Source organism: Salvia splendens, chromosome 2 (genome assembly GCF_004379255.2).
Source record: "Salvia splendens isolate huo1 chromosome 2, SspV2, whole genome shotgun sequence".
NCBI lineage: Eukaryota > Viridiplantae > Streptophyta > Magnoliopsida > Lamiales > Lamiaceae > Salvia > Salvia splendens.
This window is the reverse complement of record NC_056033.1, coordinates 8,964,399-9,034,513: the sequence shown is the minus strand read 5'-3', so window position 1 is coordinate 9,034,513 and position 70,115 is coordinate 8,964,399. Positions and strand designations below refer to the sequence as shown.

The 70,115-nt window shown below is 36.9% G+C and overlaps 9 protein-coding genes and 1 pseudogene across 14 annotated transcripts; 9 read left to right on the top strand and 1 right to left on the bottom strand.

Moving 5' to 3' along the window:
* The first annotated feature begins 1,596 nt into the window (after positions 1-1,596).
* Positions 1,597-3,740, top strand: LOC121760674 (60S ribosomal protein L10a). The gene is made up of 6 exons (XM_042156311.1): positions 1,597-1,721; positions 1,854-1,889; positions 2,322-2,541; positions 2,940-3,105; positions 3,213-3,418; positions 3,523-3,740. Exons 2-6 carry the CDS (start codon positions 1,885-1,887, stop codon positions 3,574-3,576), a joined length of 651 nt encoding a protein of 216 aa, XP_042012245.1. The 5' UTR covers positions 1,597-1,721; positions 1,854-1,884; the 3' UTR covers positions 3,577-3,740.
* Positions 3,741-16,793: 13,053 nt separating this feature from the next.
* On the top strand, positions 16,794-19,035 carry LOC121787205 (glucan endo-1,3-beta-glucosidase 14-like). 2 transcript variants are annotated; one of them, XR_006047297.1, is made up of 4 exons: positions 16,794-16,953; positions 17,044-18,074; positions 18,154-18,278; positions 18,758-19,035. XR_006047297.1 is itself a non-coding variant. In XM_042185888.1 (3 exons), the coding sequence occupies exons 1-3, from the start codon at positions 16,908-16,910 to the stop codon at positions 18,211-18,213; spliced, it is 1,137 nt and encodes a 378-aa protein (XP_042041822.1). In that variant the 5' UTR covers positions 16,794-16,907; the 3' UTR covers positions 18,214-18,790. The 2 variants fall into 2 exon arrangements, 1 of the variants encoding a protein (XP_042041822.1); XM_042185888.1 differs by having other exon boundaries at positions 18,154-18,790.
* A 1,580-nt stretch (positions 19,036-20,615) lies between these two features.
* On the top strand, positions 20,616-21,847 carry LOC121772760. The gene is made up of 2 exons (XM_042169979.1): positions 20,616-21,729; positions 21,825-21,847. Exons 1-2 carry the CDS (start codon positions 20,616-20,618, stop codon positions 21,845-21,847), a joined length of 1,137 nt encoding a protein of 378 aa, XP_042025913.1.
* Positions 21,848-22,767: 920 nt separating this feature from the next.
* Positions 22,768-25,095, top strand: LOC121787185 (uncharacterized protein At2g27730, mitochondrial-like). Of its 5 annotated transcripts, none has more exons than XR_006047295.1 (4): positions 22,768-24,051; positions 24,167-24,225; positions 24,593-24,631; positions 24,719-24,804. XR_006047295.1 is itself a non-coding variant. In XM_042185863.1 (4 exons), exons 2-4 carry the CDS (start codon positions 23,950-23,952, stop codon positions 24,923-24,925), a joined length of 348 nt encoding a protein of 115 aa, XP_042041797.1. In that variant the 5' UTR covers positions 22,769-22,865; positions 23,933-23,949; the 3' UTR covers positions 24,926-25,095. The 5 variants fall into 5 exon arrangements, 3 of the variants coding, with proteins under 3 accessions (XP_042041797.1, XP_042041789.1, XP_042041782.1); XR_006047294.1 differs by having other exon boundaries at positions 22,769-24,051; positions 24,185-24,225; XM_042185863.1 differs by lacking the exon at positions 24,167-24,225 and having other exon boundaries at positions 22,769-22,865; positions 23,933-24,051; positions 24,719-25,095.
* A 2,873-nt stretch (positions 25,096-27,968) lies between these two features.
* LOC121772753 lies at positions 27,969-28,676 on the top strand. The gene has a single exon (XM_042169966.1). The coding sequence runs from the start codon at positions 27,969-27,971 to the stop codon at positions 28,674-28,676; it is 708 nt and encodes a 235-aa protein (XP_042025900.1).
* A 4,963-nt stretch (positions 28,677-33,639) lies between these two features.
* Positions 33,640-39,464, top strand: LOC121787176 (mitochondrial fission protein ELM1-like). Its single transcript, XM_042185838.1, has 10 exons — positions 33,640-34,302; positions 35,366-35,604; positions 36,330-36,426; positions 37,032-37,181; positions 37,272-37,398; positions 37,996-38,108; positions 38,222-38,285; positions 38,371-38,464; positions 38,545-38,653; positions 39,088-39,464. The coding sequence occupies exons 1-10, from the start codon at positions 34,111-34,113 to the stop codon at positions 39,187-39,189; spliced, it is 1,287 nt and encodes a 428-aa protein (XP_042041772.1). The 5' UTR covers positions 33,640-34,110; the 3' UTR covers positions 39,190-39,464.
* Positions 39,465-39,930: 466 nt separating this feature from the next.
* Positions 39,931-40,773, top strand: LOC121771153 (casparian strip membrane protein 3-like). The gene is made up of 3 exons (XM_042167943.1): positions 39,931-40,179; positions 40,257-40,380; positions 40,461-40,773. The coding sequence occupies exons 1-3, from the start codon at positions 40,097-40,099 to the stop codon at positions 40,602-40,604; spliced, it is 351 nt and encodes a 116-aa protein (XP_042023877.1). The 5' UTR covers positions 39,931-40,096; the 3' UTR covers positions 40,605-40,773.
* A 6,832-nt stretch (positions 40,774-47,605) lies between these two features.
* Positions 47,606-51,682, bottom strand: LOC121772732. The gene is made up of 3 exons (XM_042169945.1): positions 51,530-51,682; positions 50,837-51,302; positions 47,606-50,732 (listed from the first exon to the last, which is right to left on the bottom strand). The coding sequence occupies exons 1-3, from the start codon at positions 51,680-51,682 to the stop codon at positions 50,284-50,286; spliced, it is 1,068 nt and encodes a 355-aa protein (XP_042025879.1). The 3' UTR covers positions 47,606-50,283.
* Positions 51,683-51,968: 286 nt separating this feature from the next.
* On the top strand, positions 51,969-52,962 carry LOC121787168 (annotated as a pseudogene).
* Positions 52,963-57,299: 4,337 nt separating this feature from the next.
* LOC121787158 (methyl-CpG-binding domain-containing protein 5-like) lies at positions 57,300-63,005 on the top strand. Its single transcript, XM_042185817.1, has 3 exons — positions 57,300-57,673; positions 62,262-62,375; positions 62,468-63,005. Exons 1-3 carry the CDS (start codon positions 57,356-57,358, stop codon positions 62,609-62,611), a joined length of 576 nt encoding a protein of 191 aa, XP_042041751.1. The 5' UTR covers positions 57,300-57,355; the 3' UTR covers positions 62,612-63,005.
* The last annotated feature ends 7,110 nt before the right edge of the window (positions 63,006-70,115 follow it).

Genomic DNA, 70,115 nt, shown 5'->3' with positions numbered 1-70,115 from the left:
CCCGATCCCGAGCCCGATCCCGATCTCGATCTCGATCTTGATCTTGGACTTGGACTTGGACTTGGACTTGGACTTGGACTTGGATCTTGGCAATTGGTCTTTGGGTGGTCTTTGGGCTTGGTGCTTGGCCCAAACTATTCTTTTTGGACCACCGCCGAGTCAGCAATCCAAGTGGCTTGACACGTCGTCAAGCGAGGCACAGTCACGGTTGCCACGTGAGAAATCCACACGCTCCACACACGGATGGCACACTCCTGCCACACGTCTGTAACCGACGTCGGTTACGAATTGCCATGATGACAGCCATCATGGCTGTTGACCCCCTGCAGTGGACTGAGCCTATAAATAGGCCAGCCATTCCATGCATCACTACACAATTCAAAAAGCATTCTGCATCATAAGCTCTCTCCCTCTCCCTGCATAGTTTTTTCTGTCGAAGCTCTGCCCTCTCCTCCATCCAGTTCGCCGGAGCTCTGTTGATTGCGGTGCTGCATCAATAGAGACGTAGCCGTTTTACCTTTGGGGACGACACGCCAAACCGAAGAGCACTACCGGGGCGTATCTCGTCTTGCGGGAAGAGGCCTCCTCGACTCGGCTAATCACACTGGTTTAGTAGTTTCGATTATACGTTGTATTTTTAAGTTCAGTTCTTCCTTTCCTTTCTTTTGGGTTGTATTACGCCCGGTAGTTATCTTTGTAATCCCAGAAACCAACATTAAACACACTTATTTTCCAAAGTATATTTAATACTAGGAGTTGTGATCTATGTCGAAATAATTTTAAATCGAACTAGAGACCAAATTATGGCCATTAGGTCTAGTCTTTTGATGAGATGCGCAATTATTTCGGTCTTCATTATAAGCTCATTTTACTTCATTGTAGTAAGTTTATTACCTCATTCCGGTACATAATACCTTGAGTATGTTTTTAGTTACTTCCAGTAGGTTTTGAAATGATTCAATACATTCTTCATTCGAATTCATTGAACTGAATTTTTACTTTATTCACTTAAAAAAATACAATTCATCCAGTAACTTTATTAATTCATTCAAAAACGTTATTACTTCATTGGACAAGGTATTTACTTCATTCCAGTAGGACTTCAAATGTTTCTACACATACTTCTGTCAAATAGCTTATTAGATCATTCAATGTACTTATTACACCATTCAATTAGGCTATCACTTCATTTTGTTGTCATAACTGGAATTTCGGGACTATCACAGCGTCGACGGGATGGTCTTGACGTCTCCATCCGCGATATAGTCTGTATGTACTTGAATGAAGTAATAATCATATTGGAATGAAGTAAAAAAGTAATATATTCTGAAATGAAGTTAAATCCTCGTAATATTTTATTACTTATTTGCCCTGAGCTGAAGTAAAATAGGCTCGTGATGAAGGTGGAAATAATTTATACATTTGCGCATCTCATCTATAAAATACTAAATCTAAAAATCCTAATTTAATCTAGTTATGTGAATCTGGAGTGGATTTGCATGAGAGTCTTAATACCAATGTATCAATTAATTTATCCCATTTGAACATCAGATTTTAAAGAGAGCTTAGATGCAGGCTGCCACGAAGAAAATAAATTTATCAATTAGACACAATGGGCTAAATCAAGGAGCCCATTAGGGTTTATCTTCTGTTAGATCTTAGTTATCCTAACTCCCCCTTCACCGTTCTCGCTCGCAAACCACAGCAGTGTTTCTCATCAGGTTTCTCACTCTACTCCTTCTTCTTTCTCTCTCCTCTTGTGATCTTGCCTGCTTGGCGTGTCTATTCTTTCGGTTAAAAATTTTATTTCGTTGATTTTTTTCTGACAAGTTTTGTTTTCTCTTGATGTGCAGAAATAAGCTGCGATTCACGAAATTTTGAAGGATGAGGTTAGATTAAGCTTCAATTTTTATCAATATTACTCATCTTTTTCTGCACCTAAGTGATTAAGATTATTTTTTAGAGTTTGTTCTGTTATCAATGTCGTTAGCCATCCCTGATTCCCGCCAATTTGTATCATGCCTTTCGCAATTTTCACTGATATGAAAGGAAAAAATATTACTCGAAATGGTCCAAGGTAAAATTTGGGTGTAGACTTTTGAGCCTGTGATCTGTGTTTTGCGTACTATGTTACTTTGTTGATGTTCCTCGGCCGAGATTATTATCCAATTGTTTTCAAGCGAAACTTGTGAGCTAGTCTCCAATTGTAGATAATTATCAATGCATTTTTCTGTTATAAATTACTCCGTTGAGAAGACTGTTTCTAGATAGTTTTGATGTGTGTGCGTGCTTATTTGGTTTTGTCAATTATGGTTTTGCAGTAAGCTTCAGAGTGAAGTATTGAGAGAAACTATCACTCAGATAGTAACTGACGCTAAGGAGAAAAAGAGAAATTTCACTGAGACAGTTGAGCTACAGATTGGTCTGAAAAACTATGACCCTCAAAAGGATAAGCGTTTCAGCGGATCTGTTCGGTTGCCCCATATTCCCCGGCCCAAAATGAAGATTTGCATGCTTGGTGATGCTCAGCATGTGGAAGAGGTATAATTCCCTTGCATGTATTGAAAAACGGATGAGATCATAATCATTCTTTTCTTTTCTTTTTTGGCATTTGACATTCACCCCATAAGTGAGCGGAGACATGTTTTCTAGAGTTGAAGAAAAACATTATAATTTTCATTTGACCTTTTCATCTGCTTCTTTTCATTAACATAGGAGACCACTTGAATTCATAATGTGGTTGATATTGTAAACTGGTTGATCATAGTTAATAGTATGGTTTGCTTCACTCTGCTATGATCTCTCTTAATGATGTGCTCAACCCAACAAGTGAATTATTTTTGCCATTCCTTACTATTTACTTTGGGAATTTGCACTCGGAAGATTTAGATAATGTCCCATAGTTTTTTTACTTAACTGATGAGCAAATATATTTGCAGGCTGAAAAAATTGGTTTGGAGTCCATGGATGTGGAGGCTCTAAAAAAGTTGAACAAAAACAAGAAGTTGGTGAAGAAGCTTGCCAAGAGGTATCATGCTTTCTTAGCCTCAGAGGCTGTTATCAAGCAGATTCCTCGTCTTCTGGGACCTGGTCTAAACAAAGCAGGTGATTTTTTGTGTGCTGGGATTGTTATGCACAGCAAGTCCCGTACTCACTTGCCTTGCATCTGTTTGTTTGAGGACATTGAATAACTCAAAGATTCTTGAATGCAGGCAAGTTCCCTACTCTTGTGACACACCAAGAGTCTCTTGAGTCCAAGGTGAATGAGACTAAGGCTACTATCAAGTTCCAATTGAAAAAGGTGCTCTGCATGGGAGTAGCTGTTGGGAACTTGGACATGGAAGAAAAGCAACTCTTTCAGAACATTCAAATGAGCGTTAACTTTCTAGTCTCTCTTCTGAAGAAGAACTGGCAAAACGTGAGTGGCTTTACAGTTCTAATAGACCTCTCATCCTCTGGATATGTTGAGCTCTTCAAACACTTCTTCATAAGCTAATTTGGGTTGTGTTTTATTGCTAACAGGTGAGGTGTTTGTACTTGAAGAGTACCATGGGCAAGCCGCAACGCATCTTTTGAGAGAGTCGTTATCTTTTTGGAGTTATTGGAAGAATCTGCAGCTTGTATGTGTTTTTTTCAATTTATATTCTACATGGGAGTTTGTCTTCGATGGAGGTGGTTTAATTTTGTTTATGTTGAGATGCTTTGGCCTATAATGGAATTGCAATATTTTTCGTTTGGTATTTATCATGAATTTTTTTCCCGATTGCTCTATTACTGTATGTTTTATTAGTTGCGATTTCATTTACCATTTTTTAATTATCGGAATTACCTAATTTCTGTACATCACAGATAGCTATTATGTTTTTATTTCTAAATAGTACTATGAATGTATATGTAGATGATGTTCGGTTTGCAAGATAAAATAATACCAAGATACAATTTAGAATTGAATTGTAAGATTATTTTAGTATGGGGTTAGCTATGACTAATTATTCCATGATCATCCATCTAGGATTGAGTTGTGGGGTTAAATCTCATGAACCAAACACACTACAAATTTAATCCGGGATACAATCTTGCAAACCGAACACCCTCGTAATATACTACTTCTATTCTATAATAGTAGATATATTTTATTTCGGCACAAAGATTAAGAAAAATGTGTGTAATATATTAAATAAAAAGATGTAATAAAGTAGAAGAGAGCAAAAAGTAGAGAGAATAAAATAAAAGATTGAGAAAATGTGTGTTAAGTGGATGTGGTGTATTACCCTCCTTATCAGTCCCTAGTATAAAACATAGGACTAATATAATCCATTGGATCTATTAATCTAATGGTTTTGATTAAATGTCAGTCGGTACATTATGATACTAGTTTCGTGCATCAAAGGGTAAAATTGGATACAAACAATTATATAATTCATTTTAAAACTGCATGATTTCAGCATAAATTATGATTCTGATTCTTAATATCAATTGACATCAGTCTCTCTCCCTCCTTTCATCTCTCACGTCTCCCTCACTTCTACTCTCCACCAAAACCCTAGCCGCCCTAAATTCGCAAAGAAAAACAGTTTTCTCCTCCATTTGTTGCCGTCAAGGCGAAGTGAAATACACAGTAGGCCGTAGTCTCGGTATATCTCGTCGGTTTATGGTTTTTTGTGACGACGAGCAAACAATCGTCAAGTCTTTTCTACAGACAACGAAAGCAGGTAATTTTCACTCTAATCACTCTCACGATTTCTTGATTTTCAGTCTGCGCCGCTTGTTCCGTGAATCGTGATTTCGCTACTCACGATTGGGCTTCTGGTAATTAGTGCTTTTCTGCAATTTTCGTTTTGATTTCGTAGATTTTTGGTGTTTTTTATTCTTTTGTTCAACATTGATTCGAATATTGTTCATCATCACTTTATTCTGATGTTGTATATTATTTTCGGATTGTATACATTATTCACACAAATTGGTACATTATTTCACTTTGATGTTACATCATTTGTTTTTTTTTTTGTTATAAAATGTCATGATATATTAGACGGTATATACGTATTTTGCATTAAAAAAAGCTGTACATTAGAGTGTAAAACAATGCTACATTACACATGCATACTTGTATGACTTAAAAACATCATTTAGATAGTTTAGTACATCAATTAAGCATGATTTTATGCATCATGTCCTGTTACATCATTTAGTTACATCTGTGCATCATGTTCCATTACATTATTTAGCCATAGATGTATATTAATTGATATTGCATTGTATGTGTTTCTGAATAGGTTCAACGAGTGCAAGAATCGATTACGAGGACGACTTGGACAACGACATGCTTATTGCATTAGCGCAACGACTGACATTAAATATGTTCAAAGATGTGCTACATTATTATTGTGTTGTAGTATGCCATGTACGAAAATTGTATTTTTAATGTATATGTCACCTACTGAGTAATGTAGATTAAAATTTGTTTGATGATGGACAGAAGTTATATCCATTCCCCCAAGGGTTAAGTAGTCCATGGAGCTAGGGTGTAGTACCAACCAGTAGTACAACATTCACTATGGGCAATGAGTTAGAGCTGTTCTCACACGATTCAATTATTTATTGTTTGGTGTAGTAGTAACTGTACATTAATGTGTAGGGTTCATGCATTACAAGACGGCATTAAACTATTTCCTACGTACATTATTATAACGTTTTCATACATTATTATACCGTTTACGTACATAAAAAACAAACAATAAAAAACAGAAATTATAGACAAGCGTTGGTAATATGCCATAACCCGATGGATTACTAAACTCATAGGGGAATGATGTATCTCCCTACCCTTGGTGAATGTATCGTTAGTGAGTTGCTACTACAACCTAGCCCAATGGATTGCTAAATCCCAATGGTATGGATTCAACGTGCTGGAAGACATTAACCTACTTCTTACGTACATTATTATACCGTTTTCGTACATTATTAAACCGGTTACGTACATCAAAAACAACAATAAAAACAGAAATTATAAGCAAGCGTTGGTAATATGCCATAGCCCAATGGATTACTAAACTCAATGGGAAAAGATTTTATCTCCCTACCTTGGTGAAGGTTTCTTTAGTGAGTCGGTACTACAACCTAGCCCAATGGATTGCTAAATCCAAATGGTACGGATTCAACGTGCTACAAAACATTGAACTACTTCTTACTTACATTATTATATCATTTCCGTACATTATTATACCGATTACGTACATTATTATATCATATTCGACACAATCAAGCTAATGACGAAAATATGCTTAATTTAAACAATATTTGTGTATAAAGATGCTGCAAAATCAATAAGATAATCAACTAAAATATTTAAAATTAAGAAAGGAAAACAAATCAATGCAAAATAACTACCAAATCATGGGAGGCGTGAATTATGGAAGGAGAATAACTACTCAAAATGTCAACTACTTTTCTACCCTTTTCCCTTTTTTTTATTGATTAAATTAATTCCATGTGGCACAAATATAGACCATTAGATGACAAGAATCAATGAATTAGAAGAGTTTTCCATTTTAACATCTTTTTATACATTAATCTAAATACATCCCTTAAGTAAAGTAGGAGAGAAGAAACAAAATAGAGATAAAAGGTGTTCTTATTTTTAGTAATGAGTCATCTTAGTTGGGACAAATTTAAAAAAAGTGAGTCATCTTTAATGAGACGGAGATAGTACTTTTTATTAAAAAAATGACTCTACTACTATGCTATGCTCAAACCGGAAAAATGACTCTACTACTACTATGCCCAAAATAGAAAAATGACGGTTTAAAGAAAATGATAGTAATAAATAGCTAAAGTGTAGAGAAAGTAAAGTAAATGAGAGAACAATGTAGATGAAGCTTTCTTCTACATTATTCTCTTTTTTAATTTATTTTCTCTCCACTTTAATTATTTATTATCATGTTATCAAAAAATGGCCAAAAAGAAATCATTCACTTGAACTGAGATGGAGGGAATATTGTTTATGAGTGTTAGTAATATTCAACTCATGAAGTGTGGTCAGGTGGCATGGTCTTCGTCCATCCTTAACCAAATAGTTAGTATATCGATCCCTACCTTTAAGTATGAAATAACTTTAAATCTTTGGGCTAACTGTCCCACCTATAGCCTTAAATCCTTGGCTACCCTTGATAATTACCAAAATAATTTATTATCTAATTATTTAATATATTACATATATTTTTATTAATTTTCGTATTGAAAAGAAATACTCCATTACCATGGTACGAACAAGTGAGGCAGCAGACTAATCAGTTGTAACTTGCAATAAACGTTATCCATTGTCGCTGAATGAGGATTCTCGATTTATTTTGTTTTCTTCTCCCTAGGCCAATGATTTCACGATTTAAGTTACTGTTGCAACATAAAAATTCAGTTCAATTACTTGATGAATTCTTAATTAAAAGCCGGTGAATGCTTTGGAGGAATGACAATTTTTTTGTAGTTAAATTGAAGTTAAGTCGTCATAATTCATAATAATTTTTTTTGTTACAAAATTGTATAGTAGGTTTTTTAAAATAGATGTCTAAGTTTAGAGCAATCAAAATAAACATTTTAAATTTGAAGCTACGTTATATAACTAACCCTAATTATTATCAGGAACAAATAATCATACCCAATGCAACACTACTTCATAAATAAATTTCATTGTAGCTAGTGGCGGACGCAGAAATAAATTTTGGCAAGGCTTCACTAAAAAATCTTGGCAGGGGACACACACATATTATATATATATATTATAAAAAAACAATAATAAAAATTCTAAAAATAAATAAATATCTAATACATAAAATTAATCCAAAACAAGCTTGACAAAAAGAATAATACAGTTTGCTAAAGCGGCGGCAACTGAATTCTACGTGTTTTCATCGATTGAAAACGCTGCAGGATCGGCTCGTTATCAATCGTTGAAAAAATATCCTTCTCAATGTACATAACTAGACTGTCATTCATCCACTCGTCTCCCATTCGATTTCGTAAATCAGTCTTGATAGTCTTCATTGCAGAAAATGCTCTCTCAACAGAAGCAGTAACAACAGGTAAAACCAAGGCCAACTCAATAATCCGATAGACCAATGGAAAAACTAAATGCTTCTTAGTTTTGACCATTTTCATAGCAAAACTTCCCAAATCACTAAGCGCAACAAATTGAGAATCACACCGCACATTAGCAATAAAATTACTAACTTGCCGTGGAAGATGCAAACATTCGCTCGCAGAGAAGTCCTCGGGATATAAATTAGCAATATGAATGACTTGATGCTCATTGAATTCAGAGAAAGAATTTCTTGGATCAAGACACGCTATGCATTTTAGCAAGTCGGTGCTAGCTTCAGAAAACCGATTATTCATCTCTTGTATAATTAAATCAACCACCTTAACATTGCAACCACAATAAGTTAATGACAAGTAAATATATCGATAAAAATATGAATAACAATATTAGATTACCTGATAAAAAATCTCTACCCGATAATGATGTAAGTTTGTGATCAACTCTGCTCCATGCTTTTTTCGACCAAGGCATGGTATGATGTCCTCCATATTAACTTGTGAAATATTGTGCAACTCATAAAATTTATTTGTTTGATCTAACATGGCTTCCCATCCATCCTCCCTAAAACTTTATAATTGATGTTTCACACTTTGGATCAATGATATAGCCTGTATAATGTTTTGATCTTTCCGTTGTAGGGCATGAGACAATTCATTTGTAGTTCCTAGTAAGTGTTTCAGCAAGTGCAAAGTAAAAACAAACTCATAATTATCCATCCTTTCGATAAAGCCTTCAGTAGTACTTCTATTATCAAGGATAGTGGCATCATCTTTAACAATTTCCAACACTTTCTCAACCACAGGCCACATAGAGCATAAACGAAGCAATGTAGAGTAATGTGAGCCCCAACGAGTGTCTCCTGGTCTTACCAAAGTAGTTTCTTGATTTTGACCTCTTCCACTAGTCACTTCTTCATCATTAAGTTGTGCAACTAATCTTTCATGTTGCAACTTCCTAAGTTGATCCTTTCTCTTACAAGATGCCCTAACCATATTCACAATCATAGAGATATAGTTAAAAGAATCCTTCACAACTCTAACACCCTTAGTAATAGCAACAATTATTAATTGGAGTTGGTGAGAGAAACAATGGATGTACATGGCATAAGGATTTTCTTGCAATATTAGAGATTTCAATCCATTGAACTCACCTCGCATATTTGAAGCTCCATCGTATCCTTAACCTCTCACTCTGGATAGAGATAAATTATGCTTCGATAATAAAGCATAACGAGAACAAGTGCCAGTTACATGTACAATCCCAAGAAATCGCTCAGTCACATATCCTTTACTATTCACGTATCTTAAAACAACACCCATTTGTTCCTTCAATGAAACATCTCGAGCCTCATCAACCAAGATAGTGAAAACTCTATCCCCAATATCTTTGACTTGGCAAGTGTGACTTCTGAAGCACAAGCATTTGCTAATTCCTTTTGAATTCGTGGAGAAGTCATCTGATTATTAGCAGGAGCATTTGTACCCAACACTTTGGAAACATCGATATTATGTTGACCAAGCCATTGAAGCAACTCAAGAAAATTACCTAGATTTGAAGAACTACTTGATTAATCGTATCCACGTGTTTTAAAAGAAAACGAGTCACATCCAATGAAGCAGTCAACCGAACACGATATGCAACCTCCGCCTTACGAGTATTTGCTCGAAATACATTTGCCACACTGTGCCTTTGATCTTGAAAAGCTTCAAACTGAATTCGAGCATTATTGTGACAACTATTTGCAGCCCCAACATGTTGATTGAATTTTTCTAGTGCATTTTTCCAATTGTTAAAGCCTGTCTTTGTAAAAGCATCTTCTGCATATCGACCTCATTTATCTGATTGCTTGAAAAGATAGCACCAAAAGCAAAAGACTGCATTTTTTGATTCACTATACTCTAACCATGGAAATTTTGTAAACCAAGCATCTTGAAATCTTCTTTCTTGAATACCATATTTCTTTTTCGGATATGTATTCCCAATTGGTTGGCAAGGACCTTTAACCAAATACTCTCTCCGTACTCTATCCCGAATAGCAACATCAAAAGCCTCTATTGACTTTCGTTTTCCTGGATCATCATCAATATCATTCCAATCCAATTCAACTTCTATTGCAGACTGATTTTCTACTGATTCAACAATTCTAGCACTTGAAGAAGATGAAGAACCGCCACCTTGCATTTTTTAAAGTAACGTTCCATCTTTTGTATTAGCAATTTAGCAAATTAGTTCAATAAATCAAAAAATACTATGTAAATAAAAATTATGAATCTAAAGTATCTAACACATTGTGATTGTGTAAACTATGATAAAAGAAAAGGAAAAAATGGCCTTACTCTACCAATTAAAGTTGTGAAGAAGACAAGTAATTCTTTTTTGGAATTTGTGGGAGAAGTTTCGTTTTTTTTTTGTTCCGCCGTTTGGAAAACTGTGAATGGGGTAGGGCTAGATAAAGACAAATCCTTTTAATTTTTTAATTAATATATCTGCCATGAAACCTAACACCTGTCGTCAAATAGGGAATAGGGCAGTACTTTTTCTACTTTTATTATTTTATTCATTTAAGTTATTTGTAAGTTAGTGTCGTTTAAATAGGGAATAGGGCAGTACTTTTTCTGCTTTTATTATTTTATTCATTTAAGTTTAATGGCTCTTCCTATTCATCGTCTTCCTCTTCTCAACTCCATTGTTGGGAAGTTTTTATTTGTAATTTTAATTTTCAGCCCCTCATTTCCATTAAACCTCTAATAATTTAGACATCAAAGCTATTAACTTGGCGAAGGCTGACTACAGGTTCGGAATTTTTAAAAAAAAATTGCAATAGAAATTTATTAAAAAAAATGGTTTGGGAGGGGCTTAAGCCCCTCACCTCCTCCACGGCATCCGCCACTGGTTGTAGCCCATCTAAGTAATTTCCCAAATTAGTCGAAGGCGTAACCCAAATTACAAAGTTAGATCTAAGTCTCTTTCTTGCAATCGGTTATTTATTGGATCCGTTCTCCATATGTAATTTGATGTTGTTTTAATGGATTATTGAATAGCTTGATTCTATATTATATATACATATATGTCGTATCATAATTTTGTAAGTCCCAAATTCAACTCAATCATTCAAGTCATCTTTAAGTCTTTATATGTATGTTAAATAATGTACTCTAAAACATCCATGGGCCGGGGCCTCTTGTGATATAATTAAATCCAAGATTACATAATAATGGTGGGTGGGTCCAAAACAAAAGGAAGGGGTAGAGTTGTCTTTCCAGTGGTGAAGATAACATACCATAAAAGTGCGTGACCAGGCAAGCCACCCACCTCCGTCAGTCCCGATTAAGATTGGATTTGGATCGGTTCCCGCTGTACACGTGTATACTTATTTATTACGTCCATATTCATTTCTATTTTAATAATTTCTTATTTTACATATTCTTTTTTTTTTCCTTTTGTTGCTATATGTGGGGATTAAACTTAAGGCTAATTAAATTGGCCGGTGATACTCTAATCGCAGTGCTCTCAACCTTATAGTATACACCGTTGTTAATTAGAAAAACTATTTTCAGCTTCGAGTTTTAGTTATCTGATTAAATTAATTTGTAAATTATAGTTACTCTGTATAAAAGAATTATGTTAAGAGAGCATCCATAATGGTCGCTCTAGTGGGCGGACTAGTGGTTGCCACATCAGCTTTTCTTAGTCCGACCCTTCTTTCTGCTGTTGTTTCGCCCTAGTATCCGCTGTATCAATTATCTATTTTCATTTAATTTTTAATATTGTTTTTTATGTTTACACACATTATAAATAGCAAAATTAGATATTAAATGTAAGAACTAGCAAAACATATATTACTTAATTTTTTTTAAAAAAAGTTACAACGGAAATACTTACCGGGAAACATTTTGGAAGAGTGAGTGAAAGAGAGAGATGTTTGATTAGGAGATGTTGTGTGAGAGGTAAGAGATGTGTGAGAGTTTGTGAGAAATGAGTGAAAATGAGGTACATTTATTGATAGAAAATAAAAAATATATATATATAAAAGGAAAACGCTTCGCTCGTCTTCGGGCGTCGTCGTCCGATGCCTTGCAATGGGCGCCCGATGCATCGTCCGACGCGTCAGGCGACCGAGCAAGACAACCGAACTTTCGGTTGTCTCACTCGGGCGGACGGTCGATCGTCCGCCTGCAATGGGCGGCGATCTCGGAAGAGGACGAAATTGTGAGATCGGGCGGACGATGGCAACATCATTATGGATGCTCTGAAGCAATAATTATACTCTGGAGTTTGAATGATCTAATGAAATTAATGTGTATGAGTTATTTAAGGCCTGAAAATAATTTTCAGTTTTTGCAATAATTGTTTTATTTGAATATATTAGTTTTGGTTGTTTTATTCATATTTTCTATCAGTTGAAAATACTATAGTGCAACTTATTAAATTGTGTGGACATCACATCACAAACAATTCGTACTCCACCCACATAAATATCTCCCCCCTTTTTTTTCATTGGTCGATAATGTGAATCTTGTTGTAGTTGCCAAAGTCCAAAAATTCATGTATTTCTTGGCACAATTTAAATTTAATAGCAAAACTAAAAAGGATATCATGTTTATACATATCAAGAGTATACATATATTTACCATGACATAATCATAAAATGGGTTGAATTTTAAATATAAATGTCATTATTGATATGATGGAATGAAATGTGCTTTCTATTTCTCCCTCGTTTCATTTAAAAAAATACCTGACATTCTTTATTAGTAGACACTATTTTCACTAGGAGTTGTAAAAAATATCTAGATTAGGTTCAATTTTTTCGGAAAGTTAATAACAGCCGCCATATAGAGGAATATACTTGAAGTTGAAGGGAACGTTTGCACTTCAAGTCAAATGAGAATCAATATCAGCACTCAGCAGTCATTTCTCTCCTCATTTTGTGGATAAGATTTTTTATTACACTAATGGGATTCAACTATTTTTTATGTTATATACGTCCTCTGTCGGGTAATAAGTACTCCATTTTTATTGGTTTAAATTTTAAAAAATTATTTAATTTTATAATAGAAAGTTGAAACATGACTTCTAATTTTATATATTAATTGTATTAATATACAAGTAATAATGAGTTAGTGGACTACAAAGTCCACTTGCTAAAATAATACAAGTGAAATGAGATATTTGTTGATGAACAGTGAAAAAAGAAAAATGAGACATTTAATGGTGGACGTATGAAGTACTAAAAGTGTTCCCTTCTTCAGCTAAATGCAATAGTGTTCATTTTTTGGACAAAAAAAAATTTATTTACTTTTCTATTTTACTTTTTCTCTCTCTATATATTAATTTTATTTCCTTTCTTTTTCACCTCTAAACACCCATTTCTTAATTTCTATTCTTGAAAAATAATGCATCTCAACTAAGATGGAACGAAAAAAAAATATAAATTAAAAGTATGAATTACTAGTAGTATTCAGTGTATTAAGCAAGGAGAATAAAGTGAAAAGAGCATACAATAAATAAAGTGAAGAGAACATAAAACAATAAGAAGAAAATAAGAAGTTACATAAATTGAATGTATTAAATTTTGCCAAAAATATAAATAATGATGAAAAATCTCAAATTATAAAAGTATGACTATGTTAATGTGGAACAAATGGACTAGTATATATTTGAAAACAATAGAATTGAAATTATATACCATATTTTTTAACTTAACAATTATAATAATTTTATATAATAAAAACTAAAAAGTGACTATAAATTCTGAAAAAACTATTTATACACCCTAATTGATACATAAATTCTTGATAATAAGACAAAAACGAAAGTGGTAAAAATGGGACAAAAAATGGATGGCAAGTCTAATTCGCTTCTCTCGTATTGGTAAATATACTTATTAACTTCTTATTTTTTCTTTGAGATGAAGACATGCACTGTTTACATAATTTGCTTGAAGAATTAGTCATCGTATATTGTAGGAGTATTAGTTAAAATTATTGTCTTAAAATAGTTCGACATAGAGTAGAAAGTACTACTAATTAACTCTGATCTTTTAGTTAAACTATTAACTATTTGAAAAACAATGTATACATAGAAAATTGCAATTACTATAAATACAAACTAAAAAATTGACCGCTTCTCTCTCTCACTCCTTAATTAATTAAAAACATATTATGAAATGAATATATTATACACACAGTGCAGAAAATTTAGCCCAAAATTTGTACTAGCATTTTATAAAGCAACTGGATGAATGCAGTTTTAAGCAAGTGGTTAAAACTCAGATTGATAAAAGGAAGAATGAAAATGAAATAAGGGGTTGATTGTAATGCGGCATGCATCATGTCCAAGTTTCTTAGGTGAAAAGCATCCATCATTTATTTCTTTTATTGTTTGTCAAATTAATAATTGAGAGCTACCTCTCTAGTTCAACAAGGACAAGAGGTCACCCATTAATCTATTGATCTTGTCCTACTTGTTATTACTACCACCTACCTTCATAATCATACACCCCAAACATTGATACTCTTTAAGAAATTTTAATTTTGAAATATAAATACATATTCAGTATAAATTGGACCCACTGGATAAAAGTTTTTTTCTTTTATTGTTAGATTACAACTAATGGTGTTTTATTGTTTGGATTAAAACACACTTTCATTTAATTTTACATTGTTTTGCATTGTTTGAAAAAACAAACTTTTATTCAACTTAGAGGCTCTATTTGGTATGGAAGAATTGAACCATGGAAGGGAATGACAATCCTACCTCCATTCCAATCCTTAGCTTGGTATATTTTTCTCTTAGGAATGATCATTCCATTTCAAATCATTCCATTCCATTCCATATGGGAATAGTCATTCCATCTATTTAGGCTTTAGCTAAGTAATGACTATTCCATTTCATTTCACGCACACAACCCTCCCCCACACACAGCAAAGCACACACCCCCACACATTCACACATACCCACCCACATTCACATACAGTAACACACATAGCACCACACAACACACACACCACACATGTAAACACACACACAACACCAAATACACATACACAAACACACACCACCACCACACATGTACACGCACCACACCACAAAATATACACACACCCCGGCACATATATTCACACATACATACACCACATATGCACACCCTCATTAACGTATATAGTACAATATAATATAATCCAAAGTATTTGACAAAAATATTTTTGAATAAATATTTTTTTTGATAGAATCAACATATTAATTATTCATATTTCATTTCATTCCATTCCTATATTATTTGTGTTACAAGCATAGGAATGGAATAAATCAAGGAATAACAACACTATTTTATTTGTATTCCTTGCATTCACCAAGCACGTGAATGTAATGAGGATTCCATTCCATTCTCATCCCCATTCTATTCTCATCTCCATTCCATTCCCTCCTCATTCTATTCCATCATACCAAGAAGCTCCTAATTGTTTTGCATGTTTCCTGTGTTTTTTGCATGTTGCCTGTGTTTTCGATATTCATATGCGAACTCAATCAAGATCTGTGCTAGTCCTTGACTTATGTTATATAGTCTACGTGATCTTTGTTTGACGAAAGTTTTATTGGATGCAAAGTGTAAACCATGTCCCACGTCGAATAAGTAAAATTGAAAGTAATAGGTTATTCCAACTCTATTAACGTGAGACCATTTGAAAAGTACTATTCTAGAACAAAATAGTAAGAGCTTAGTCTAAAATAGACATTAGCGTATTGATGTTACTAATACATTGTAATGATATACATAATTCAATTATAAAAATGAGAGATAATTACATTTTTATTTACTATATACTGCACTAATATCATGTGGTCCTTATTCTTTAAAAATATCACCAAACATCTCTAAACATTGATACTACTTCCTCTGTCCTCTAAAATTTAAAACTCTTTCCTTTTTAGTCTACCCTTAAAAATAAAATATCAATTTAAAGAAATTTCTCAATATTAATGTGCTAAATAAATTAGAGAGAGGTGAGAGGAGAAATGAAAAAAAGTAGGAGTCATAGCGTAAGGTTTCTGGTTCCGAGTAAACTTGGACCAATTTAAATTAGAAATTCAGAATCCCAATCCAAAAATACTCCAAAAGAAACTAGGGAAGTAAATTAATTGAAAGTAAAGAAAGAAATTAATTGGACTACAATTTGTACTACTAATGAAGCTGTCTCTCCTTTTTCAGTCGTCCGCTGTTTAACTTTATCCGGCCTTGGACGACCAGTTGCCACAGCGCCTTAATTAGACTCGTGACCCTGGGCGGCGGCTGAGGAGTTCCGGGACCGCGATCAAGACGGCCACAATACAAAATAAAAATCTTGGGAGACATCAACAGGATTTTATTTTTTTTGTTTCTCTTTACTCCGTTTATTTTAAAATAAATATATGTACAAAAGGTGGAGCGATGATAAGATATATTTTTGGAAACTGTCAACTACGGTCAAAATTAACCTTCCCAACTATCAACTATGCAGTTTCATTTGAGGTAAAAGATGAAAACTGAAGAGGTGAAGATACCAGAAAAGAAAAGAAAAGCACTAATAAAATCTTCACCAGAAAAGCCCTAATAGAATAATACTGCGCCTTCCTTCTACATTCCAAATGCAGATACACCTATACACAGCCAACTCATATTTGTAACTGTACCCACACGTAAATATTTTATATATTTAAATGCAGAAAAACGTGTGCGCCTACATCTACATATATACTTATATATACACAGAAATGAAGCGATAAAGCAGTAGTGCCGTGGCTGAGATTTATCAGAGTTTCTCAACTTGCAATGGCCATCCCTCTCCTCCTCCTCCTCCTCTTCCTTATCTTTTCAGGTTTTAATTTCTTCTACCTTTATGATCCCCTTTCTTGTTTGAGCTACAATGTTAATTAATTAATCAAGTAATTTGTATATATATTCACAGATTCATTGACGAAGAGCGAGAGCTTAGGAGTAGGGATCAACTACGGCCAGATTGCGAACAACCTTCCGTCGCCGTCGCGAGTGGCGTCTCTCCTCCGATCCGTCAACATCACCAAAGTAAAGCTCTACGACGCCGATCCGATCGTCCTCTCCGCCTTCGCCAACTCCGGCGTCGAATTCGTGATCGGATTAGGCAACGAGTACCTCCAGAAGATGACCGATCCAATCCAGGCCCAATCCTGGATCCAGCAGCACGTCCAGCCCTACATCTCCCAGACCAAAATCACCTGCATCACCGTCGGCAACGAAGTCCTCATGGGCAACGACACCCAGCTCAAATCCTACCTCCTCCCGGCAATGCAGACCGTCTCCGCCGCCCTCCGCACCCTCGGCCTCACCAAGGACATCTACGTCACCACCGCCCACTCCTTCAACATCCTCGCCAACTCCTTCCCCCCCTCCGCCAGCGCCTTCCGCCCCGATCTCGCCGAGTATATGCAGGGGATCCTCGCCTTCCACAAGCAGACCAACTCCCCCTTCCTCATCAATGTCTACCCCTTCTTCGCTTACAAGGACAGCAACGGCCAGGTCCTCCTCGACTACGCCCTCTTCCAGCCCAATCCCGGCACCATCGATCCAAACACCAATTTACACTACGACAACATGCTCTACGCGCAGATTGACGCTGTTTACGCGGCTATTAAAGCGCTAGGACATACCGACATCCAAGTAAAGGTTTCCGAAACGGGATGGCCTTCCAAAGGTGATCCGAATGAGTTCGGGGCGACGCCGGAGAATGCGAGATTGTACAATGGGAATCTGCTTAGTAGGATAGAGCAGAGGCAGGGGACTCCGGCGAAGCCTCAAGTGGCCATTGATGTCTTCTTTTTCGCGCTTTTTAATGAGAATATGAAGCCCGGCCCGGTCTCTGAGAGGAACTACGGCTTGTATTACCCTGATGGCTCTCCTGTTTACAACATTGGGCTGCAGGGTATTGTTCCCCGTATGGATTACTCAGCTTCTGCCAAAAATGTAAGGATATGAGAGATTAGATTTTTAAACAAGTTTTCGTTTCTTTTGGCTAATCTATTTTGTTGTTTGCCTATTTCAGGTTGGGATGTTGTCAAGTGGCATTCTTTCGTTATTGATAGTTACTATATGTTTGTTGTAGCGGAAGAGGGAGTTTACAGACAACACTTTTTCTTCACCATTTCCTTTAGAGGGAAAACGTTCCAGGTCAGAACTGTTTCCAATTCCATATTGGTCTGCCATCTAGTTGAAAAAGTAAAACTAATTTGATGAAACCATTATGTAGTACAAAAACGTTTTACACATCCATCGTCACATTTCCAATATCACTCGTCAATATTCAAAGGCGGTATGCCGCCAACAAGTTGTTTGCTTCAAAGCAAAAACAAATCCTGCCTTGGCGGCTATTGAAATCATGATTAAGTCGTTTTCAGTGGTGTTTTGTTTGACATCAGGATATGATAAGATAAGAAATTCTGCCTAAACATGTATGTATGTATGTATGACTTTTTATTGACAATATAAAGAAAAAAACGGCGCCTGTTTGAACGCGTCGCTGCCGTCTTTGCTCCTTGATTGGCTTTGTTTACTACTACTGCTTAAGATGTGTGAAAGCTGATAATTGCTTGATAGGCTTTCCACATTAATCCTTGAAACAGAACTAAGTTACCCTCTTTTTTGTGCAGGTGATGCTGCTAAAGGAGGCTTATGCTATGGAATGGAAAAAAAGATTGTGCAGAGGACAGCCTTGGAGAGTAGGAATTTTTAGACAGGGATACACAATACTTTTTCGATTGGTTAGGAAATTCATCCATATAAACACACAATAAATATCATACTCGTGATTTTAATCATAGATTTTTTTTGGCACAATAGAGATGTATGTACTCTAGTTTATTGTATTCGATTTCGTGACGATGCAAGTTTCTACTTATTCATATATCAGATTCGTTTTACGCGTCCATTTCTCTTTCTTGTTTAGTTCATGAGTGGAATCATATTAGCTGTTTGTGGGCTTCATTGGATTATGATATACAAGTTAAACTAGCATACGCAAGTATAATTATATGAATGAAACATTGTGTTAGGCATCAGACAGCAATATCTGTGTATGCAAAAAAAGCACACGCAAATCTCATCACACAAGACAAGATGTATCGACTTTGGTTGTGTAAAGTATGATATGCCTGCTTATTTAAGAGCCAGGGTCAAGCACCAGCAGCCTCAAAGTTTCGAGCAGACTCTTGTCGTGTCTCACTTGAAGAAAGAAATTAATTAAATAATTGTGATTAGTCAGAAATAGGGAAAATGAGATGAAGTCGACGTCTAAATGAGCTGGCCTACTGTGTATATAGAGTGGAACGCCAATATCGACATAAAAAGTGGGCAGCCAAAAAAGATTATGTTATTGTCACTCTATTAATAATGCATCTGTATGATAGAGATGACATTTAATAATGAAAAATATATTCGGAATTTTGTGGAAACAATATAAATTAAAAGGAAGTAATCTTTAGAGAATGATTTTCTGTTTATATTGTTTCATTTTCTCAATCTAATAATACTGAAACCTGTTCTGTGTTCTTTTCAGTAATAGACAATCTTTGAAGAGCAGTAGTATTACCCTCACCTTTTCAATTACTGTATAACACAACACCTATTTATTGGGTTAAATTCAAAAGGTTATGACTTATGAAGTTAATATGCCATATTTATACTACTAATCACACGATTTTCTTTAGTACATAAATCGACATGAACTCACGATTTACCGCTTCGAGTTGTGAGGATCCTTGTGGACAGGGGCGGAGGGAGGGTGGGGCCAGGGGGCCATGGTCCCCCCACTAATTCTTAAAAAACTTAGGGGTATTTTAGTAATTTCACACTAATTATAATTTATAATAAATATAATATTAGAGATAGGTTTTAGCAAAATATATATGAATCGTGCCTCTTAATTTAGCGTATTCATTCTGCCGTTCCAATCCAAGTCTGAATTTAGCTTATTCATTCTGTCGTTCCACGTCTGAAATCTGGTAAACTAGAACTAGGTCTATTCAAAACTCAAATATAATTCAATTAATTTTTCTACATAGGTTGTTTTTTTGTTTGGCTGCAATAATAATTCAAAGGGGGAGAAAGAAGATAGCTTATGTAATTCAATGGCTACGGACTACGGTGGTTCTGTAGTTGGAATTTTATAACTCCAATTCTTTATTTGATGTGTGTGTTAATAGTTTTGCATACAGAAAATATCAAATATTTTGAACTTAATCAGTGTTGACTATTTTTGTAGGTATATGGCTCGTTATTTCAAGAAACTTTCTTCCGTTGATTCTTCATCAGTTGAACCTTCACTTCTTCAACCTCAAGAATTATCGAATGAAGATAAAAGTAAGGTTGATTTAGAGAATCTTCCAAGTGATCCAGGAGAACGACCTGATATAATGAGTTATCCACCAAATTTAATAGAACAAGTTCGCAGAGCTTACTTACTTAAAGGTCCGTGTCAACCACGTAATCATGATTTTCGTCCTACAGTAGATGGAAATCGAAAACGTACATTGCTTTGCTCATCAGCTTCAGCTCACGATTGTTGCTGTTGCTAAAAAACATAAAATTGTCGAATCTTTTTATAATTCTATCTCTCGTTTGTGTAATACTGTTGGAGGTTCTTGTAAGCGCAGAGATATACTTCGAGAGAAACAGAGAGAGAATATTATTAAAGAGATTGCAAGTGATGAAATAAGCACAGGAAGAGGACTAAATCAAGAAATGTCATTGAAGCGACCTGGAGATACTCGTTGGAGTTCACATTACGGTACTCTTGTCAACTTGATACATTTATATTCTTCTATTGTTGATGTTCTTGAGTATGTTGAGGAGAATGGTCATGACGATTCAATAAGGGCTGAAGCTGATGATGTGCTAGAAATTATAAATAGTTTTGAGTTTGTCTTTGTGTTACATCTTATGAAGCAAATCTTGGGAATCACACATGAACTCTCCCAAGTGCTACAAAAGAAAGATCAAGACATTGTTAATGATATGAATCTTGTCAAGGTAGCAAAATCACGTCTGCAAATAATGAGGGAAAAAGATTGGGATGTATTGCTTGCTGATGTTTCTAAGTTTTGTAGCAAATATGAACTGGATGTGCTTGACATGGAAGATGAGTTTGTAGCTCGAAAAAAAGGAAGACGTAGAGCTGAGAAAATGAAGAATCTCCACTATTATCGAGTTGAGCTCTTTTGTTCTGTTATTGACTTGCAAGCTCAAGAGTTGAATCAACGTTTTGATGAAGTCAACACAGACTTAGTTTTATGCATGTCATGTTTTGATCCTAGGGATTTATTTTCTGCATTTGATTTGGAGAAGCTGCTTCGTCTTGCACGGTATTATCCTTCTGAATTTTCTGAAGTTGCTTTGTCCGAGCTTAAAAGTCAACTTGAGAACTTTATTTTCGATGTGCGCATAGATGAAAAGTTTTCACAAATATCAGGAATCAGTGGTCTTGCTCAAAAGATGGTTTCTACAAGGAAACATGAAGTTTTTCCAATGGTTTATTCATTAGTTAAGTTGTCATTGATCTTACCAGTTGCCACTGCATCAGTAGAAAGAGCCTTTTCAGCAATGAAGATCATCAAGACTTCTCTACGTAATAGCATGGGAGACCAACTATTGAATGATTGCTTAGTTCCTTACATCGAAAAGGATGTGTTTGTTAAAGTTACCAATGAAACTATTATGCAGCGGTTTCAGAAGATGAAGAATAGAAGACAAATGTTATGATGTGATTGCATTTGACTTTTACATTTTGAACCTTATAATTTAATTTATATAATTTTTTTTGAAGTTTAATTTTGGACCCCCATTATGAAATCTCTGGCTCCGCCACTGCTTGTGGAGTTGTAGTAGTGGATGATGTTCATCTTTTCTTTGTATTAATAGAGAAATCATTTGCTATATATGTCATGAAGTCCTTATGAAATGTTTCTATATCAAATCTGAAGTCATAACAAGAAATATAAACATACTTACTAGTAAAAAAAGAAAAGCAAAAGATATATCAAAACAATACAATAATAAAAAGAAAAAAGACACTAATAAGAACATGAACAAATGAAAAAAAGGCATTAAAATTTGAAAAAATATGATGGAGTTGGGTGAGGCGGGTGCATGACGGAATCAGGAATGTCCCCCGCCTCACCCTCCCTCACCGAACATCACTTGCCACGGAACATCCACAACGCGTGTTGTTAACATTCCATTCCCCCGAAACGGAATGCAAGGGCACCATTATCATTATCACATTATGAATGCTCTTAGTTATAAACTTTTGCTATATAATGAGTACATTTTTAAAATATATTTTGGACTTCAAGTTTTTGGTTTTTAATAAGTTCGTTTCAAACTAATTCGAAAATCTAAATTTTATGAAAAAAATGTGATCCGAATCGAAAATCCATATATCTGAATCAAATTTTAAAATTTCGGTGATTCGTCGAATTTGTGGATATTTGGCAAATGTGTACTGTACATATTTTATTATGAATGGAAGGATGGATTACCCATTTTAGATGAGAAAAGTGTGATCTGTTAATGGGCCTAATAAAATAGAGAAGATAAGGTGTTGAGCCCATGTTTACGAATTAAGCAAGCAAGCTCTTCTTTTTATTTCGACCTTTTTATTTTTATAGGAGCATTCTGGATTTCTGGTCTTCCACACACACCTAGAATACAAATCATCATACAGCATCTCTCACGCTGTTCTGCAATCTCTCTTCTTATTAAGTATTTACATACACAATCACTATGCGTTATCAGATTTATGCCAGCTGCGAAGCTCTTGCTTATTCCATTTTTTGCGTGATTTTCGGTTTTTAGGCGGTGATTGTATAATGTTTCGCGATTCCGATTTTTATGAAGTTCTTCGTCTGTTGATCGTCGTCAATTACTTTTCTATGCCATAGTTTCCTTAATTTTGAAATAATTTGGTTATTTCGCTCTGATTAGGTATTTTAAGGAATTTTTCCAGTTTCATTGACGCCAATTACAGGATGTAATATGTATTTTCGTTTCAAAGTAACATGCTCACTGTTTCCATTTCATTTGTGTTGGACTAGACTTTTAGTGAAATTCAAAGGATTCTCCGCTTGGTTTTTTCTTGTGTTATGGGATTTTGCATAATGAATGCGGCATTTACAAAGAATGAGTTTATCTCCTTTCTATTGTTGTTGTATGCTTGTTGTGTATATCCTTCAAAATCTATATATTTGTACACCTTATTGAAGATAGTTCATCATGTTCCTCTCCAGATTCGAGAAACTGTTAACACACAAAAAACTCTCTGTATTGTGACTGGAGGATTTTCAAAGAGACAAGCAGCTATGATTGCCTCGTTTTTAATTACTCATTTCTGAACTTAGAAATGATATATGGCCTAGTTTTTCTGCAACTGTTATCCTAACTGAATAGTGTGCAAGTACAAGGCTTTCAAATGCAAATACTACTCTTCAACAGTATGTGAGCTATGCTATGGCAGTTTGGGATAAATGTAGTTAGTGCCAAAAATTGACTAAAGAATTTGTTACTGCTATAATTCTTTAGTTAAAATGCATATACAACATTGGAATATTTAGCTAGGACAGTTTGGGCCTCCTCTGTTGCTGACACAGGCCATGTATTTGACAGAAGAAAACAGGTTGAACCGACACCTTTTTATGTGTTTGTTGATTACACAGTTAGACTTATTCTGTTAAACAGGTTGGACTGAAAAGATCTAAGATACTGTAGTTCATATATCAGCGAAAAAATCTATCACATTGTGGGTTTTGACCAAAACTTAATTACATTGACAGGAAAATATTTTGTTTACATGGCGACTAGAATGGCTGCTAGATACATCTCACGCAGGTTATCAAGTGGCGGCAAAGTCCTCAGTGAGGAGGAGAAGGCTGCTGAAAATGTGTACATTAAGGTGAACTACATTTTGGTTCAACATGTTAGATGCAGGCTTGCCAGCATACTCTTTTATGGAAGTTTTTTATGGCAAGTTGCGTTTTGCTCATCGTTAGAGCTGAAATGACATGTAGATTAAAATATGAGCGCAGATGTTCCAAGCAATGGGCTAATGGGTGGAGTAGATTAAATTGTAAGTAAAAAGTCATGAATTCAAATCCTACTTCCTAATAGGTCGAACATGTATCAGACAGTCTGCCCCTTAGGAGTTTGAATTCATACTGCCTTAGAGTTGGAACTTCATATCAACCCCCCCCCCCCCCCCCCCACACACACACACACACACTCCATGACATTAAATGATTGTGTTTGAATTGTTTGATGATACGGAAATATGTTGTCACCTTTTGTTGAGACTTGAGTGGGTTCTTATACACCATTTGGCTAATTACTTGGTTTGTTTTCCCGAAAGGGTTGTATATACTTGGTCTCATATAATTATGATTCAATAAGTTTTTGAATGCTCTTTCTCACTAGAAAACTTTACAAATTTTTTTCAGAAAATGGAACAAGAGAAGCTGGAGAAGCTTGCTCGGAAGGTAGACATATATATCTGCATAGCACAAGTTTGTAGTTATTATTTGAATACTAATAGATGTTTCATCATGCATTGTGATCACTCCTAGGGCCCCGCATCAGGTGGAACTCCAGCAGCAGGAAGCTCAGGATCTGTAGCTGATGCTAAACCAAGTGGTGGTGGCGCCTCTGAAACTCCTAATGTTTCAACTGACAAGCACAGAAACTATGGTGTTATTGCTGGTATTGTTACCATGGTTGCTGCAGTTGGATGGTATATGGGTTCGAAGAAGAAACCTGAAGAAGTGCATGACTAAGAAGATATCTCAAGAGTGAGAGCAGTATGTTGAGTGTTGACGCAATAATATCAAACAAACTCCATCTCATTTTGTTTCATAAGGGAACTCCAAAATAGAGAATTTGGCTCGGCTGCTTGCTTGCAACACGTTATTTTTAGCTTAAACGAAATGGCTTTATTTTGCTCGTATCAAGCAATGTTCTTGAATATTTATGTGCATGCATAGTGTTTTCAACTTTACCAAAATGCCATTTAGCTGTAACCGTGGGCAGCGACTTGTTTATGGGATTGAGTTTATGTGAATTTTTTTTCTTGAGAAAACTAGGAAACCAAATAGTCCGTATTTTCTATGGAAAACTTATTTCTTGTATTATTTTTGTTGATTTTGTGTTCATTAAATAATTTCACTTTCATAGATACATACTGCAAATGTATATACAAGTCACTAAATTCACCATAACAAACTAAATCATACTAAAAATAGATTTTGTATTTTGAGATGTCAATAAAAAATAGTCTCAATTCTAAAAATAGAAAAAAAAAATTACCCACTTTCTTTCTCTCTTCCCTACTTTACCTACATTTTCTTCATATGACTACTATTTTACCAACTTTTTCTCTCATCTATTGTACTTTACCAATTTCTCATTGAAATTCTTGTCCACAAATGGGACTATTTAATGAAGACGGATGGAATAGAGTAGTGATCTAGGGAAACCACTACTTAAATACATAATTAGAGAACACGAATTTAGTTCACTACACGAATGAGTGAACCAAAACACCATTAGTGAATTAAATCTTTCACGGAATAAATACTTCACTATAATAGTGTTTTGGTTCACTCTTTGTTTTCAAAGTCATATTGTGAACTAAAATGCTCATATAATGAACTAGATTGTTTTGATCTAATGCCTGGATTTTGTTCTCTAATTATACACTTAATATTAGTTATACTTTGATCATCTCCCCGGAGTTCCGGGGAATATTCTGAAATTTGATAATAAAATGATTTACATTACAAAAATGAAAGATGAAATGGAGAAAGCGCAACTAACTAGTATGCACGCGCGACTCCCTTCTGCAAGTCCCCGATTTGAACATTGCCAACGGTTTTTTAGCATTTAGAACTGGTTAACCGAATAAAATGCATGGTTCGGTTTCGGTTTGGTCAACCATTTTTTTGTGTGGTTACTAAAGCACTACAAAAGAAATTTGGTAATGTAATTCATTTTAATCAAAGCCTATATCTCTCTCGAATACAGGGTATGTGTCGACATGTTACAACTTAGTGCAGCCTGCAATTTATGAGTGAGTCCGAATAAACTATTCCCTCCCTTCCGTTCCGTTCGTTTTTAACTGAACTATTTTTATTTTTTTATGTCCATTTTAAATGAATTTTTCTACCTATTTTATTATATAAAGTTAAACAATTTCTTAAAATTTGTGTCGGTCAAATATAAGACATATAATCATGGACGGAGGGTTACATCCAAAAATCATTGTAAATATGAAATTTGCCGAATAGAGGTGGATACCAGTGTTGTCGATGCTCCCGACTAGAGGTGGATACCCACTAGTGCTACCGATGCTGCTGACTTGAGGTGGATCACAGAGAACAAAGAAATGATTTTGATAACATGGTTCTAAATGATCTAAATGAAATACAAATAATTTTTTTTCTAGCAATAATTTAAGTTTAACGTAAACTGCAATGTGGTGCTCATGTGATTTAAAGTTTACTCTAAATTTTTAGTGGAGATGGTCCCAATCAATCAACAGTTGCTCAATTTCAAAAGGAAAAAAGGGAAAATAAAATTACAAAAACATTAATAGAGACATGTCATACAAAAGCAGTGGCGGATCCAGGACCCGAAAATGGCAGGGGCAGAACTTATATTTAAATATTAAATATTTAATTTAATATTATTTTTAATAATAAAATAAATAAATATTATATTAATATTTAAGTAGCACTAGCTTCATTAATAAAATATAAACATGCTTCAGCTTGCAAATATGTATTATTCATTTTAAAATAAAAAAATATATAAATATAAAATGCTTTAGCTTGCAAATATGTATTATTCATTTTAAAATATAAAATTATTGTAATATATGTACATTTTAAATCACTGGAAATATTATATACAAAAGTGATATAAGTAGAGCACTAAATATTTATATTTCAAAAATATTTAAAATGTTTATTTTGTTACATAGAGAATAATTAAGATGCATGGATAAAAGACTTTAACACAAGATTAAAAATGATTTTAACTAAAGAATAAATGTAACAACATAATATATGCAACTTAGTAAAAGTTTAGATTACATAAAGTATTTAAAGGTATTATTTTGATAATAAGAAGAAATATGAATGGATAAAATAAAAAATGAAAAATGAAAAAAAATATGTTTTTGTTGAGGATTGAACCCTAGACATCTTAGTTAATAAACCAACAACCAAACCATTGAACTACTACATTTTATATGACATTTATTGAAAACAAAAATATTTCTACACTCTACGGAGGGGGTGGATATGCTATTTTCGGCTTGATTCAATGAAAAATTTAGGCTCTCCGGACGGTCGGGTAGGGGCGACCGCCCCCACCTGCCCCCGGATCCGCCACTGTACAAAAGGGGTGTCTATATCGGCCCAAAAGGAAATTGTCAAACAAATTAACAGCTTACCGTCATTGTCGCAAAAACCCATCTCAATTCTTTGTTAACTTATTTTCGATTCTTTTCCCCTTGGATCAATTAACTAAACTTAGCCATAAATATATTTTACTAATATTATTATATTATATTTACGTATGGCTTTACTTATAAAATCAAATTATTTTGTAAGGCTTTATTTATAAAATTGAATTACCTGGTATGGCTTTATTATTATATGGAGTATAAAAGCAAATTACCTAATATAAATATATTCGTACGAGTATATTGTGCTGTGCGTCGCACGTGATTGTTCCCAAAGAGGGAGTCTTTATTTGTGTAGACATTGCACACACATCTAACCTGACGTCTCTCTTTTTCACAAACACAAACGCTCAATGGAAGAATTTGGCGGCGGCGCCGCCAGTCGCTCGCGTAACCACCGCAACGGTTCGCCTTCCGACCGACTTCTTGGAGTATTCAGTGAGCATCCGGCGGCGCCGGCGCTAGAGCTCTCGGAACAGGACATCTTCAACACTCCGTCGGGGAGCTCTCCACCCTCACCCACACACTCAGGCAGCCCTAACCGGACGCGGAGCCTCCACAACCACAACCACAACCACCCGAGGAATCAGTACGGAATCCTAGCGGCGCTAAACGATAACCTCAAAACCCGATCGGGATCCGATACCCGGCCCGTCTTCAACCACAAGGCCTCCGCCTCGGTCTCCCTCTCGTCGTCGTCTTCGACCTCCCCCGCCGCGTCGTCCTCGTCTCGGATGGCTATTCCAAGGAAACCGCCGCCGCCGCCGCCGGTGGAGAGAATGCGGCTGCGGCATCAGTCGGCGCCGGTGAACGTGCCGGTGATACCCGCGGCTTTGAGGAGGAGGGCGCGGGATTTGGAGGAAGTGCTGTCGGAGGAGGAAGAGGGGGAGGAGGCGGAGATGAGCAACGGAATGATGCTGCCGCCGCACGAGGTGGTGGCGGCGCGGGATTCGCCGATGCTGGCGAACTCGGTGCTGGAGGGGGCTGGGCGGACGCTTAAAGGCAGGGATCTCAGGCAGGTGCGCAACGCCATTTGGCGAAAGACTGGATTTCTTGATTGATTTTGTTTGTGGTTTGGTTTAGAATATGATAGCGTGATTTTCTGCATATGTAGGGATCTTCTGTACATAAACGTGGGAAGTTACAGCTATAAATTTCATTATTTCTTTTTCTTGCTTTAAAGATTGAGTTTTGTTATCTTTGTGTTTTTCTTGATGATGAATTATTGTTAATTTCTGGTGATTAAGCTAACATAGTCTTTCATAGTACTATTTCATACCCTTTGATGAAGTCACGAAGGATAGACCATTGAAAAGCGAGTGAATATTTTTGGGCCATAGAGTCTTAAATTTCTGTAAAATAGAGCATCAATGGTTCTTAACTATAAATTTTAAAAAAATCAATAAAAATATATGCATAGCATTATTGGTTCAAAACAAAACAATGCGGACAAAAGCCCTTGAAACTCAAAAGTGAAGTATGCTTGAAGGAAATGCGGTTTCATATGTTCTTGTGCTCAATCCATGCAAATTATTCTACTAGTAGAAAAGAAAGTTGAAGTAGCCTAGCAGAATGATAGTTATTGGACATGTTACAAAGTGCTTACTTTTACATAATTGATGCGGTTTAAATGCGGAGAAAACATCTTGCTGGTATTAGTGATGTTGTAGACTTGTAGCTATCAGTCGATGCTATGGAGCTATCAGGAAAGGCAGAAGAACTTGCCTGTTAGCTAGCAGGTGCTGCTGCAGCTGCTCTGTGGAGTTGATATCTTCAGGAAGCATTGATCCCTCAATGAAAATAGTGTCAGTCGTTGTGGTTGAGTTTTGCTTATGCGCAATCAAATTTTGCTTATAATTTTCAGTAGCTGATTTTAGGTTACAGACTGGTGAATGGGTGAATACTATAGATCTGAGGAAAGGATACCATTAAGATACTGGCTTAACCTTTATGCTAATAAGGTACCTAAAGTTTTAAGACATTTATGTGGTGCTTGAAAGACTGAATTTCACCAGTGCATGAAAAGTAAAACTAATGAAAAGAACATGTTTAGAACTTAAGTGAGATATGGGATAATCTCAAGAGTGCTTTGTGAGAAGGCCTAGTTAACATTGGAGTCAGTAATTGGGGAAGGTTTATTATGGTTTTCTGTTCTGCCATAATATATCATCTAATTGTTTCAAAGTTCAGCAATGTGCCATTTTCAGCTATTAATAGCCCCTGATTAAAAAGCTGGGTTTCTCATCTCTTTATTACACTTTTGTCCTTTATTCTACTGTTTTAATGGGCGTTGTAGATCCAATAAACTACAAGTTTAGGTAGCAAAACAGCTTCTGGACTATCAATGCACTGAAGAAGAAGCCAACTCTGTTAATTCAAAGATGCGGTCTCTCAATAGTACAGGCTTGAACAGAGATTGTGTAGTAGCTGAAGAAGACTTCAGCAGGAGGGGCATCAAATGTGAATGACAGGGGGTTATAATGTTGATAATATTAATCTGCATATAAAGAGCATGCTGTACACCCGATTCTTATACAGCAGAAAGTGGGGCTGAAAGATCAAGCTGCTGCTAGTGAACTAGATGATGGTGAGATGAAGAAAATACAGAATAAATGTGATAAGTGGATGAAGAAACTTATACAGGATCACCAACAGAAAAATTGATACAAATGTGGGAGGATAAAAGGGTAAAACTGTAGACAGATCACAAATTGGAGGGCACCTTTATTCGGTCTATACATGGTGAATCCTCTGCAGCTTTTGAATGATAAGTTTGATTTTTGAAGATAAAATCAAAGATAAGAATATCCTAAAAGATGATGCACAGCTGAAAAATCTTGAGGCAAAGCATTTAGCTGATTGACTAGCCAAAGCAAAAAGCTTGCTCTAGTGAACCGTTATTATTGGTGATCAGTCACTTGGTTCTCAATCAGATGATGATGCTGGTGGCCCTTGGCGAAGTACATGCATCAGGAGAAAAAAAAAACCAAATATGAGTTTTTCAAGACAAATAATGATGTTATTCCTTCTATTTCATCCATAAGTGCACTAGTTTAGGCAATGTGCTATGAACTCCTGTTGTAGAATTGGTAATCATTTATTCAGAAAATGAAGTTCAACTTCTTTGGGGACAAAGTTTGAGATCGTATTAAGGTGCTGCAAGCTGCAAGCCATCCAACAAAGCTCCAGTGGATGAGGTTTGTGGCAGCTGCATTCTTTATCAGTTGATACTTCACTTAGCTACTGGACACCATGATCAAAGAAGAAGCTCCTCTCGAACTTCAAGGCCTGAGGGAATATAAGTAGGTTTCTATCTATTTCTCAAACTGAAGAATTGCATTCGGATTGCCTGAACATAGGTTCTTCTTGTGTAGTTGCTAATGAACAAGTGAACCAAGTGCTGACAGAAAGGCCAAATCACCGTTTTGCAGAATGATGTGGCTGTACCACTAGAGGGTGACAGTACCTTACAACAGCCAAATCAGGTTCTCAGGGAGAATGATGTGGCTATGCCCCAAAAAGTGAGGAGTACATCAGGACGGCGAAATCAGGTTATTCCTCAAGTATATATAGACACAGGCAATCTGCATGGATCTGGTTTCCTTTTGAATCAAACTCATTACCCCTCTTCTTGGAATAACTTTACCAATCGCAACGTATGCTAGTTATGGGACATAAACATAGAATTTGCTTTATGGTACACGAGTCACACAATGGTTGCACCATCGTGGTCGCAATTAAGAGAAGGTATAGAGAATCCTTGTTCTTGTGTTCTGGATCTTATTTGCAACTATATCTTAATGATCTCCTGCTAATAGGGAGATTATCTGAAGTGTGTGGTAGTGAAATATTAAGATTCAAGGAACAGTAATACTATAGAAGATAAATGGTCCTGCTGTGAGCATAGACAAAAGGCTCATGTTCTTAAATTGCAGTTGCTGGGGAAAAGATGTCATGCATCCCTTATTCCTATATGGTGTGGTATGGCTTCATTGTATCATGGATGCATTTGTGATGCTTAGATGCTACTTAATGTTATAACATGTCATAGGGCTCAGTCTGTTGTAGATCCTTGTTTAAGATACCAAAAATTGTCAATCTAAACATTCAAGGAATTAATTCAGTCTAAGGGTCCATTCGGTACACAAAATTGGAATGGAATTGGAATTCTGTGGAATTGAATTAGATGGAAATTATAATTCAATTTCAAATCATGTGTTTGGTAAAATGAAGAATTGATATGAAATTGAATTGACATGCTTGGTAAATATACACACTTTACACAGTACACACACAGTACACACATTTCATACACTAAACACACTTCACACACTACACGCACTTCACACATCCCACATATTTCACACACATCTCACATTTCACACATTTCAAAAACTTCACAAACTAAACACACTACACTAACTACACACATTTCATACACACAATTCAGTTTTTCAATTTGATTATGTTTAAACTTTTGAAAATTTTCAATTTTTCGATTCATTTCGATTTGGATAAAAAAAAATAATCTAAAAGTTGAAAAAAAAAATTCAAAAATAGGATGCTTGAAATGTGAGTAGTGTTTGTAGTGTGTGAATTGTGTGAAATGTGTAGTGTGTGAAATTTATGTAGTGTGTAGAGTGTGTAGTGTGTAGTGTGTGAAATGTGTGTAGTGTGTGAAATGTGTGTGGTGTGTGTAGTGTGTGTAGTGTGTGAAATGTGTGAAGTGCTTGTAGTATGTGTAGTGTGTGAAATGTGTGAAATATGTGTAGTGTGTGAAACGTGCTAAGTGCGTGTAGTGTGTGAAGTGAGTGTAGTGTGTGAAGTGTGTGTAGTGTGTGTAGTGTGTAGTGTGTGAAATGAGTGTAGTGTGTGAAATGTGTGCAGTGTCTGAAATGTGTGTAGTGTGTGTTGTGGATATATAGTGAAATTTTATGACTATTTGGATTTTGGAATTACAATTTTCTATTGTTAATATGGAATTCAAATTGTGGAATTGAAAGATTTGGAATTGCAATTTAATTCCAAATCTAAATATTTTTGTGATACCGAACACCCTAAACATTTGTTTGACACCAAAATTAAGTCTCTCTTTCTTTTGTATACAATGGTAAACTGATATTTTTATTGATGCGGTTGCAGCAAACACCCCACTCCAAAAATGCCGAAAACGTTAATTGTGTCATAATCTCGTGCGAATTTTAAGTCATTTTAACGCAACCGATATTTTGCATTCATCTTCATGCACCTATGATTGATGATTCCACTCTTTTTTCATCACATCTTATTCAATTAATATGTTGATATATTGATAACTAATTCGGACAATATTAGGAATACTATGGGGTGTTCGGTTGGCAAGATTAAATCTCATGATTAAATATGTATCATGTTTGGTTCATAAGATTGAACCCTTTAACTTAATCCTAGATGGATAGTCTCATGATAATTAGTCATAGCCTCCCCCTCCAACTAAAATAATCACACAACTTAATCCTAGATGGATAGTCTCATGATATTAGTCATGACAACCGAACGCCACCTATATTGATATAATATTCCCTTTGAAGCTCATAATCTATAAGCATCTAGATTATGCTAAAATAGTTAATATTCACCACTTTCTTTCGTATTGTTGTGCAACTATTTATCAATACATCCATTGAATTTGAATTCATATACGAATGCTTTGAACTCATTTCCTTGTAGTTCACCCTATCACACTTACAAGTTTCACCAAATTTGTATGCCTTAAAGATTGAATACACTTACAATTTTGTCTTCAACATTATCAATAATAACTTTATAAACAGTCCGAGTCTACCAAAATCATCAATCCTGTTACTCTCAATTCTCAAATAATCCTCTTGTTGCTTTGGGAAGATCTACATACTATGATAACAACAAGACCTGTATTTTCTTATTCTTTTTTGCGCTGAAGGAAAACTAAAGCGTAAGCCTCCTGAGTTGACAATTTTTTCTAGAAAGATTCTACTCCTTTGCAAGTAGGAAACATCAACTCTTCAATTTCACCATAAAAACATTGGTTTTTATAATGAGAAACTGAACATACGTTCGTAAAAACTCCTCTTGTTGGAACTTATGTTCGTAAAAATTCGATATTTTCGATACGATAAGTCCGGTATTTTGAAGTATAAGTAGGCATTAGATATTACAACCAGATGGTTAAATTTGTAAGCTGTTTCTTGTATTAATATTCTGTGTATGAATAGGGTAATTAGCCTGGCTACGACACCATTATCAGGTAACATTGGAGACGAAATACTAGCTAGTCTGTTTGAAGTTTTAGTGCTGTTTTGTGGATCGCCCTAACGAAATTTTTTTTTCAACTAGAAGCCGCTTTGCCTCGATTTTTAACACATCATCTTTCGTTCTCCGCTATTTCCTTCCAAATCCCTTCTGATTATACCCATAAATCCCGAATCTTAAATCTCACCTAGGGCCTAGGTTTATCAATCAACTTTTAGTGTTGAGATGAAGCCAATTAGGCTCCCGGAGCCGCCAGGAAGCCCGAAGCGGATGGGCGGAGTTCCAGATATATTTGAAACCGGCGTTTACGACGTCGTCCGCCGCGCAGTTATAATCGGGAACGGTTTTCCGGCGTCGGAGAATCAGAGCATGGGATTGGTTCGAGCACTTGGCTTAAGTGATAAGCAAACGCTCTATGTAATTCTTGAACTCACCTCTACGGATTCTTTTGTTAGTTTGTCAGAACTGAGAAGATGAGGTCTGGTCTTGTAGTCATTAACATGTGATTTTTGCTCTGAATCGTGCATGCTCCGATCGGCTTTATTGTGGATTATTAGGGGTTGAATTTCTGCATCTTCCAGTTTAGTGGTTTAAGCAAAGGGTATTGTTGAATCCCGATTTCCGAATTTGGAATCACAAATAGAAATGGATTCAACCGTTTGTGTTAATAAGACCTACTGATTGAATGGATTCAGTTATTTCTTTTCTGTACTGATTCCAGCTATACTTGCGCAGTACAAAGTTTGCTTAATTTTCAGATATACTTTTTTTCCCTCTTCTTTCTGTCTTAGTGATCCTGGAGGTCCTGCAAGGCATCTGAAAAAAATGAATGAGTTTAATGGCATTCTCCACTGCAGTTTCTTTTTTATAGTTTTGTTGATTTTTTTGGGGGTGAGGGGTTGAGTTGCTCTGGAGAATGACCCTTTCATCATTAGATTTTATATTGGAGAGACATTGAATGGATCAAATTTTAATTGGGAAATGTTTTTAAGGATAGTTGGAATAAAAGTAATGAAGTGCTATGTATGAGTTCATCTTTATCCATTGTTTGTTTGAGGTAACATAAAGCATGTCAAGCGGAATTATCATGCCACAATGAAAAATGGGGTTCTCTCTTTTAGCATCCCAAGACTGTCAGTGCCTTATTTCACTAACAGCATATGCCTCTTTTGTTAACAACCCTTCTATAAATGGTCTAGTAGGCTTCCACAATCAGCCTTATTCTAGGTTAAATGTTTTGGATAGACTTGCTAAAAGGTTTGCTACCATAATTTTCTTGTGATGTCACTCTTTCTTGTATTGCTGCTAGCTTCAAGCCTGTCTTCCCTGTGTGATATGAAATCTGTGATCTCTGAGCCTCTTTTTGGAAGTTTCTCCATAAGTGAACCAGATTGCCATTATGAGCATCCATTCTTAAATTTATGTTAGAATCACATATGCGAACTGATTGTGTTTTACCTGTTTGATGATATGAGAGTAGGGGGTTACAAGACCAACAGGAGGAATCAATGAGTGGCTTCACTGGCTTCCAGTTTCTATCCATAAGAAATTGTACTTCATCATTAGCCGGATATATGGGTATTCAAATTATTTTATTTCTAGAAGATGGAGGAAACTATCACATTTGCCTGCAAGAAATGGTGCTGGTGTGGGCTTATCATCAGTGTTGGAAGCCGATGTAAAGAGTATTGTCAAAATGGCTAAGGACACTTTTGAGAAGTAAGCTCCATGTACTCTCTCTTCCCTAGAACACAAAATGCTGCAGACTATTATGGATAGGATATGTGTATTTTCATCCCTGGATTGCATTTTTTACCTCACAAAGTAGAAGATACCTGATTGAACATTTGTATCTATTCATGTATTAGTGAGAGAAGTTGGAACATATGTGGTTACCTTTTTGGTGGAGGTTGTGATGAATACTTAGAGAAGCTTGTAAAGGAGGAATAAAATGAACATGCTTCCATAAGATAGAACAGGAGTAATTTGGTATTTGTTAAAGATAAAAAATATAATTTTGTTTTATGTGATGAAATAAATGACTGTATTTTCTATTACCTTCATTTCGGATCATTAGGTTGTTAATGGATCAACTATGATGAGGTTAATTGCATGCTCGAGTTTTCAATTAATTTCACTCAGATATTGGCATTGAATAAACATAATACATGTGCTAATATAAAGAATCTTGTTGATTTCAATGAGATTATTTCTAGTTCCTTTGGTCTATAAGATCCATAAGACCATTTTTGCTATAAATTTTGATCGAGGCACATTGTTTAGCCTTAGAGATTGATACTCTAAAGTAAATACAATTGATATTATATTAGCCAGTGGGATGAATATGTTTCATTTGTTATAGCCTGATGTCCCCTGAGGATATCATTTCACATATCAATGTCTTAATTTTTTGATACATGAAGTAACAATCTACCTTCTTGTAGGGATGGCCCACTGCTCGTGGTTGCTTCTGGCAGAGATACAATTTCAATTGCAAGCTCTATAAAAAGATTAGCATCTGACAACGTGTTTGTTGTCCAGGTTTGTTACCTTATATGATTGCACTGCAATATTTTTTAAATGTAATCTATCAACCCTATCTCAGTCCTAAAACAGAGTTCACAAAATTGTTCTGGTAGAAAGATTTCCGTCATGTACTAATTAACCCATCAAACAGAATTATGTCTGTGTTACTGACCAAGTTTTATAGAAGTGTAATATTTCAGTCACTATGTAGTTTCTAAATCTGCTTGCTGTTTTCTGAACAGATAGATTAGCTCTGTAGTTATTAACATTTTGTTGATCATATATGTCATAGTGAAATTTATTATCAAGACACTGTAAAATCTTACTAATGTGCCTTGATCACACGGCTATATGTGTAAAGTTTATACTTTTAAGTATCTGTAAGTACATGCACACTTGCATATATGTACTAGTTCAAATGTGACACTTCATGTCTATTTGGGGGGAGAGAGAGAGAGAGAGGGAGAGCCATTAGTGCATATTTCATCGCAGGCTATGTTGCATGCTGCATTTTTTTGGACAGAAATGCTTGCATCTATGTGTAATCAACTAGTATGCCTTCTATAATCCCCTGTCTTGTGAGATAGGATCTCTGACTCTGTCATGCCTTAACTCTTCAGATTCAGCATCCAAGGTCTCATTTGGACAGATTTGATATGGTGATAGCGCCAAAACATGATTATTACTCGTTGACCCCTAAGGCACAAGAGCAGGTTCCTCGCTTTCTTCGGAAATGGATAACACCACATGAGCCTCCTGGTGATCATGTCGTAAGTATCCTCACTGCATATGTATAACTCCATTTCTATTTCAAAGATTACAGTTAGAGCTGACATAGCAGGCATGTTCTAATTTCCCAGGTCCTCACAGTAGGAGCACTTCATCAAATAGATTCTGCTGTACTTCGTACTGAAGCTAATGCCTGGCATCATGAGTTTGCACCTCTACCTAAGCCATTGCTTGTAGTCAATATTGGAGGACCCACAAGTAATTACTTCATCCTGATGATGTGGCCCTGTAACAATAACAAAAATATCAATTGAGTTGGTTAGATATATGTTAAATCAACAATATTGAATTTAGATTTTGGGTGAAATATGGATTTTTAAAGTATGAGAAGTTAGTGGAAAATAGCTGTGGAACTGTTATGGTGTAATGTCTTGGCCAAGAGTGAAAAGGTTGGGTCAGTAAGTTTGAAGTGTTAAAATGTTATCATTTTGCCTATTTCTTGGGATTTTGAAAATGGATATCATGTGTCTTTTGTATATATATCCTTGGAAGTTGCTAGAACAATATCAACCTCCTACTTTCCCTATTCCCTTTTCACTCAATTCTTGGGGAGACATGCATTACATCTCTTCTCTTGGTTGGAGAGATTTGCTATCTATTATTTTATTATTACTATTTGTTGGGAGGAGGGGTTAAATTAACATACTTTGGCATGCTTTCATGGTGACCTTTTTTTACTGTTGGATTCCTTCTTTTTTTGTGGCCATTTCACTGAATTTGTTCGCCTGTTATTTTTCATTTAGCAAGTCAGATATCATACTATATGGTTGTTCATATTTTTGGGGTACTTGATAGGGTACTGCAGATATAGCACAGACCTTGCTAAACAACTGATAGCGTCCCTTCACAATGTTCTCTCGAGCTGTGGAAGTGTCAGGATATCTTTCTCAAGGCGGACATCTGAAAAGGTAAAACAAACTCCAGTTTCAAGTTTTCACCCCTGTTCAAGGAATTGTGGTACATCTTCTTCCTTCTTTCCCCTGATACTCAACTTATTGCGAGATGGGCTTTCTGTTAACAGGTTTCTAAATTAGTAATTAAAGAACTTGGAACTCATCCCAAAATCTACATATGGGATGGTGAAGGTACTTCTCATTCACTAAACATTATGGGCGGTTTATAATTTGAGACTCAATCAAAGATTGCTAATGAGTAAATTTTCATGACCAGAACCTAATCCACATTTAGGACATCTGGCTTGGGCTGATTCTTTTATTATCACGGCTGATTCAGTTAGCATGTTGAGTGAGGCTTGCAGCACCGGGTAAAATGCTTTGCAGCAGTTTTAAATGACGTTGGAGGCACTAATGAAAATTATTTGACTCGTTATATTGGTGATTGCAGGAAGCCTGTTTATGTTGCTGGAGCTGAACGCTGCACCTGGAAACTTATGGAATTCCATAAGAAGCTAAGGGAAAGAGGCATGGTCAGACCATTTACAGGTCTTGAGGATGTAAGTAACCATTATCCTTTCTCCCATCAAAAACCAAAAGAGAAACCTGTATAGTTACAGAGGAGAAATAATATTATGTTCCAAAACCTAAATTAAATCAGCAAGATTGGGAAAAAAAGGGTTATCTGCTGCACAGGGAGGGTTTGCCCACAAAACCTTTATTATAATTTCATTTTCATGCAATGTCTTGTCTAGCTTTCACTTGTGCAACTTGTTTCGTCTACTGGCAAAATGTGGAAGAAATTGAGTTCTGCCTTTCTCGTTAGCATGGGAAGGAGCATCTGTTAACCTTGAAATATTTGATTACTCAATATATTCTTGGTGTCAATGTAGATGTTGGTGGATATTTCAATTCGAAATATTTTAAGAAATGAGTGATGAGGCCATGATTCTGGTTTCTAACCTATCTTATTTCTTTGGTTTCCTTATTTCAGATGTCAGAAACCTGGGGCTACCCTCCTCTGAACGATACTGCAGAGGCAGCAAGTCGGGTGCGTAAAGCACTTGGTGAGCGAGGATGGAGAATACAACCATAAAACCACTTATATACACTGTTGTTGCAACATAAATCACCACATAAAAAAAATCCCCAATAGTGCATGATTTTCCTTTTTCATCCCCCAAACTTTAGCTTCTCCTCTACATAGAGAAAGAGCCATAGATATATGCTATGTTTTATACTTGTTGAGTCGAATATTTTTTTATCATCTATTGGGTTTTAGTACTTGTAAAATAATCATTACCTTCATTCACGCGGCCTGTAAATTTTGGTACCTTGAGTAGGCTGTAAAGTGAAAGTTATCTTTGTGAAGGCCTTTGTGCTATATAGAATTTTTTTTATGCATTCAGAATTCAAAACTTTCCCATTTCACTTTTATCCATAATATGAACAGTGTTGTCTTATTCAACAAGTATAATTTTTGTTAAAGATGTATTTGTAAAGTATAAAGAGAATGGTAAAGTAGGAAAGAGAGACAAAACAAGTAAGGTCACAAAAGTAATCGATGTCTAAGTTATGCAGTAAATTAGTTAAGTTAGTGTATTGGGATGATGGAGTAGCGTGTAATACATAGCTATTATCATGCATTCAGTATGCTTATGGTATATGGGTTGTTTAACAAATCTAGAAATTAAAGGGGCTCAAGCAAAACTAGATTCCATTACGAAAAAGAAGTGGTTGCTCCAGTAGGAAATAATTGGGTGAAGGTGGAGCAAGGGCTGATATGAACTGCTCCTCATCACAGACATGTGTATATATTGAGCCATAAGCAGTCCCATTTTCTCATTCCAATCCCTCATTACATCATCATATCAAAAGAGAGCATGGATCGCAGCAAGAGCGAAACATCCATTGACATGACCATGGCCACTAAGGCGGTTCCAGTTCCAGTTCCATCTTCGACTTCATATTGAGGGTGTGTGGGCGGGTAGGCCACGGCCACCATGGGCACCACCCATCAGACTCTTCCTTTCTTCACTCAGTTCTTCCAGTTCCAAGCCAGCTACGACGACCTCCCCACTTTCACGTATGTCATTAAGTAATCGATAACTACTCTACTTGTATTAAATATGCATGTTATTGTTTTGTTTTGGAACATTCTAGATTCTTCGTGGTGGCAAATGCCATAGCAAGTGGCTACTTGCTCCTGTCCATGCCTTTCTCCATTGTCGCAATCGTTCGGCCCCACGCATCTGGAGTCAAGCTTCTCCTCCTCATCCTTGATACCGTAATTAAAATCATACTACTACTGTAGCTATACTACTATTAAGATAAGTATATAAACCAAATTCCTCCGCGTGATTGCAGCGGCAGCGGCGATTGTGTACTTGGCCCACAACGGCAACTCCAACACCAACTGCTTCGCCATCTGCCAGCAGTTCAACGACTTCTGCCAGCGTGTCAGCGGCTGTTAAGGGTGAACTCCTTAACCTCGCACAAATTCCTCCGTGAGGTCGCGGGAACGTTTTCCCGTCGATCGCACACGACAAGAACTAGGATCAATTCCTCCGTGAGGTCTTTGCCCGACGATCAACAACGACAAGAACTAGGGTTTTGAGTTGTTGAAGAAGAAAGTAGCGTAAAAAATAGTTTTTTTCGTGAATGATTGAACTGAAGAACAATGTCCACCATTTATAATAGTGGATACGGACAAGAAAATAATTCTAATAAATACGAAAAGATATCATAAATCAATAACTAACTAAATAATAATATATGAGAATATTTTAGGAGATATGCTCGTATCAACTCCCCACGGTTGAAATCCACCTTTTCCTCAAGGTGGGACAACGATGAGTGTCGAGGAATCCTCCTGGGTCAAACATACACCGAATAATTGAGCGTCTCCCTGCATCAATGCGTCCATGAATGCTCAAGCATAGAGTGTCATTTTGCGGAGGAATCAATCGGGCATCGGCGTTGAGCGATGTTGATCGATGATTCATACTTGCAAGAACTCTGACATGAGATGAATCACTCAATAATTTCAGCGATGCGTTGTCCACAATGGAACTACCCAAACCAATCTGGACTTGGGGAATCTTGAATCGAGAAGCATTCAATTGTCGCGCGCACTGAAACTCGATGCAACCGTGAACCGATTTCTCTTTACGTGCGGAATCCGGACTGGACTTCTCTATCTTCTCAACCTTTTCAACTCCACCAAAAACAACAGAAGAAACAGGAATCTTCTTGGCCGAATCAACAAAGCCTTCCTCAACTCGATCACAATCAGGAATCAACGCCGACGGTGGTGGCGACTGATAGGTTTATAGAGGAGGAAGCTGCTGGTGGTAGTCTTTTGACGGCGTCGACATATTGTGGAAGTAGTGCTCAGCCGTTGTTTGCACCGGCGTGACGTAGGCTGGCGCCGAATATTTCAGCGACGCAGATGAAGCCGTGTAGGTGAACATGTGTTGTTCGTCCATCACATCCAACTTCTTGTTTATTCTATTCTCTTCCGGCATTATAAGGTGCTCGAAATAGTACTCCATCCTCGAGATCGCTGCGTCAGACCCGTCAAAGCGCGGGGCTTTCATCTTTTCGTAACGCAGCTGATCTGAACGAACCTGATCCAAACGGGGCGTATCAGCATAGCCCCCTCCCTCATGTCGGCCCCATGCTCTGTCCCACGTCGACACGGGTCGACCTGAGCGATTTTCCGGCCTGTGCGCTGGGTTATCCCACGCTGTGTGCAATCAGCCCCGACTCCCTACACCGCTGGACCCGTCGCGATCCCACGGCGATGCACCAGGGGGGCACGCGTGATGCGGGCAACGCGATGAATGCCCGCCGCCAAATCCTCCGTCGCGATCCCACAGTGACACCCCACCGTTTGCGGCTGTGAAGCAACTCCAGTCGCCGTCGTCAACACCGCACGATGCCGCGTCGTGTCCTCTCTCCCCCGCTGCCAATCAGAGTACCGCGGATCCGGGTCGGGCCTCGGCGGTGGCTGTGCGATGGCCGCACGCCGTTCCGACGCGTCAATCCTAGCCTCCAGGCGGGCTATCGATGCTAATATATGTTCAAAAGCCAGCGCCGGCGTGTCCAAGGGAACAGACGGCGAAGGTTGTGACTCCCTTCCGACCATGATGTTGGTCGACGTTGCCACGATCGATTCCGTGCGGCCCACCACACGATTTGTCATTGAATAGTGAGATCGACAATGAAAGCACCACTTGTTAAGGGTGAACTCCTTAACCTCGCACAAATTCCTCCGTGAGGTCGCGGGAACGTTTGCTCGTCGATCGCACACGACAAGAACTACGATCAATTCCTCCGTGAAGTCGCGCACGCGGGAATCTTTATCCGACTATCAACAACGACAAGAACTAGGGTTTTGAGTTGTTGAAGAAGAAAGTAGCGTAAAAATAGTTTATTTCGTGAATGATTGAACCGAAGAACAATGCCCACTATTTATAATAGTGGATACGGACAAGAAAATAATTCTAATAAATACGAAAAGATATCATAAATCAATAACTAAATAATAAGATATGAGAATATTTTAGGAGATATACTCGTATCAGCGGCGCTGTCGTGGCTTCCTTCATAGCTGCGGTGCTCTTCATCTGCTTGGTCCTGCTATCTGCCGTCGCTCTTCGCCGCACCCACTGACATCACATGTTGCATAATTGTTTCTGTGTTCATATTATTATTGCATGCTTCTATCACGTTGTGATTCTGTACTTCCTTTTTCTTCCATCAAACATCATTGTTACGTTATTGTGCATTCAAATTTAGAATTTTAACCCCTTTTCTAAATTTTACTACACATTATATATAAAAGTACTACTTAGTTTTAAAAAATTTAACCCTCAAGACTGACTGAACTCCATACAGAGATTTATATTAGAGATTGATTTTCGAAATAAACTAGAATTTGATTAGATTTTATGGATTTTACAATACTTTTTCTTAATATTAATAATCAGTATATTCTAAATTTTACCGTTCAAATGCATTCCAAGTTTGATTAAGATATATCCAAAATGAGTTAACTATGCAAAATTTTATCTAGAACCTTAGTTTGAATGGGTTCAGATAATATTTTACTTGTCGTCGAGTTTCAGATCATTTTTCTACCCGATAAACATAAGATTATATTTATGCTAAAAATGTTTGCTTGCTTAACTATTAATCATGCAATATTTTCAAATTTAGAATCTTCCCAAAAAAAAAAATATGTGGCCCACACAACTAGTCCAATACCATCACTATTTATTGATACCTGATTTTGACTTCACCTTCACCTTTACAATTATTTTTATTTTAAAGATAAAAAGAAAATCTTTCCTTGTATCTTTATTACTATGATCATCTCGAAACATGCATAATCGCAATGCCTCACGAGTTACGAGCATGGTGGAATTGTAAGGATAACGATGTAGGAGCACCCACAACCGTGCTCTTGCCAACGATCACGGTTGTGGGCCTAGCCCCACTTTTTCTGCCTGCTCTTAGGCAAGAGCACAACACCCACAGCCGTGCTCTTCCGCAAGCACGAGCACAAGAGTCCCATCATTCTACTATTCAATTTAAATAAAAACATTTCCATAATATTAAAATTCATTAAAAAATTGAAATAATATTACAAATTATAAATAAAATAAAAATTACATAATTAAAATCCTAAAAAATAAAAATTACCTAATTAAAATCCTAAAAATTAAAAATTACATAATTAAAATCCTAAAAATTAAAAATTACATAATTAAATTCATAAGTGACCGAATTTCGTCCAAATGGATGATGAATGTGTGTATTTATAGATGATTTTGGGATTAAATTTTAAAAAAAAAATTCAAAAAAAATTCAAAAAAATGGTAATAAAACGGCTATATTTTTGGGAATCCGAAATTTTTTTTTTTTGGTATTATTTTCGATTTTTTTTTTTTAAAAAAAAGAAAATGTCAACGGCCAATAGAAACACGCCACGTCGCCCTGCTCGCTGGCACGAACGCGCTCTATGCATAGAGCACATCCGTGCCAGCGGCAAGGCGCAGCGGAGGACAAGCGTGTCCTTGCCAGCGGCAAGGACGGACAGTGAGCTTGTGCTCACCGTTGCAGATGCTCTAAGGACCTTGAATTGTCGATTCATAAATATTTTAGTCAAATTATCAATAGTAAATCATGAGGTCAAGAATTGAAACTTATTATTCGATCGATCACATTGATATTTCATTGTGCTTGAATTTATAAATCTCACACAGCACTCCCATAACAATTACTCCAATAATATAGAGAATGATGTAAAGAGAAACATCTGTCTCCATCCTTTCAATTGAAGAACACCCAAAATGTATACCGAGTTAAATTCATCTATGTTTTTGGTGATTCAAATTATTAGATTCATATTTCTCAAACAATTGATTGGGGAAACCAAGTGTTAGATTTGGATATGATGCTGAAGTGCAGTTTAATTGGCAACACACTTCTTGTTAAAACTCTTAATTCTTGTCCCACATCGATTTGATGATTATCCTAGCTTCTCTATATAAGTCTGGATGACTCTCTCCCTTATAAGGCCTTTTAAGGGTGAATGACTCATTTCTAATACTTCTTCCTCTATTGCGATATAAATGATTATTAGTTATATTTATTTAGAAATTTTTTTTGCCATATTGGTAGACTTCCAATGCTTATCGAGGCCATGTATTTTGCCAAAGCTATTTATAGCAATTGTTGTTAAAGTAGATGTCAAAATTTGTCGCCGTCCACAAGATTTATACGTCAATCCCACATGTTTCAATGTTATCACATTGAGTACGTAGAGTAAATGCCAAAATCGTCAATCTTAAAACTTTTTAAAGAAGAAAGCAATTATTATAGGTGACATATAATTAAAAATATTCTATTTTATAGTCTCTTTTACCCATCATTGATAAATATACTTGTTACATAGTAGGAGTACCATACACAATATGAATTACAACATCCGAAATGCAGATACATTTATTAATAATGAACTGCAAGAACTTAATTTATGTTCTTGTTTTTCCTCTGTTGTCTCAAATAAGCCAGCTCATAGGCTTCAGATCTTGAAGCAGGCCGAATCCTCATTAAATTGATAACGGGGAATTAATGATATGAATAGTAATTTACTACTAATTAATATGTATTTAATTACCTTAACAGATGTGTATGTGCTAATTGACAACGACTAACCATCAGATTTTTGTTAATTTTGACCAATCTCCAGATTTTGTCTTTTTAAAACGATACATAAAAGTGATTCTCTTGACTTGTTTCTTTCCAGACGAAATAATACAGAATCATTTGACTAAATTAACTAAATATTGGTAAAGTTTAAAGCGGCAGCACATTGTATTTGCCACTAATTATATACCACCTTCAAAATGCTAGGTATGATGAAATGAAAGTGCGGTTGCATCTTGTATATGTAATGCAATAATTTTATATATGTGACAAATTAATGTCAGGGTACGTCATTTATGTGAACAAAAATATTTACAAGCATCGTTTTTTACAACCCGTAAACTGCAAATAAGGTATATTCGTATAATAACATTTCTCTATTTGTATGTACTCCGCATTTATTATTTATATTTCTATACTAAGATTATTATCTTCTTTTTCTGGATGAACAACTTATAGTTTAAAGTTTATAGGAGTGCATGAAATTTTGAATACAAATATTGCATTTCTTTCGAATATAGTATATATTGGTGTCCAGGGGTATTATTTGACTATTATAACTGTATGAACTCTGTGTACATGTAATTATATGCTTATTTTATTTTCTGGGATAATTTCATTATTTAAATACTCCTTCTATCAAAAAATAATGATATAAGTGAATAATACGAGTTTTAATTAGAAATTGGTAAAATAAAATAAAGAAAGAGAAAACTTAAATAAAGTATAAGAAAAGGAAAAAAAGTTGTGTAAGTATGAGAAAGAACAAGAAAACGTGGACGAAAAAAAGTTGTGTAAGTATGAGAAAGAACAAGAAAACGTGGATAAAATAGTGTTAATAATTTAAGAGAAATTTTCCATTGAAATATTGTTTGTGAACATCCCAAATTGAAAAGACATAGACTACTATATATTTTTCATGGATGGAGAGGGAGATGTATATATATATAACACAAGATTTTTATTCTTCAAAATGAGGTAAAATCAACATATTAAAGTATTAACTAGCTCAACAGTAATTATCCATACATATCGATAATCTACGGTGAACTTTACTGCAATACACGAGCTCTTTCTTAAAATTAAGAGCCTTAGACAAAATTATGAAAGGCTTGCCCCACTTATAAGCACTATACTCGTATTTGTTATGAAATTTAATAAAGTTCAATTCATACTATAGTCCACCAAAAAAAAAATCCAAAATTTCCAAAAGATTCACATAGTATTAGACAATATTAAAGCTAGGTAGTCAAAATTAGAAACATATTCAGGGTTAATTGTAAATCAATAATTTATTATATAGCCTGCCACATCCTTAATTTTTTGAATCAGCCGTATGAATCATCATATTCGGATCAAATCTCAGATTCTACTATAAAATTTTGTAATGTTGTCGTATGTGATTCGATCGATTTTTATTATGATCCAAGTGACATTTCTGATACAAGTAAAGGGGGAGTACATATAAAATGGCACTGTACGAAAATTCAATGAAGCTACGATTATCAATTTATTATTAGTGGGAAGCCGTCGGGTGATATTATTGAAATCTTGGGATTAGTAAGTCAATAAACTAGAAAAAAGAAAACTCCATATTCAAACGTGGAATTTCATGCATAACGCGCCACGGTTGACTCTACCCATGACCAATTAGTACTTTGATATAAATATCCCCCAAATTTCTTTCATTCGCATCTCTCAATTCAATCAAACACTTCACCTAATAAGATCATGAACTAGACTCCATTAGATCTAGGATGAGATCGGGAATTGCAGAGAAGAGGAATGAGAGAAGATATTTTTTCTCACTTTTACTGAATGAATGAAACAGTTCACAAAGATCACCATATATACCGTGGTGTATCGGTGTACAAAAGATACGAAGAACAGAATCAAAACTCATAACTAAAACATAACTAGCTAATACTAACTAACTTGATCTCTTGCCTTCCTTCCTTCATGAGCTGAATATACATGTCTAATAGGCCCCCTCAAGATGGACTGTAGACGGTGGTGAAGTCCATCTTGGAGAGCAAAGTTGCAAAAGGACCGGCTGATAATGGCTTGGTGAAGATATCTGCTAGCTGGTGAGAATTGTGAACATGAACTGGCCTAATCACTCCCTCAATTAGTTTATCACGAACCGTGTGACAATCAATGTCAATATGATTCGTTCGTTCATGAAAAACAGGATTTATACTTATGTGGACGGCTGCCTGACTATCACAGTAGAGGGAAATAGGCAGCTGCATTGATATACCAAAATCCTTCAATAAGGCTATTATCCAGACCACTTCACAGCAGGCTAGAGCCATGGCTCTATATTCAGTCTCGGCGGAGGACCGTGAGACAATGTGTTGTTTCTTAGAGCGCCAAGATATCAATGAGCTACCAAGAAACATACAAAAACCAGAGATGGACCTCCTAGTGTCCGAGTATGCAGCCCAATCAGCATCAGAAAAAATGCTGACTGTAGGTGAAGTCTTGGCAGAGTAAAACAAACCGTGACCTAGAGTGCCCTTTAGATATTTCAAAATTCGTTCACCTGCTTGCATATGGCCAGTACAAAGCTTAGAGATTAATTGACTTAGTTTGTTCACTGCAAAGGTAATATCAGGGCGGGTGAGACAAAGATACACCAAGCGCCCAATAAGCCTTCTATATGGAGTTGAGTCAGCTAGCAAATCTCCAGCCTCTGAATGTAAAGAATTCACCGCATCCATAGGAGTAGAAGCAGGTTTGCACCCCAGCAAGCCAGCATCAGAAACCAAATCAAGAGCATATTTGTGCTCAGACACAAAAATGCCACTCTCATTTCTTGCAATTTCTATACCAAGGAAGTATTTTGGAGAACCAAGATCTTTCAACTTGAAATGTCCTGAGAGAAAATCTCTGAAGCTGGATATCATGTGGTCATCACTACTTGCCACAAGAATGTCATCCACATAAATCACAACCCCAAAGTATAAGCCATCGGCATAATGTTTATAAAAAATATGATTGATATGATGGTGATTAAAGCAAGCCAAATCCAGAAAGAACTTGGGAGAATTTCAGATACCATTGCCTTGAGGCTTGCTTGAGGCCGTATATGGACTTCTTTAGTTTGCAGGCCAACTGACCAGGGCCTACAGGTGCATCTTTCACAACTAGACCAGGAGGGAGAGACATGTATATTTCCTCTTCAAGATCACCATAGAGGAAAGCATTGTTAATATCAAGGTGAGCAAGCTTCTAGCCTTTAATTGCAGCCAAAGCTAACATGAGCTTCACTGTAGTCAGCTTAGCAACTGGAGAAAAAGTATCATGAAAGTCCACTCCTGCTTGATGAGTAAAGCCTTTAGTTACTAACCGAGCCTTATACCTTTCAACCAAACCAGCAGCTGTGAATTTGATCTTATATACCCATTTGCAAGAAATGGGTATTTTTCCAGGTGGAAGAAAAGTGATCAACCAAGTATTGGTTCTCATCAGTGCCTGCAGCTCTTCTTGCATTGCCAACACCCACTCTGAGTGTTGAGTAGCTTGTTTATAGGATGTAGGCTCAGTAAAGATAGAGAGAAGTATGATGAATTTTAAGTAAGGCTGAGAGAGTTTATTGAGACAAAAGTAAGATGAAATGGGATACTGAGAATTTGTGGAAGAAATCACTGAATTACAAATGTAATCAGTTAAGTGAGCTGGAGTTCTTACTGTTCTTCCTGACCTTGTTGGCTGTGGTGCAAGATCAGAAAGTTCAGAGGAGGTTGTGGCATGATGGTTATATTGAGGTAGAAGAAGAAGAGATAAATCAGTGGTGCGAGGAGAAAGTGGGGCAGTGTTTTCATTGTGAGATTTATCAGTAGGGAAGGAAGATTGAGGCTGATATGAAAGAGGAAAAAAAGATTCATGGAAAATAACATTTCTGCTGATAAAAATATCATGTGTCTCCAGATTCATGACTTTATAACCTTTATATTCAGAGGGGTAGCCTATGAATATGCATCGAGTGGCTCTTGGAGAAAACTTATTCTTGCCTTTATCCAAAGTGGAGGCAAAGCAGAGACACCCAAACACCTTTAGAGTGCTATAGACAAGAATCTTATTGAAGAGAGCCTGGAATGGGGTGATGTTTTGAGGAAGAACTGAGGAAGGTGTTCTGTTTATAAGGAAATAAGCAGTAAGTATACATCCCCCAGAATTCTATGCCTAGATGAGATTGGAACAAAAAGCTCCTAGCAACATTCAACAAGTGTTGGTGATTTCTCTCCACTCGAGCATTCTGTTGTGGTGTTTCCACACAAGAGTGCTGAGTGATAGTCCCATAGGAGGAGTATAAAGAAGTGAGGTTGAACTCAGGGGCATTGTCACTCCTTATGATTTTAATTCTTTTTTTGAACTGAGTAAGAATTGTGTTGGCAAACTGTGTTGGCATAGAGTTTACTTCAGATTTCTGAGTGAGGAGGAAAGTCCAAACAAACCGGGAAAAATCATCAATTATAGTAAGGAAATATTTATAACCAGTGTGTGTAGGAGAGGAGAAAGGCCCCTACACATCACAGTGTATTAAATAAAAAATGGCAGATGAAGTGTATGTGGAATCAGGAAATGACAGTTTCTTTTTGTTTTGCAAGAGGGTAGATTTAACAAGTGGATGAGGAATTATTTGATGGAATTAAAATATCATACAAAATTCTGAGTTTATTCAAGGATGGATGGCCCAAACGTTGGTGCCAAACATCAAGGCTGACAGAGTTAATTGAAGCAACAGAACTAGAAATACTGGAAATAGCACCATTAGTATGAGAAACATCTTGAGATTTTTTTCTCTTCTAATTTTAAGGAGGATCAACGATGGTTCTCCATCTACACCCCGAGATGACTCGGACCCCCGACCGATAGGTTAGAGGTGAAGCGTCTTACCACCGAGTTGCGCTTCGTTGTCTGGTTGGGTACAAACAAGTAAACTGTCATCCCCAAACATGGGTATTGGCTAGTAAACTGTCACCCCCAAGAGGAAATTAATCCCCAAGATGCGCCTCCTAGGGGTCGAACTTGTGACCTCCAGGATGGACGCGGTATCTAAGTGCCCTTTACCGCTAGGCCAAGGGGCTTGGATAACATCTTGAGATTGAGTCTTGTTTATTTCACTACTTGATGAACCTGGAAACTCAAAGATGTAAAGGTTGCCAACTCGGTTACCCCTCCCAATCACAGTCCCCGTTAAAGCTTCCTTAATTTGGAACCCATTGTGAGTGAATATGACAATGCATGAAGAATGTTTGGTGAGTGCACTGACTGAAATTAAATTGAAAGAGAATGTAGGCACTAGCAGGACTGATGAAAGAGTGATGAGAGGTGTAAGCAAGACATTACCTAGGTGTGAGACATGAGCAGTGTTGCCATTAGGAAGATTCACAGAAGCATTTTGGATAGGTGCGGCTGAAGTCAAAAGAGATTGATAATGGCAAACATGGTGAGTAGCCCCTGTATCTAGTATCCAAGTAGATGATCTAGAGCAAGAAGATGAAATGTAATAACTGTACCAGAGAAGTTTGAAGGTTGGGCTTCAGAGTAAGATTTGTGAGTGATGGCTGGAGCTGAAGTGTGGAGTTGACTTTGCAAGAGAGCAACAAGCTGTTGATATTGATCCTTGGTTGGCAAATTCACTTCAGAAGGCATGAGAGCAGGCGATGCAGAGGAATTATCTTCAACACAATTCACAGATCTGCCCTGATTAGAATTCTGATTGCTAGAAGATGAACTAGCATAGAATGGTTTGCCTATTCCCTTGCCATAACCTGGAGGAAAACCATGCTTGAAGAAGCATTTTTCAACCGGATGATTTTTCTTTCCACAATGAGAGCACAAAAACTTATTCAAACCCCTGCCATATGATGTTGCAGCAATAGTGAATGGCTGTTCACTAGGAGCTGAAGGATGAACAGCAAGAAGAGCTGAATTAGAGAGATGAGATCCAGAGTTAGAGAAGTGAGATCCATCAATATGACGCTACCTCTTTCCTGAATTACCAAGGCAAAGACCTTAGAAAGAGAAGGAAGGGGAATCATAGCTAAAATGTGAGATCGGATCTGAGAAAAGGAAGAGTTCAATCCAATAAGAAACTGCATTGTGCAGTCATCTTCCTATTGTTGATTCCATCGTGCTGCACTGTTACAAGTGCATCTACCACGAGTACACCAAGCAATTGGTTGAGAATTTTTGAATTCATCATAAACAATCCGCAAATTGGTGAAGTAGGTGTTCACATCGGCAGAGCCTAGAGAGAGATTCATGAGCTGTTGGCGAAGCTGATACAAGCGAGCTGAATCACCGAGAGAAAACCTATCCTTCAGATCGGACCAGATAGAATATGCATCATCGAGATACATTATGCACGAACAAATCTAAGTAGAGACAGAATTACGCAACCAAGCAATGACCATGCTATTGCATCAGATCCAAGCTTGGAATAGCATATCATTACGAGCAGGACGGAGGATCGAACCATCAATAAACACCAATTTATTCTTAGCAATAAGAGCCGTAGTGAAAGATCGACTCCAAGTAGTGTAATTAGAACCATCGAGCTGCTGTTGAACAAGAATCATACCAGGATTATCACTAGGATGAAGATAATAGGGACTCGAAATATCATCGGCTGCTTGATATATTTCCATTTATGTGTTCCACCACGACTTCCGATCACGGCGGCGCCACCTCGATCGCCGCCATCCATCCCGACATCATCCAATCCCATATCCTAAACGGGCTGGACGGCCCCGCGCTGGCCTCCACGAAGCTCCTCTCCCTCTGCTCCGACGATTTCCTGTGGCGCCAAATTTGCAACTCCACGTGGCCCTCCACCGCCCACCCCACCGTCCTCCACGCCATCTCCTCCCACCGCGCTCCTTCTACTCCGACTCCTTCCCCTCCGTCACCCTCCACCGCCGTGGGCCACGGCCGCAAACGCTGGCGCTGATCTCCGCCGTCGACGTCTACTGCGACGACAGACCGATCTATTCTCGGGTGAAGGAAACCGAGACTCTCTCCGGATGGTTCCAGAGCTCTGCCTTCAGGATCGACCTGGTGGACGCGAAAGAAGCCGTGGGGGCAGCGCCGCTGAAATTCAACGGCGCATGCATGGAACTCGCGAAGGAGCGTCTGAGGGTGAGCTGGATCCTCATCGACCCTCGCAAGAAGCGGGCGGTGAACATAGCCAGCGCGGCTGCGGTGGAGGCGCGGCGGCACTGGCTGACCGACGACATACATCTCCGGTACGCCACGGTGGTGGACGGCGGGGACGGGGAGCTGGTGCAGTGCACGGCGGTGGTGACGTGCGGCGGGAAGGAAGGGGGAGAGCTGCAGGTGAGGGAGATGAGCATGCAGGTGGAGGACATGGACGGCAAAATCATGACCGGGTCAGACAGGTTGAGGATTCTGGACGCCGCCATGGATGGCCGGAGAGTGAAGAGCCAGGTGGAGACGCAGAGGGAGGCGTTCGAGATGTTCTTGAGGATAAAGATGCTGTCTAGAGAGAGAAAGCAGAGGAGAGAGAGGAGCTTGGACATGATCTGCATAGCCGCCGGAGTCGCTATTTTTGTGGCCATTTTGGCATTTGTTTTGTCAAGATAATTAAATACTGTAAAAACTGAAATACCGTTAAAATAGGTAAAAGGGGTGTGAAGTCCGAAAAATTAATGTTCAGAAAATCGATGAAATTATTTTACTCTATTTATTTTTGGACTGTGAAGATAAGCTTGATGAATCAGCGAAGATCAGTCAGAATGCATTAATTCATTGTTTAATTACTTGAATATTGGAATATTAAATTCTTTAGTCAAAATCAAATTAATGTTAATATGTGAAAAGGATTTATGCCAAACCCTATAGTTAGAAAATCATAATCACGAGTATTAATTTTATGTGTGCTAATTGCCTACTAGTATTACATTGAAAGTTAGTATTTGAGAGTTGAAACAGATGCTAACTAATAAAGATTATTGGTGTGTTTATTTAAACTTTGTATAAATAAAGTTGGGTATCTATTCGATTCTTTCTGATTCAAAAAATACGTGCATTTAAGCATTTTTCTTTTACAGGACTTTGAATCCAAATTAATTCAGGTTTAATATATTCGTAGTTCATAGTCATAGCCCATAGGGTGTCACAAGTTGTGGCGTAGTGTTATAAAATTTTGACTCGTATACATGGTTTGGCTAGATTTAATTAATGATGTGATGACTAAATATTTAATTTGACAAATGACCACAGTGAGTTTAGTTTAATTCTGAATTGCAAAACCTACATGAATCATTTTAAAACGCAACAAAAAATAATAGTATATAAGACAAATTAATCATATCGTATGTGATCAATATCTCGTGTTTTTTATATGAAAGTACGATACTAATAAGTTTAATTATTCTTGCATCTGAAAACAAAAACCGAAAATTAATAATTAGAATTAGTTACAACCGAATAGGATATACAATAAATTAAACGCCACACTTAATCGGGCATATGGTTATTAAAAGCATGATATTGGATTTTTGAGCAATGATGATATTCTTATTTGGGTGTACTACCAGACATGCATGAGGTACATAAGACGCAAGTCACTTCGTTATACGTGGTTTTTAGCTTTCTTTTAACAAAAATAAAGAAAAGCTAGTATTTGATTTTCCTAATTACTAACCATATGCTATATTATCTTCGAGTATATTGTTTTAGTTGTCTCACCTTCCGGCTTCCCCGGCCTCACCTCCGGTTAGTTTACCAATTACGTCGATAGGTAAATATTTTCAGTTTTTATGCACCATTTTTCTGCTTTATGTAATTGATAAACTAGATAGTTGAATGAAGGGTCTTCCAAAAATAGTTTGATTTGTTTGCTAATTGAATTATACTTGCATTTTCTGTTTTTACTTGTATTTGTAATCTTTTAGAAAGCAAAGTTAGGAATAACAGATGGTTGAACATTTATCAATTTTCCACATATTATGCAGGGATAAGTTGATTTGGAATCTGGATGATATATATGCACTATATAGAGTACGTTTGTCAAGAAAGTTCTTGTTTTTCTATTCTGGCTCATTCATTAAATTAATCTACTTAGCTCTTTAATGAATTGAACTAAGTTCTAGTAGTATCAATTAACTTCAACTACGTTCTCTATTTATTTCTTTCATACTATATTTATTTTTATAGTATTAAAATTCATCATGTCACACTAACTAGTACATTTTTTTTTGGATGAAGGTAGTGGAATATGTATGTTGAAATGTAGCTCAGCTGCTGGAGATGCAGACTCCTTATATATAATTAAATGTACATTTTTCTTTGCTACTGTGATTGCATTTTACGATTAAAAAAAATCAGTTTGCTATAAATGGAAAAGATTTAGCAGACCACTTCATTTCCAACCCATTCCCATATCTATCTGCTTACATATGCAATAGTTATATTTTTATATATACATCTCTCTGTCTCTCATAGTGGGGTAGTATTACTTTTGCAGCGTCTGGGCACTGTTTCTATAATGGAAAAATTATAAAGTTTCATCAGAGTGCGAATAAATGAAGTGTTGTGTTATTATGGGAGTTGATGTATATGTATCTCTACTACTTACTTCATGATCTAGAATAATTTAATACTACTACACCTAAATAATGGTGATTGCTTCCTGATCCGACTGTTAAATCCTCTAAATTCTGTCCCACGTCGACTTGGTGAAGATCCCATCTAATCTATATAAGTGTGGATAACCCTCCCCCTTATGAGGCCTTTTAAGGGGTGAGTGGCTCATTTCTAATATGGTATCAGAGCGGGCCCAAGTCGATGATGGTTTTCTCTTTATCTCTTATCTACCTCACGAGTGGAAGACCGATGTCCTTTCCGGCCCACATCGATGATGGTTTCTCTTGCATTGCCTACCCACATGATGGAAGACCGATGTCCTTTCCGGCCCACACGTGAGGGGGCGTGTTAAATCCTCTAAATTCTATCCCACATCGACTTGGTGAAGATCCCATCTAATCTATATAAGTGTGGATAATATGTGAAGATCCCATCTAATCTATACAAGTGTGAATAACCCTCCCCCTTATGAGGCCTTTTAAGGGGTGAGTGACCCATTTCTAATACCGACCCCAGAGCTAGACCCATCCGGCCATCTCCAACATATACAACAACACTTCAGACAAGCCCCGCTTTGGACCTGCCCGTATCTGAGAACAAGCCCGGCTGCGCGAGCTCGAGCAAGGATATATGTTGATCAAGTCCTATGACCATGATGTTGTTTCACATCGTTCTCCTGATGTAGGAGCTTCTTTAAGAAAGATGGTTTGTTCCTCAATTAAGTCGCAGTAGCTACTCTTTTGATAAAAAAAAAAGACATTTATTACGAAAATGATGTGTTTATATGCTAGAAGCTAGACAATAAACAAAGCAACAACGCTCATACCAAGTTTTTTGGTAGATATATATAAATTAATAATTTTAATGAATGTACATAAATTATTTAATTATTACGTACTATTATATGTTAATAATTTATCAATTTAATTTAAATTTTTCTTTTGCAAAATTGAAATCTAAAAATAATAATTTAAAAAGTTTTCATATTGGTCACCACGTCCAATGTAACTATCATCAAATTATATTCTACTGTTTGAGGTTCAGAAAATCTTATTGCATATATCAACATAAAACAACAATATGAGTTTTATTTTCCCTCTTTATGTATAAAGGTCACAATTCACATGCTTGAGTGCAAATTTCTATCCCTAAAAAACAATTAGACTGGCTAAAAAGTTAAATGAAGACAGATAGACACATTAAATTTAAACTTGAAACTCGAGCACATAAAAGAATCGAATACTATTCTAAAACTCAAATTAGTATTTGAAAGAATAGGTAAACTAACTTATATTTTGAATAAATTAATCAAATCCGACAATGAACAATAAAATTACATAGATGCCAAGAAGTACGTTAACACGTGTAATATCGTCTTAAAGAGTTGCTTAGGTTCTATCATGATAATGGATGAGTTTATATTCGAAAGCCCATTATTGAAACTTCAAAGTTACGGCCTGATCTCGAAACTTTGAGGCCCAAAAGCCAGAATGAAAACTATAATCGAAAAATAAAATAGTAAGTTTGGTTTGCAAGATTGTATCCAGAGATTAAATATGTAGTATGTCTGGTTCATAAGATTCAATAGCACAATTCAATCCTACATGAATAATCATGAGATAATTAGTCATAGCTAACTCGATGTAACTAAAATAATCTCACGACTCTATCCTAGATTGTATCTTGATATTATTTTATCTAGAAAACCGAACACCACTAGTAAAAAAAAATACTCGGACGACATAATTTGAAATAAAGAATATAAATCCAAAAATTCGTGAGAATTTTAAACCCGACAAAGAAATGATGTGTTTATTATAATTAAGTGCAAAACACCCGACAAAGCATGTGAATTTATGAGAACTCCCACAATTAGTTTACTCTAATACATTGAAACATTCTTAAGTTTTAAGCTTAACTAACTTTATGCGTAATTAGTAAAACAATATCGATTAAACTGGAAATTTTGGCTTCTGGTGAATGTCAGCTCCATATCAGAAATCTCTAGATCAACATTTTAATTTATTAAATGATATTTTCACTGATTAAGACTATTTATTTTGCACTTTCTCCTCTTTTGGCCTCATGGCAAACTCATGAGTCATGAGTAGTAATTAGCAAAATACTAATATAGAGAGAAATAAGAAGAAAATAAAGCAATGACAGAATAGAGAGAAATAAGAATAAAAAAAGCAAAATAAAAAGGAATAAATTGAAAAAAATGGAAAAGTACATTAAATGAAATTTGCCATTCAATTAATAAAAAAAGCAAGATAAAAAGAAATAATTTTAAAAAAATGGAAAAGTACATTAAAGAAATCTACCGTTTATTCAAAAATACATAAGCTATCTATCAGTCAAATAGTCAATGTTGATACTCCATTTTCGCCGCCAAATTCCCTCAAAAAACATTTTCCGATCCCGAAATGTCTGAACCCCATCTCCCGCCCAAATTGGAACCCACCCCCGCCGACCCGCTTCTCGACACCGGCGCCTACATCGACCCGGCTCCGAACCACTCTCCCGCCGCCTACATGCCCCAATCTTCGCCGGATTTCATGCCGGGCGTCGTCATAGCGGCGGAACCCATCTCGTATTACATCCCCGGTGAGGCCCCGGCGGAGCCAGCGCCTCGTGCTGCCCGGCGGAGGGATCCCGAGGAGAGGCCCAGCTGGCTGCCGGAGAACTGGACGATTGAGTTGAGAAGGCGCACTTCTGGAGCCACAGCTGGACAGACTGATCGAGTAGGTTTTCTTTTTAAAAAAAAAAAATCTCGTTCGCCGTTTTAACCTATCATTGGATTGTTTTATTTGTAGGTGGTTCACCATTGACTCTATTTCATTCCTTGTTTTATTTTCAGTATTAAGTAGCAGTCATCTTAAGCACTGGACCAGATTTTAGGGGTTTTAGGAGTCAGGTTGTGAACACATTAAGCCTAGTGAATAGTAAGTTGAAGCTTGAGACAAAATAGATCAATGCCAATAGATTAAGACCAAACTCATTTTAGTTGCTGGTTGCTTATGATGAGTGCTAGGTTTAAACTTGAGATTACGAAATATACTAATAGATTAAGACAACTCTTCTCCAAGACAACTCTGGTTGCTTAGGTTTAATCTGATGTCACACCAAGACAACTCTTCTCCAATTTTTTTTAATGGGCAAATAAACATAAATTTTAAAGGCTGCGCCACGGTGGACTCGAACCTGTGATCTTTGGTCCGGGCGTTAACCACTCTACCGTTTGGCCAACACACGCACACAACTCTTCTCCAATTTAGACAGCGAAAATGTGTCTTTCTTGATGCCAATTTCAATTATGAGTAGTTTCCTATTTGGGATGACATATCGTAATTGTTATACACATAAACTCACCACAAGCTTTGATGAGTTTTTTTAAATGCTGTAGCCATTTGCTAGTGTTTTTTTCTTGATTAATTTTGTGGTTAGTTCATGATGTAGTAGAGACGTGGTATGGCATAGACGCTTCGAATAATTTTTGTTCTCTTTTCATTTCATGAGAATACATGCCACTGTAGTATTTCTAGCTCAAAACAATGTTTCTTCTTGTCTACGTGCATATCCTCACTTTGGTTGCTGCCATTTTCTTAACCTGGATCCCAAAGTTTGTCGAGTAATTTGTTCTTCACCTAGAATTCACAGTTTGTCCTGTAATTTGTATTAATAGAAGCATCGAACACTATCATGCCCGTAGTCTGACTGCCATGTTGATGATTGGCTTGCATAATCATTCTCTACATTCGCTTTTAACTTTTAAAGAAGTTAACCAAATGTTCTAGTTACTGGTTAGGATTGTTTTCCTTAGTTGACCTTATTTTGGCAACTCCCTTGGAAAGCTTATTTGCTTGCTCAGTTGCTCTCGATCAGAGTGCTGAGCCCAAAGTTAAAAGTTATAAAAGCTAATATAAGTAGGAAGCTTTAGGGTAATCAGATTAGTATGTAGTGGCTGGAGAAATATCATGACATGACCCTTGGAAGCTCACTATGATCTCGCGACACCTCTCCGAACAAATTGCCCCTTGTTGTTATATGGCTTGCAATAGTTGTTGTAAAGAGGATTTGCCATGGCACCCCACAACTTGCAGCATGCATAACACAGACACACTTCGAAAGACGGATGGAATTTGGTTGGATTTTGTTGTGAACCTGAGATGGAGAATGGGATTAATGCTGCCAAGTACAGATGCGAAATTCGATATGATAAGTCAATAAACTAAATCTAGGACTTTGCTACAAGATTTCGAATTAGGAACATTCAAGAGTAACAACTCATGAAACAAATCGATCTTTTCATTAATGATTAGCTTCCACATTCAAGTCGAAAGCTACATGCCTTTATAGGCAAAACAATGGCATACAAAACTGACAAATCCTCCTAATGAGGTAAATACTAAATACTACTAATAAATAAATAGTTGTAAAATAATTCCTAATCCTAATCTGCAACACCTATCCAAACAAATTGCCTCTTGTTGTTTACATGGCTTGCAATAGTTGTTTTAAAGGGTCCACCATGGCACCCCACAACTTGCAGCATGCATAACACGAACACACTTCAAAAGACTGATGGAATTCGGGTGGATTCATCATGAGCATGAGATGGAGAACCGATTGAGTGAAGCCAAGTATATATGTGAAATTTTATACGATAAGTCAATAAACTAAATCGAAAACGAGCACTTTGCTACAAGAGTTCGAATTAGGAACATTCAAGAGTAACCACTCATGGAACAAATAGATCATTTCATTAATTAAAAGATTCCCCATTCAAGTCGAAAGCTACATGTCTTTTATAGGCAAAACAATGGAATACAAAACCTAACAAATCCTCCTAATGATGTAAATACTAATAAATAAATAATTGTAAGATAATTCCTATCCTAATCTGCAACCCCTCTCTGCACCAATTGCCCCTCTTTGTTTACATGGCTTGCGATAGATGTTGTAAAGTGGATCCATCATGGTGCCCCACGACTTGCAGCATGCATAGCACACTTCGAACGATGGGTGGAATTTGGGTTGATTCATCGTGAACATGAGATGGAGAATGGAATGAGTGACGCCGGGTATAGATGCTAAATCCTATACTTAATAAATTGAATCGAAAACGGACACTTTGCTACAAGAATTCGAATTGGGAACATTCAAGTGGAACAACTCAATGAACAAATCGTTCTTTACACTAATCAAAAGCTTCCCCATTCAATTCGAAAGCTACACGCCTTTTATAGGCAAAACAATGGAATATGAAAACCAACAAATCCTCCTAATGAGGTAAATACTAATAAATACTTAAAGAATTGTAAGATAATTCCTAATCTGCAACACCTCTCCAAACAAATTGCCCCTAGTTATTTACATTGCTCGCAATAGTTGTTGTAAAGGGGATCCTTAATAGCACCCCACGACTTGCAACATGCATAGCACGATCACACTTCGAATGACAGATAGAATTTAGGTGGATTTGTTGTGAACATGAGATGGAGAATGGAATGACTGACACCACCAGGTATAGATGCGAAGTTCTATACTATAAGTCAATAAACTAAATAAAAAGGAGCACTTTGCTACAAGAATTCATATTAGGAACATTCAAGAGTAACAACTCATGGAACAAACCGATCTTTTCATTAATCATAAGCTTCCCCATTGAATTTGAAAACTACACGCCTTTTATAGGCAAAATAATGGAATACCTAACCTAACGAATCCTCTTAATTCCTCATCCTAATATTGCAAAGAATCGTACTTAACAAATGAATAAAATAATAAATACTAAATCTTTCAACAACAACCTCGTCTTTTCAATACTCATCCCCATAACTTTAGACATTATCTCCAATTTATATGGCAAGACTCCAAGCATGAACAAATCTCTTACTTTGTTAATTCGTTTTAGCATTAAACCATCGATAGCCTTGACGAATTTTCGTCCACTTCTTCACTTCTTCATGTTAAAGCCAACTTAAGGCCTCGGCCCGACCCATTCCATTTGGCCTCCATCAATCCATGACTTGGGCCGATACGAGGCTTGATCAAGCGTGTGCTATATGAAGTAGATTTGTCTTTTGTGATTGTGGGTTGTTTGAAGATTAAGAACATAAATTGGATCAGTTATAAGATTTATTATGTAGGTGTTTTGATACCATAACTATCCATATTCATTTCTAAGTCTTTTTGACATTGAAAATGGAACACGAAAGCTTCTAGCCACTTAGCCCTCTTTAATTATGCCCACATGTGTCGGTCATCGCTCGTGTCTTATTTGAGACTTTTGCTTTTAAGGCTCTTTTTTAGTGTTTGCTAGCTGTGTCATCTCCTTCATTTTTGCGTCTTTTTCTTCCATTTCCAACTTTTTGCCACTTGTTTAATAAGGTGGCTCCTTAATACCACACACACATTTCTAAGGTCGTTGTGGATTGAAAGTTGCACCGAAAACCTTTTAAGCACTTTTCCCTATTTAATTATGCCTGCACTTGTCAGCTATAGTTTGTCTTATGTGAGAATTTTGCTTTTTAAGACACTTTCAGGAGTGGTTTTCAATTATACCAGCATTTATTTCGATGTGAGCTTGTAGGAATACTTTGCATATAAGTTGTGTAAAATGGATTGTTTTGGGGTTTACGAACTTTTCCAGATGATGATTATATACTGCCTGACACTGTTTGGCATGAATATTGGAGTTTGAGTTATGAATTGGCTGCAAATAGCTGTCAAAACTTTTCATGCACGGATGCACCTGAATAAATATGGAAGAAAATTATAAATTGTCCTTCTCTTGGAAAGAATTGTTTCAAGTTCGTAATTTTCAGAAAAAGTAGAGGCACAGATTTACTTCTAGAAAAACTCCCAAAAACAGTCCCTGATCATCTTTAGTTTTCCTTTTCTCGAATAATTGCTCATATTGAGCAATGGTGCAACTATGTATAATCTTCTAGCACTCCTCCGTTGGGAATTTTTTTTCCATTCTGCATTTATAAATCATCCGTGTGCAAAACTATGTTGTTTTGTTCATTCAAAAACAGTCCTTGATCAGTCACAAACATGTGTTGTTTGTTTTCTCTAATTTCGTGCCAAGCTAGGTATATACTTTGCTTTAGTGCAAAGCAGAGTATATATTTTGCATTTTTGTGCAAATCTGTGTTATTTTGTTCATTTGGTGGATCCGATCAGTTGCAATGTAATATATGTCTTGTGAGATATCGGCATGATGCAATGACTGGTTTAAAGCTGTATTCTGTACTTACTTTGTTTGTGTTCAATTCACCTATCTATACATGGAAATTACATTTACATTGTTCTTGAATTTTGAAGTATTACATCGAACCAGCGGGGCAACGCACATTCCGTTCGAAGGTTGAGGTGCTTCAATTTCTGGAAACAGGAAGTAAACCAAAGAGAAAGGCACCTTCTGAAACTGAGACTGCGGTATGTAGAAATTATTCATGGATTTTAGTATCACCAATGGTTTCTGGGTTTTTCATTCTTCCTGCTTTTTTTTGTGCTTATTGCCTCTGCAGCCTTCCAGGACTCCTGCAAGCCAAACACAAAGGAAGTCCAGCACGAAACGGAAGAAATCCGAGGTCTCTGTTTCTGACAATACACAACCACCACCACCACATGTTCTAAACGGCGTCCAGGCAGATAATGCCCAACCGTTATGAAGTGTGTAGATGGTAAGGCCAAGCGCGGGCATGATAGTGTACATGCACCTCTCTAAGTGAAAGCGCTTGTTTTGTAGTTACCATAATTCATTATAGACATTTTACTTGTTGCTTATGTAGGATTCAAACATTATTGTGCGTGAGTTCTCTTGTGGAATGTTAAGAGAATTCTTTTGTGAGTATTTGAAATTATTTTTGGAAGCCCTCTTAGAAGATAGAGGGGGTGTGAAGTAGTTTCCTTGTAGAAGTAGGAACCTTTGTAGAATACATTGCTCCAATTGGTTTAGTGCATGAGGTTTCTCCAGATCTGTATATGGATTAGTAATAGTAACTTCTCCATGTGTTTGTGCTGCTACTTATATTTCACTAGAAAAAGTTAACTTGATTCTGAATACCACCAGTCTCTTCTAAGTCCACCTTTGATTTTATCATCTTCTTACGTGATTTGTAGACTAATGCACGTATCGAATTTTATCCAATGATTATTTTGGTGGCATTGTAGGTTTCCCTACTCATAAAGTATAAGCAGCACATGCTTTTCTTAATTCAGTATTTGTTTGTGTGCGCGTGTGTGTGCCCAGTATGTGCATTGTATGTTCGCATGCAGTGTGTTTGTGTAGCGTGTGTGTGCACAGTACGTGCATTGTGTGTACGCATGCAGTGTACACAGTACGTGCATTGTGTGTGCGCATGCAGTGTGTGCACATGCAGTGTGTTTGTTCACAGTATGTGCATTGTGTGTGTGCATGCAGTGTGCAATGTGTATCTGTGTATGTGCGTGTGGGGTACAATGTGTTTGTGTATGTGTTATGTTTATTGTTGGGGTTACCGCAGCGGAAGATACGGATTAACAAGCATATTCAATTTCATGCAATTAAATCTAGATCTATAGATAAAACACATCAAAACCACATAAACATGCTATTTGATGTAGAGATCGTTGATTGTTACCTTTTGATCCAAAATTGGATTGGCGTTGCTACCTGAAACTCCTTGCAATCCTTGAGTTCTCAACCACGAATCTTCCAATCTATTCCCACGTCCTTAATTGTTCATTCGGGTGGGCGGATCTTGAAGAATCAATATGGTGAAGTGAGATCTTGGGAGAACCACACAAAAACACGAGATTGTCTTGATCTAATCCTATGAATTAGGATAGACAAAATAAAAAACCCTAATCTCCCTAGACCAAGGGCACGAAAACCGATGCAAGAGGGGGGGAGAGAGAGAGAAAGGCCGCGACGGCTAGGGTTTGGAGAGGAATGTGTTGTGCAATTGTGTGCAAGGGTTTCCACCTCTTTTCACTATTTATAAGATGTACTTCTATTGGGCTAGAATGGAGATCCATTGAGTGATTAGATAATCCATTAGACAATAAACTTATTAAATCAATTAACCAATTATTTAATATATTATCTACAGTAGAGGTCAATTTTGGTCCTAAACATATGACCAAAATACGAATTTGGTTCAAAACATTCAATTTTTGAAAAACAAGTCGATAACAAATGAAAATGTCGTCGAACTAGTCCTTTTTTGGACGATTCTGTAAAAAACTAACGGTCAACACTAATTGCACAGTGACATGACCGTTAGTTTTTTACGGAACCATCAAAAAAGAACCACTATCCACTAACACTGTTTTAATTATCATTCTCATTCTCTCTCTTACTTTACCATACCATTCTGTTCCTCTTTCTTACTTTACCAATTTTGTCTTAATTCCCGCGCCATATCCATTGCCTATATTTTTATGGGAAAGGGGGAGTAATATTTTTCGCGTTCAAGGTTATCTTAATCCCTTAATTTAATTCTATGTGACTTGAATTAAATTAATTATCCAAAGAGTTTTTCTAGTTTGAAACTTTATTTATTATTATGGAATAAAATTCTAACTGCGTAGATTTCTGAATAATAAATTCATTTTTCAAACACCTCTTGGGGATAAAATCATATCACACTCGGCACGCGAATTCTATGAAATAATATTCTAATATTTTCATGTTATTCAATTACTACCACCCAATATATCATGATTGAGTTGCGAAAAACTCTCACATATTGATAAGTCAAAGTGACGTCTAATTAAATAAACAATATTAATATTATTTGCACAGACTGAGAAATACTAAAATTTTTAAAGTATATTCTTTCAGTAGAAGTAATAAAGAATATATATCGGGTGATCCTTTCAGTGATCTACCACACCAGTGTTAGTAATCTGTTTTTAGGTAAGAGAGAATTATCACAAACACTGCAACCATCCGAATAGGTAGCCAAGACCTATCTAGAATGTGAACTCGTTTTTCTTCTTACTAGATTCGGTCAAGTCCCCTACTGAGAACCCATCAGATTCCCTACTTTAACCTTCTTAGTAAGAAGCCTTAAACTTGTTAATTTACATTTCAATAAATAAACTACTATATACTATTCTCATAATTAGGTAAACAAGTGGATGTGACGTTATCTCGTATACGTGGCATGAGCTGACTGTACAAGGCCATATACGCTCGAAGCATCTTTTAGTATACAAACCCAAATATTTATATAGTTCGTGAAAGTGTCTAATTTTTAATTATTTAGAATTCAAAAAAGATATATACTCCCTCAGTTCCATAGTAGTGGAGTGATTTTACCATTATGGTACGTTCAATAGTAGTGGAGTCATTTCTCTTTTTAGCTCTACTATTATAGAACATATGAAATATTTTGAATGTGAATAATATTTTAATTTTAAATCTAAATATTTTGTGGTACTAAATATTTTGAATTTGTTAGCTTGTGGCGAACATTTATTGTTAGGTAGTTCACAATTTTACAAACAAAATGTAGGAATGTCTACATTTTGATTATAATCTTATGAAGCACGATGAGTGACCTAAAATATCGTCAAAAACTCATTCTGTCACATCGTCATGTGGCTACTGCCCTATCCAAGCAACAACCTAGTAATAGCCTAACCAATGCCCTAGCCCACAAGAAAAAAAAACACAAAAAAACAACAACAACGAAATAAATTAGAGAAAAAAACATAGCAAAAAAATTTTGGAAAGGAAAAAAAATCAGCTAGCCGATCATTCGTCCATACAATAGTGGATTAGCGATCGGCTAACGATAGACTAACCGTGCTAGTCCGCGCCCTAACTCTAGGGCGTTGGTTTTTCGTGTTAGGTTTGGTATACTGAAAAGCATGTTTCGAGCACGAATAGAATCTTGCTTGTATACGAAAAACTCTACAATCCACTTTTAACCCGATTCAGTATTATTCGAGCAGTTTCGCACGAATAGAATCACTAATATTATTACATTGTGTTTGCTTGTGCATTTGTAAGATGTTTTATAAAACATTTAAAGGCATAAGAAGTAAACAAAGTCTAAGTCTTTTGCTTAGTAGACCGGTTGTGGGCGACGCCCACTTTAAGGTAACACGGTCGGTTCTATGCAATGCTTTGCAAAAGAGAAAGTAGAATTTCACAACCTAGATGGGCTTTGGCTACCTATCGCGAAAGGTTGCAATGTCAGTTCGATTATTTTTAAGCCTTACTAAAATAAGATGACATTGGTGTGGTATAGCACTGAACGGATCTAACAGCAAGACATGTCTTCATGCTATCTACTGGAAGACTAGGTCTTGATAAACAACTACTCCCTCCGTCCAGCAATAGGAGTCCCATTTCTCCAGGGCACGGGTTTTAAGAAAGTTTTGGAATGTGTAATAAATGGTGTGTGATAGTGGAATTTGGGTCCCACCTAAATTGTTTTAAACCTTTTTCTTTAGCTTGCATACAACAAGAAGCCAAATTTTTTTGTTGGTTTGCATACAACAATGCAGCACGTTTCCATATCATTTCATGGAATGACAAAGTTAATTTTAGGCTGCCAAAATTAAAAATGGGCATAATATATGGAAAACTGAATTTAAAAGAACACTCAACGGGCTCCGCCTCAGCCATGGCTTCTGCCCTCCCCCTCTCTCTCCCCCTCCTCTACTTCTTCCTCTCCCCTCGCTTCCTCTCCCCCTCGCCAAATCCCCATCCCTCCCGACGACGAGCTCCACGACTTCTCCCTTTTCCACAAGGCCATTGCCATGGCATTCCTCTTCCTCACCAACTCCCCCTCCACTTCGCCCCCCTCTTGGAGCGATTCTTCTCCCCTGCCCCCTCCTCCCTCTACAACATTTACATCCATGCCGACCCCTTCTCCCCCCTCCCTCCCCTCCACGGCGTCTTCCGCGGCCGCCTCATCCCCGCCAAGCGCACTCAGCGCTCCTCCGCCGCCCACCGCCTCTCGCCACCGCCATGATTGACGATCACGCCAACACCTATTTCTCCCTAATTTCGCAACACTGCATCCCCCTCCGCTCCTTCAATTTCAACTCATCAAATTGAACCCAGAACTTTCGAAAATGACTCATCAAATTTATCTGTAAATTGAACCAAAAACTTCTTCAATTTCAACTCCAAAACCAACAAACCAAACAAATAGAAACAGAAGAAAAAAACATCTGAAAACAAAAACTCCAAAAGTGGAACCAACAAAATCGAAATCTGTAAATCCTAGCGAGAGTTGAGAGAGAGAAGTGGTGGTCCTCGTAGGCGGCGGACACGTCGCCGCTGGTGTCGTCGGTGGCTGCGGTGAATCGGATCGACAGCGGCGTGTCCTCGATCGAGACGTCGGCGTCGGAGTGGAAGGGGAGCTCTAACACATTGGGGTGGGTGTAATTGAGAGAGTGGCGAGAAAAATTGGGGTTGGGGTGAGTGTAATTGAGGGAGCGGCGATTGGGAGAGGAGGAGGAGAGCGGCAATCGGGAGAGGAGGAGGGGGGCGATTGGGAGAGGAGGAAGAGGATGACCGAGAGTGAGGGTGAGAGAATGAGGGTGAGAGAGTGAAATTAAAGTTGGGTGGGGGGTGTTTTTTAAGGCAATTGTGTAAATTAGTGAGAAGGGGGAGTGTAATTAAATTGTCCAAATATGGTAAGTAGAATCGGGACTCCTATTCCCGGACGTCCCAAAACGGAAAAAAGGGACTCCTATTGCTGGACGGAGGGAGTATTTCTTAATCAACATACGTTAGCATTGAGCATATGTTATTTATTATGCATTACTTTGACTTATCAAATGGTGCGAGTTTTTCGCAACCCAATAATCATGATATATTGGGTAGTGGTAATTAATATCTAGCGGTGCTAGGATTGCTATTATGTTGAATCGCGCGCCTGGTGAGTCTGGTTTGATAATGTCCTCAAGAGGAGCTCGAACAATGTTTTATTATTCGGAAACTGGTCAGTTGGAATTTAATTATTCTATGAATAATAAATAAGTGTTTCTTGCTAAGTCCATTCTTGGAATTAAAAAAGATGTTAATTAATTAAGTCTATAGCAGACACTAATTAATTGGTGGACATTTCTATCTTAAGCGCGGGAAATAAACGACAAATAAAACGGAAGCTCGGATTACTTTTAATTTCGGATTTGGATGGGTAGTGCAATATTACTTCTATAGTGGCTGCTCGGAATATTCCAATATAAGTTTGTACTCCATCCGTCCCACTTTTGGAGTCCCGGTCACTTTTGCACACTCATTTTGGAAAAATCATAATAAATAGTTAAAGTGGAGAAATGGTAAAGTAAAAGAGAAATTAAGGTAGAGAAGAGTCTTGTCTATATTATCCTCTCTTACTTTACCATTTCTACATTTTAACTATTTATTATGATTTTTACAAAACGGGTGCGTAAAAGTGACCGAGACTCCTAAAGTGGGACGGTGGGAGTATTAAATTGTGTGTTCAATTTAATTAGTAAAAAGCTAATTGGGGGAGACCATATCCAAAACCTTCCAAATCTCTGACTGGACCTAATATCTAACTTAATATAAATAGGAGAATAAAAGAGACAGAATTATTAATTAATTTCTCTACAGAATTTTCGTCCCTCTCTCTAATTACATGAGGACGTTTTTTCAGCTCTTCCTCCGTGAGGAATTTTTCTGTCTTCTTTATTCGAGTCCTAGTATTTTGATAAGATCAGTCCACCCTGATACCGAGATACAGTTCGGGAACCAGTCAGAAGATCTGTGGTCTAGTATTGAAGATCATCACGTGGAGAAGGCGCAAGCACTCGTCGATTCTTTGGAGAATCAATTCGGTAACTCTAAAGCGTAGAATTCTGTTTTAGGATTTACTTTCTTTAAACATGAATTATTTGCGTTCTAGCATGCAATTATATGTTTAACATGTGAATTGATTAATCGCATAATCGGTCAAATAGTTCATTATCTGATTTATTTGTTATGTACAAATCTTCCGCTGTGAAGGGGCTCCAAACCCCAACATTTCGTCCACTCGGCTAGCCTACCACAATAGCGGACTAGCTGAGCGCCCTAGTCGCACGGTAATAGGTAGGACGTTGGCTAGTTCGCTATTGTGGATGACTCCATATGTGAACAATCTGAACATTCAAAATATCACACTAATGTTGATGTCTTGAATTTTGAATTCTTAAATCTTACGTAGCTCGACAAATATTATTTGATCTTAACAATGTAGAAATCATGGTAATAAATATGCCCGGTCAATAGATTTTGACCACATAATAAATGTGACGAGATATTTAATTTTGTGAAATTAAATGACATAGCGTCGATCTACATTTTACGTAGATAAATGTAGTATATTCACTTTCTCAAATCCGATTTCCGGTGAGTGAGAAATAGTGGATTAAAGTTGGGCATAATTAGCTTTTAATTAATGCTTGGAGTTGGAGCTTAAGGAATAATTAACTAGTGTTAATTATCCCACATTGGAGAATTAACACATCTTTTAATGTGTATAAATTAAGTGACTTTATGTTACTTAATAATTATAGTGGACCAAGATGGGTGAAAGAGCCCAGACGCGCGCACACGCGCGCGCCGCCGCCGCCGCCCGCCCGCCCGAGCCCGTGCCCGTGCTCGCGGGCCGCGGGCCTCGGGCCCAATCCCGATCAAGATCGAGATCGAGATCGAACTTGGCCCAAACTATTCTTTTTAGACCACCGCCGAGTCAGCAATCCAAGTGGCTTGACACGTCGTCAAGCGAGGCACAGTCACGGCTGCCACGTGAGAAATCCACACGCTCCACACACGGGTGGCACACTCCAGCCACACGCCTGTAACCGAAGTCGGTTACGAATTGCCATGATGAGCCTTCAATGGCTGGTTGACCCTGCATGGTGGCTTGGCCTATAAATAGGCTAGCCATACCACTGCATTAGGAGACACACATACAAGCATTCTGCATCATAAGCTCACTCCCTCTCTCTGCATTGTCTTTCAGTCGAAGCTCTGCTCTCTCCTCCATCCCGTTCGCCGGAGCTCTACTGATTGCAGTGCTGCATCAATAGAGACGTAGCCGTTTTACCTTTGGGGATTACACGCCAAACCGAAGAGCACTACCGGGGCGTATCTCGTCTTGCGGGAAGAGGCCTCCTCGACTCGGCTAAACTTAGTTCACGGTTACCGTTTCGAAT

Bases quoted from the DNA above. Each gene is read 5' to 3' on its own strand.
- LOC121760674 (XM_042156311.1), top strand. The intron at 2,542-2,939 runs GTATAATTCCCT...ATATATTTGCAG, and splicing joins ATGCTCAGCATGTGGAAGAG to GCTGAAAAAATTGGTTTGGA. The intron at 3,419-3,522 runs GTGAGTGGCTTT...TATTGCTAACAG, and splicing joins TGAAGAAGAACTGGCAAAAC to GTGAGGTGTTTGTACTTGAA.
- LOC121787205 (XM_042185888.1), top strand. From the start codon at position 16,908: ATGGCCATCCCTCTCCTCCTCCTCCTCCTCTTCCTTATCTTTTCAG. The intron at 16,954-17,043 runs GTTTTAATTTCT...ATATATTCACAG, and splicing joins CCTCTTCCTTATCTTTTCAG to ATTCATTGACGAAGAGCGAG. The intron at 18,075-18,153 runs GTAAGGATATGA...TGCCTATTTCAG, and splicing joins ACTCAGCTTCTGCCAAAAAT to GTTGGGATGTTGTCAAGTGG.
- LOC121787185 (XM_042185863.1), top strand. From the start codon at position 23,950: ATGGCGACTAGAATGGCTGCTAGATACATCTCACGCAGGTTATCAAGT. The intron at 24,052-24,592 runs GTGAACTACATT...AATTTTTTTCAG, and splicing joins CTGAAAATGTGTACATTAAG to AAAATGGAACAAGAGAAGCT. The intron at 24,632-24,718 runs GTAGACATATAT...GATCACTCCTAG, and splicing joins TGGAGAAGCTTGCTCGGAAG to GGCCCCGCATCAGGTGGAAC.
- LOC121772732 (XM_042169945.1), bottom strand. From the start codon at position 51,682: ATGTATCTCGATGATGCATATTCTATCTGGTCCGATCTGAAGGATAGG. The intron at 51,303-51,529 runs GTTTATGATGAA...GGAAAGAGGTAG, and splicing joins ACTTCACCAATTTGCGGATT to CGTCATATTGATGGATCTCA. The intron at 50,733-50,836 runs GTACAGTTATTA...TTTTGACTTCAG, and splicing joins CCAACCTTCAAACTTCTCTG to CCGCACCTATCCAAAATGCT.
- LOC121772760 (XM_042169979.1), top strand. From the start codon at position 20,616: ATGGAAATCGAAAACGTACATTGCTTTGCTCATCAGCTTCAGCTCACG. The intron at 21,730-21,824 runs GTAATAGCATGG...ACTATTATGCAG, and splicing joins GATCATCAAGACTTCTCTAC to CGGTTTCAGAAGATGAAGAA.
- LOC121771153 (XM_042167943.1), top strand. From the start codon at position 40,097: ATGGGCACCACCCATCAGACTCTTCCTTTCTTCACTCAGTTCTTCCAG. The intron at 40,180-40,256 runs GTATGTCATTAA...GGAACATTCTAG, and splicing joins GACGACCTCCCCACTTTCAC to ATTCTTCGTGGTGGCAAATG. The intron at 40,381-40,460 runs GTAATTAAAATC...GCGTGATTGCAG, and splicing joins TCCTCCTCATCCTTGATACC to CGGCAGCGGCGATTGTGTAC.
- LOC121772753 (XM_042169966.1), top strand. From the start codon at position 27,969: ATGGAAGAATTTGGCGGCGGCGCCGCCAGTCGCTCGCGTAACCACCGC.
- LOC121787176 (XM_042185838.1), top strand. From the start codon at position 34,111: ATGAAGCCAATTAGGCTCCCGGAGCCGCCAGGAAGCCCGAAGCGGATG. The intron at 34,303-35,365 runs GTAATTCTTGAA...ATATGAGAGTAG, and splicing joins GTGATAAGCAAACGCTCTAT to GGGGTTACAAGACCAACAGG. The intron at 38,286-38,370 runs GTACTTCTCATT...TTTCATGACCAG, and splicing joins CTACATATGGGATGGTGAAG to AACCTAATCCACATTTAGGA.
- LOC121787158 (XM_042185817.1), top strand. From the start codon at position 57,356: ATGTCTGAACCCCATCTCCCGCCCAAATTGGAACCCACCCCCGCCGAC. The intron at 57,674-62,261 runs GTAGGTTTTCTT...TGAATTTTGAAG, and splicing joins CAGCTGGACAGACTGATCGA to TATTACATCGAACCAGCGGG. The intron at 62,376-62,467 runs GTATGTAGAAAT...TTGCCTCTGCAG, and splicing joins CTTCTGAAACTGAGACTGCG to CCTTCCAGGACTCCTGCAAG.